Raw genomic sequence first — 72,089 nt, forward strand, 5'->3', positions numbered from 1 at the left:
CTGGTTTGGCTCAGCGGATAGAGCGTCAGCGTGTGGACTGAAGAGTCCCAGGTTCGATTCCGGTCAAGGGCATGTACCTTGGTTGTGGGCACATCCCCAGTGGGGAGTGTGCAGGAGGCAGCTGATCGATGTTTCTCTCTCATCGATGTTTCTAACTCTCTATCCCTCTCCCTTCCTCTCTGTAAAAATTCAATAAAATCTATTTAAAAAAAAATAATAATAATAATTTATTTCATAAAATTGCTTCAAATGAATAGCATTAGCTAATGTATACAAAGTACTTACCACAGGTATAAATGTGAGCTTTAAAATAATAATAACAATAATTATAATAGTTTATAAGACATTATTATTAAAACTTGCATGGCTTTGTATTCAAGAAGTTCTCTTGCTGAGAGTTGACAAAGATTTTCTAAGAGAAAGTGACCAGAGCCTGAATCTTGGTTTATCACCTTTGGTCACATGTTATCCCACAACTCTGAGCTTCATGAACTTCTTTCTCCCAGTATTTCCATCTACTGAATAATTCATTTCTGCACACCGAGATTCAAGTTAATATTTAAATTCTCCTCTCATGTAGGAATTATATTTATTATTTACTATGTTTCATTGGTTTACAAAATTCCAAGGGGGAGGCAGGTCTGTCAAGCACAGAGATAAGTGTATATGTTGAACAGGTAAAGAGAAGATCCAGTGGAGAAATCATAGCTGACAGCTCACCTCTGTTCTCGTCACCTCTGGTGAACCAGGACGCATTCAAGTCACAGGTTCTGCTCAAGGAGAAATGCCTCATAAACAGGTAGTAGGGGAGGAAAGCATTTAACCAAAGCCAGGTAGTCTCCACCGAAAAACAAAAGTAGGAAATTCTAACCAGCTTTTAAAACTGTGGACGAGATCATTACTTAGACTGGGGTACACACGTTGATTATTCCCAGTACAGAAGTGGTAAGCACAGCGCTCTCCCTCTCCGGAGCACGCTGTACCCTTCCCTTCTCCCCTCCTTCCCTCGGGAGCCTTACCTTTTCCCCTCTGCTGAGCTCCAAGGGCCCTTCTGCCCCTGTAACTGGTTTCCTGAGCCTACGCAGCCCAGCTGGCTCACTTCTGCTACCTCTGTAACTCTCTGAACTTTCTCCTATAATTTAAATTTTAAAAAGTGATAAGCGCAAAAATACTCTAAATGGGTGAACTATAAAACTTTTAGAAGAAAACAGGGGACAAGCTTTATGACATTAACCTCGATAATGATTTCACAGAGAAGACACCAAAAGCACAGGCAACAAAAACAAAGAAGGGGACTACATCAAACTAAAAAGCTTCTGCACAGCAAAGGAAACAGTTACCACGGTGGAAAGCAACCTATGAATGGAAGATAATATTTGCAAACCATATATCTGATAAGGGGTTAATTTCCAAAATATATAAGGAAGTTCTTCTGCAACTCAATAGTAAACAAATAACCCAATTTTAAAATAAGCAAAGGACTTGAACAAACATTTCCCCAAAGAAGACATACAAATGGCTAATAGGTATATGAAAAGATACTCAATATCATTAATCATTATAGAAATGCAAGTCAAAACCCCAATGAGATATTACCTCACATCTGTTAGGATGGCCATTATAAAAAAAAAAAAAAAGAAAGAAAGAAAAAGATAAGTGTTGGCAAGTGTGTAGAGAACTGGAACCTTTGTGCACGGTTAGTAGGAATGTAAAATAGTGCAGCCCCTATGGAAAGCAGTGTGGAATTTCCTCAAAAAATTAAAAATAAAACTACCATATGATCTAGCAATCCCACTTCAGGATACATATCCAAAAGAATTGAAATCCAGATTCTGAAGAGATATCTGCACTCCCATATTTATTGCAGCACTGTTTACAATAGCCAAGACACAGAAGCTACCCAAATGTCTGTCCATGGATGAATCGATAAAAGAAAACTACGTATATTCTCAAAAAAAGAACACTTTAACAGCTGATAACTCACTTAATTTTCACTCCTTTTCAGGTTTAACTGATTTGAAATAATGGGTGAAACCAGACTAAGCTTTGAACAAAGACAATTTATTCTAAGGTACCACTAGACTTTTTCTTTAAGAGAATACATAAAATATAAAGTTTACGGTGCAAAACTGGCAACAATCGATGAATTGAAGGAGCACAAATACTGAATAAAATGATTCTTGATGTTTGTGAATCCATTGCTTTCTATTATCAGCAGTGCCTGGACCAGAACAGTCATCAGTTTAAAAACAAGCATTGACAAAAAATTATTCATTTCTGTAGATTCTTTGAAAATGAATTGTGTGTTAATAAACACTGAGTTTATAATCTTTCAAAGTGCGTATACATTTTTTGGGACACCCTATATATAAATATTTAGTGGACTATTATTTAATCTTTTTTAAAAAATATATGTTTTATTGATTTTTTTTTACAGAGAGTAAGGGAGAGGGATAGAGAGTTAGAAACATCGATGACAGAGAAACATCAATCAGCTGCCTCCTGCACACCTCCTACTGGGGATGCGCCCACAATCAAGGTACATGCCCTTGAGTGGAATCAAACCTAGGACTCTTCAGTCTGTAGGCCGACACTATCCATTGAGTCAAACCGGTTAGGGCTAATCTTAAAAAGGAAGGAAATCTTGCCATTTGCAAAACATGGATTAACCTGGAGGACATTATGCTAAGTGAAAAAAAATCAGACTCAGAAAGACAAATACTGCCTGATCTGACCTTTTTGTGATTCCAAATAGTCAACCTCATAGAAGCAGAGAGTAGAGTGGTGGTTGCCAGGGGCTGAAGAGACAGGGGAAATGTGGTGATTTTGGGTCAAAGGGTACAAAATTTCAGTTATGCAAAATGAATACGTTCTTGAGATGTCATGTACAGCATGGGGACTATAGTTAACAGTACTGTATTGTACACTTGAAATGTGCTAAGACAGTGGTTCTCAACCTTCTGGCCCTTTAAAACAGTTCCTTATGTTGTGACCCAACCATAAAATTATTTTCGTTGCTACTTCATAACTGTAATGTTGCTACTGTTATGAATCGTAATGTAAATATCTGATATGCAGGATGGTCTTAGGCAACCCCTGTGAAAGGGTCGTTCGACCGCCAAAGGGGTCTCGACCCACAGGTTGAGAACCGCTGTGCTAAGAGGCTAGATCTAAAATTAAGTCTTCTCACCACACATACACAAAAGAAAATGGTAACTATGTGAAGATGATGAATATAATCATTAGCTTGATTGTGGTGAGCATTTCAAAATGTATATGCATCAAAGTAGCAATTTGTACTTTAAACATATACAGTGCTTACATGTTAATTTTATCTCAATAGAGCTGTTTAGAAAAAGAATGATAAGCACATTGCCTTCTAAAAGTTGTGTTCAGAGATAGATACCAGCACATGAACTCAACCCCAACAAACACAACCACTAAACAAAACTGGTGGGATACTTCTTTTTCCACTTTTAGAGAAGAGAAGAAAGATGGAATAAGAACTGGCCCACAGCATCCTTGACTGGAAACTCCTAGAAATTCTTTGCATTTAGTAGTAATAAGGAGTTGATTTATCTACACTAGTCATTTCTACCCTGGCTGCACAGTAGCATCACCAAGGGAACTTTCAAAATATACTGATGTCTGGGCCTACACCAGACCACATAAATCAGAATTTCTTGGTGATGAGTTTTGGGCATAAAATATTGCTGTTATTTTATTTTATTTTTTTAAATATATTTTGATTGATTTCAGAGAGCAAGGAAAGGGAGAGAGCGCAATATACATATCAATGATGAGAGAGAATCACTAATTGGCTGCATCAAGCCCACAACCCAGGCATGTGCCCTGACCAGGAATCGAACCATGATCTACTGGTTCATAGGTTGATGCTCAACCACTGAGCCACACTGGCTGGGCACTTGCTGTTATTTCAATGTCTTGAGGACCTTTAGTAATATTCCCTCTCTTGTTCCTGACATTGGTAATTTGTATTTTCTCTCTTTTTCCTTTAATCAATTTGTCTAGAGTTTCCAAAATCTATCAATCTTCTCAAAAAGCCAGGCTTTTGGCTTCACAAATTTTCTCTATTGCTTTTTTTTTTGTTTTCTATTTTGTTGATTTCTGCTCTGATATTTTTGTTTCCTTTCTTCTGCTGACTTTTGGATTTAATTAGCTTTTTTCTGGTTTCTTGAGGTAGAAGCTTAGGTCATTAATTGTAAATGTTTATACCTTTCTATTATAAATGCTACAAATATCTTTGTAAGCACTTAAAAAAAAAAGCCTTAGCTGCATCCCACAACATTTGATTTGTCACATTTTCATTCAATTCAAAATATATTCTTAATTCCCTGTGACTCCTTTGGTCCATGGGTTTTAGAAATATGTTTAGTTTCTAATTATTTGAGGATCTTTGAGATATCTTTCAGTTATTGGTTTCTAATTTAATTCTGCTGTAGTCAAAGAACATACTTTGTATAATTTGAAACCTTAAAATTTAATGAGACTTGTTTTATGGCCAAATGGTTTATTTTGGCAAAACTCCTGCATACATGTGAAGATAATGCATATTACACAGTTGTTGGGTGGAGTGTCCTGAGAATGCCAGTTAGGTGAAGTTGGATGATGGTGTGATCAAGTCTTCTGTATCCTTACTAATTTTTTAACTACTTGTTTTTTCAATTATTGAGAGAGAAGTGCTGAAACCTTTAACTATAATTATGGATTTGTCTATTTGTCCTTTCAGTTTGACTAGTATTGCAGCATAAGGTTTGTTTTTTATTTTAACTTCGCAGATGATTCTAATATGCAACCACAGTTAAGCAATGTTGCTCTAAACCAGTGGTTCTCAACCTTCCTAATGCCACAACCCTTTAATACAGTTCCTCATGTTGTGATGACCCCCAATTCCATTGTTACAAATTGAACATAATTAAAGCACAGTGATTATCACAAAACAATATGTAATCATATATGTGTTTTCCGATGGTCTTAGGCGACCCCTGTGAAAGGGTCGTTGGACCCCCAAAGGGGTCGCGACCCACAGGTTGAGAACCGCTGCTCTAAACCAATAATTCTCAAACTTTAACATGCATCAGAATTTCTTAGAGAGCTTATTAAAACCCAGATTACTAGGCCCTGTTCCCAGAGTTTCTAATTTAGTAAGTCTGGAGGAATTTGCATTTCTCAGAGTTCCCAGGTGATATTGATACTGCTTGGTCCAGAAACCACACTCTAGGACAGTGATGGCGAACCTTTTGAGCTCGGCGTGTCAGCATTTTGAAAAACCCTAACTTAACTCTGGTGCCGTGTCACATATAGAAATTTTTTGATATTTTCAACCATAGTAAAACAAAGACATATTTTTGATATTTATTTTATATACTTAAATGCCATTTAACAAAGAAAAATCAGCCAAAAAAATGAGTTCGCGTGTCACCTCTGACACGCATGTCATAGGTTCGCCATCACTGCTCTAGGATCACAGACTAGAAAGACAACTACCATGTGATTTCACTTAATGTGGAATCTAAAAAACAAAATAAATGAACAAACAAAACAGAAACGAACACATAGGCTCAGAGAACAAATTGGTGGTTGCCAGATGGGAAGGGGGTGGGAGGGAATGGATGAAAAAGGGGAAGCGATTAAAATGTACAAATTGCCAGTTATAAAACAGCCATGAGGATGTAAAGTACAGCATAAGGAATATAGTCAATAATATTGTAATAACTATGTATGGTGTCACATGGGTACTAGACTTACCAGAGTTATCAGTTCATAAATTATATAAATGTCTAATCACTGTTATATACCTGAAAGTAATTACAGGTAATTGGAAAATAAAAAATAATAATTTATAAAGTATCACTGAGTAAGCCAAAGTTTCTTAACCTTGGTTGCATATTAGAATTACCTGAGGGGCTTTTAAAACTATAATACACAAGCTACAAACAGACCAATTAAATTTAGGATCTGTATGGGTAAAGGAGGATCCAGGCATCCTTATCCTTTAAAGCTCTTCTATGTGATTCTCATAAACAGTCAAGATTAAAAATTGCTACTCTATACTAAAGTAATTCTCTGGAGTGTCCAAGAAGGTCTTTGGGGCTCATGACCAACATTTCATCAGTGTCCCCTGAGTAAAAAACACCGTGCCGTGCCGTATGAATGATCTAGTGTGCTGGGGCAGGGGATTGGGTTTTAGCTCCTCCTTCTACTGCCAACCTAGCAGTTTCTTCTTTTGTAAAATGGAGCCAATATTTGCTGACCTCTTCCTACCATATACGTTGACTTAAATTATCCAGGTACTCTTTATCCTACTAATATTTGCAGGGAAATTCATGCATAACAGAGGTATACTCCAAATAAACTTTAACAGCCAGTCCATTAGTAGTCATTAATCAAGAATTTTTTAATCTTCCATTAACCCTCTTATTTTCCTTCACTTCATCCTTGGACTTTGACCAAAGAGAAACCATTCTGGCAGAAGAATTATGGCAAACAGTGCTTATACTTTGGACTACAGCAATAACACAGCCTTCTATTTTTCTTCTCCTCCTTTTCCTCTTTCTCTCCTCCTCCTCCTTTAAAATTAAAAAAATTTTTTTCAGAGTAATTTTACCCAAACTATAGATTATGTACTTTTTATGATAATCATGTGAGACAGGCAGAACAGGTATTGCTAGCCACCTTTTCAGCTGAGAAAACTAAAGCAGGTAAGAAAATGCACAAGGAACTGGTGTATAACACAGGAAGGAAAAATGTGCATAAGAGCAGCAAGTACAGATCTCAGACAGCCTCGGAGCCAACTTGGAGCTTCACTAGGATAAGGGCCACCATGGTTAGAAGTGAGTATTTAGAAATGAAGTCATCCAGCCATTTTACAAAAGGGGAACATGAAGTGAAAAGAGACTAGGGTTTGACAGGAGAACTGAGTTCTGGCCAGGTCCCACAAGCATTTCAAACTCACATCCAAAAGTATTTCCCCTCCCTCACACATTCCACTACCACCCCCATCTCCTGTGGTGATCATCTCAATAAAAGGCCTAGGGCAGGATCCAGGGACTCATCCCTCCTCTCCTCCATCTCCAAGTCCTCTCAGTTACAAAATTCTGCTACAAATCTTTCAGATCCATCTCTTCCTCCCCATTTCTTCTGCCACTGTCTCAGGGCAGGCCCTCACAATGCCTGGCCGGGGTTAGGTTACTACAGTTGTATAACAGGTCTCCGGGCTTCCTTCGACTTTGCCTTTTCAGAACATCTGCCACTTCACCTGCCACCCCGAGAGCTTTGGAAAACCCGAAATGGTCTGTCATGCTCTACTTACTATTCATTTACTCTCCACCATCAAGTGGGTGAAGTCTAAAGTCCCAAGCAAACCATCCAATCTTTTTCAGATTTGGTCTCTACCTTCTTCTCTCACTTCATCGTTCACCACTCATAACTTCAGCCAAGCTCAAGTTTTGCAGTTCTTCCACTGTCACCTTTGGCTTTGACACTTTCTGAAAGTCTCCCCCTTCCCCTGCCCATTGACTGGCTAAAATTAACCCACCCATCTAGGCTTGGCTTAAGTTGGAATTTTTCCTGACACCCCTTTTCCAGGTTCCTTTGATACTCCCAAAGCATCTCATGCAAATAAAAAACAGAAGTCATGATCTGTGTCCCTCACTAAACTGAGCTGTGCGATAGCAGGGAGAGCATCCTATTCAGTGTTTGGTATTGAATATTCATCCAACAAATATTTGAGGACCTACTTTATGCCCAATGTGTAGGTGTAAGAGATATAGCAGTGAAGAATGCAAAGACACTTTTTTTTTTTTACAAAGACACTTCTTGCTATCCATTGGGAGGTGACATAATAAATGAACAAATACATAAGCAAGAGAATATGAGTGAAACTACTATGTAGAGAATTAAATCAGACATGAAAGTGAGTGGGTGGCTGCCTTAGCTTAGTATGTCAGGAAGTTCCCTCTAGGGAAGTGACACCAGTTGGCAAGTGCACCAGGTATTCTGAGAGAACCAAGGGCATCCCGGTGGCAAACGTGGGCGAGGAGTGAATATGGGATCAAGGAAGGCAGGGACTGTATTATGTAAACTTTGTCTAGGGCTTCGATTTCGCCCCAAGTGTGATGCGGAGTGACATGAGCTGACTTACACTTTTATTAAAGAGACCTCTTTTTAAAGGGGCAGCTATTTAGATGATGGGCTGTCGGGAATGGAAACAGAGCCCAGTTTGGAGGAGAGAGGTAGTGTCCTGCAGAGGGTGGGCGCAGCGGTTCTGGAGAAAGTGCACGGACTTGGAACCTGTGGCTGGTGGAGGCCCGGACCTGCTGGTGGAGCCACAGGTTTGGCTCAGGGCACCTGGACAGTGACGGGGGCACAGAGCAGCGCCGGGCGAAAGTCCCTTGGTTCCCGGACGCCGGGGAGAGTTCAGGTCGGGCGTCTGGCAGGAGACACGCCCAGCCCCGCCGGCGGCAGGGAGAGCGCGGCCGGCGGCGCGCGCGGACTCGGGCTCCACGTGCTCCGCGCGGGGGTTTCCGCGTCCTCCGGGCGTGGCCGGAAAAGGAAGTCGGCGCTGCAGCGGCCGCCCCAGCAACAGCGGCGGCCCGGGCCAAGCCCCGCCACCCGCCCGGTCCGGCTCGGCTTCGGAGGCAGCGCCGCGGGACCCCGAGCCTGCCCCGCCGAGCAGCGCCCGCCGCGCCGCCGGGCGCCCAGCACGCCGATGGGGCCGCCGCGTCCGCCGCTCTGCGCCGCGGCCGCCCTGCTCTGGGGGGTCCTGCTCCGGCTGGTAAGGGGGGTGGGCGGCGGGCGGGCCTCCCGGGGCGGGCTGGGCCGGCTCCTTCCCCCTCCCCTCCCCTCCCCCCGACCCGGCCCGACCTCTCCGCGGCCTGCTCCGCTTCTCCCCCGTGGTTCCCTCCCCTTCCCGGTACTCCCCGTCCTTCCAGCCACCGCTTCACCTTCCCCCTCCACCCTCCCACCCCCCACTCCCTTCCTAGGAAGCCCTGGAAGTGCCAACCCCAAGAAAGCCCCTGGTGCCACCTTGACCTTGGTGCCTCTCTATAGGTTTCTGGGCGTTTTTAATCGACCTCTGAGATTTACCGTCTAGTCTTTCTTACCGCTGCTGCTTAGCCTCCTTCCTCCTCGGGAAGAAGGGAAAAAAGATGTACACGGTCCCAGGAGGGTCAGCCGTGGTTCCAGGACTGCGCTTGAGTTTCATTGCTCTGATCGGTGTTTTGTTTTGTTTTGTTTTGTTTTTCCTTCCGCTGTAGTTCCTTCCTCGCCCTAGGGTTCCTTTGATTCCATTCTGGGAGGTTTTGGTAATAATTTAAAATAACTTTAAAAAGAACATACGAAAGTGGTTTCTAGTTCTCTGCCCACTTGAAAGGGACAAATGTGTGCTCACAAGTTTGTTTTCATAATTAACAGGAAAGTGGTCATGTTTTAAAATTCACTATCAAACAACGAGCTTCTGTGGGTGGTCAGGAGCCTGTGTTCCGTGGTTCAGTTTTTGTTCCTTGTCGGTTTCACTTAGGGAGTTTCAGGTTGGAAACTTTTAGGAGCTTTATTTACACAGAATTTGTAGGATGTATGCCTGTCTAGTTCTTACCATTAGAATGTGCAGCTTCTTTGAAAGAGTGTATTTTGCATATTCTCCACTTTAAAGGATTACTATTAGTGAATATATTCAATATGAAAGTGTCTTTAACATTTATTAAGAAACCAAAAGCAAAACCTAAAGTGGATACGTGCCTTTGGTGTATTCATAATTTGCTAGGCAACATTAGGAACATGAAGAGGTAATGAATCTAAACATTGTTTGTGGGGGGAGTACAATATAAGCAAAACAACAAAGTAAGTGTTAGACTGAACCTTTCAGGGGTTTTGCAATCTGATATGTCCAAAAGGTAACAATTGAAGTAGTATATAAATGCACATAAAACCGTAACCTAGATGTAAAACTGTCTGAGTGGTTTTGCACTCATTGTCATTTGAACTTCTTAAGCTAATTGTAGGAATGTATCTTATATATCACATTCTCACTAATCCTTTCTCAACACAAATTAATAACTAACCTAATAATACATCAATTGCTCATAAACTCACATTGAAATTCTTTTTTTTAACATTTTATTTTATAGTATAATGTTCAGTAAATAAGCAAGATGAAATTCTTATAAAAGCTCTGAGCCCTGGCCGGTGTGTTCAGTGGTTAGAGCATCTGCCCACCCATTGAAGGGTCTTGGGTTCATTCCCTGTCAAGGGCAGGTACCTGGGTTGCAGGTTGGATCCTGGCCCCTGTCTGGGTGTGTGGGGGAGGCAACCAATCCATGTGTCTCTTTCACATTGATGTTTTTCTCTCTCTCCCTCTCTCCCTCTCTCTCTCTCTCTTTCTCTTTCTTGTTCCTCCCTCCTCCATTCTCCCCCTCTCCCTCCCTCCCTTCCAGTCTCTCTAAAATCAGTGGGAAAAATAACCTTGGGTGAGGAGGATTCACCAAAAGAAACAAAATAAAAAGCTCTGAACCCTCTCAATAGAAAAATGTAAGCAGACTTTTTCATATAATTTTAAGGGCTTACCAAATTTAAAGGTTGTCCTTGCTCTACATTGTAGCTAGCCTATCACTTCCACATTCTAGTTTTTTAAAAAAATATATTTTTATTGATTTTTTACAGAGAGGAAGGGAGAGGGATAGAGAGTTAGAAACATCGGTGAGAGAGAAACATCGATCAGCTGCCTCCTGCACACTCCCTACTGGGGATGTGCCCGCAACCAAGGTATATGCCCTTTACCGGAATCGAACCTGGGACCCTTGAGTCCACAGGCCGACGCTCTATCCACTGAGCCAAACCGGTTAGGGCCCACATTCTCGTTTTTCTTCTTTTTTATTGCGTGTGTATATTTTGTTACATCTTACTGTATTAATCTTGGGTTCTGCACTCCTCAGTCCCAGGGTTATGTGGACTGTGGGAGGAACAAAGTTTCCTTTATCTCCAAGGTTCTTTGGTTTAATAATCAAATAGACATGAGGCAGATTAGCAAGAGAAAATAACCAACTTTAATGCATACATATGTATGGGAACTCCACGTGCACAGTAAATTCAGAGACGGAAAAGGAAAATGTGTGACCTGTGTGACTCGGAGGTTAGAGCGTGCACTGAAGGGTCCAGGGTTCAATTCCCAGTCAGGGCACATATCCAGGTTGCGGGTTCAATCCTCAGTTGGGGTGCGAATGGGAGGCAACTAATTGGTGTTTCTCAATCACATCAATATTTCTCTCTCTCCCTCTCCCTTCTTCTGTCTCTAGAATCAATGAAAAGCATATCTTCCAGTGAGGATTAAAAAAAAAAAAAGAGGCATTCTGAGTTAGGGATGAGGTACTGTCACTTGGAGGCTTCAAAGAAGCATAGCAGGAGTTCCTGTTATCTGTGATGATCTCCCATTATGGGCAAGACCCCTAATTGAAGTTTTTCCAGGTAGGCAAGAGAGGGGTAGAAGTTTCTCCTGGCCTACAGGTAAAATTGCCCTTAGCTCAAAACAATCCACATAACACAGAGGCACATCTTTGGTGGGGGGGGACCACACGACGACTAACTCTGAACCCATAGAACCCAGTAACATTCTTTCACTGCACAAATATTTAGTATCTGTTATATGCCAGGCACTGTGCTGGTGACTGAATAAACTGACAAGAACTTTTTCAATTGTAAAGATCTTTTTCAATGCCAACCAGTATTACTGGTTTTCTATTTCCTGTTGCTTTCTCAGTGGTTTGTTTTCCTCTTGTCTCTTCCTTTAATTTCCTGAAATGATCTAAATTCTCATTCCTTTTTTGAGGAACTCAAATAAATCTAGTACCCTTTTCCTCAGCCAGAGCCCTCTCTCTCTCCCTTCTGCTTACTTACTGGATACCTAGTTCCTTCCCTACAACACTCTCTAGTACTAGTTGTTTGTTTTGTTTCTTACCATTTTCTCTCTGAAGCCCTTGCTTATTCCTCTTCCCCCAAAATACAGCCCCAGGTGGCCTCTCTGAGTTCATTTGAATTAATGACGCCGGCTTAATCATTTCATTTCTCCTTTCTGGGCTCTTGACGCTGGCACTGCTGGGCATCTTTCCCCTTAGTCATGTAAGAACATCCTCATCTAGAGGCAGCACTCCAGAAACTGCTGCTGCATTCTTGTAGAAGAGGCAGAGAATTTAAGGGCTTACCGAATTTAAAGGTTGTCCTTGCTGTAAATTGCAGTTAGCCTATTACCCCCACATTCTCGTTTTTATTCTTTTTTATTGTGCGTGTATATTTTGTTATATCTTACTGTATTAATCTTGGGTTCTGAACTCCTCAGTCCCAGGGTTGTGTGGACTGTGGGAGGAACAAAGTTTCCTTTATCTCCAAGGTTCTTTGGTCTAATAATCAAATAGGCATGAGGCAGATTAGCAAGAGAAAATAACCAACTTTAATGCATACATATGTATGGGAATCCCACATGCACAGCAAATTCAGAGACGGAAAAGGAAAATCCTATATAATAAAAGCCTAATATGCTAAGTGTCAGACCATTCGTTTGACTGTTCGACCAGTTGCTATGACATGCACTGACCACCAGGGGGCAGACGCTCTGACTGGTAGGTTAGCTAGCTATTGGGGTCCTGCCGATCCGGACTGGGCTAAATGGGCCGGACATGCCCTAGAGCCCTCCTGCAGTTCTTCCCTGGCCCGAGGTCCTTCCCTGGCCCGATCTCACGATCGTGCACCAGTGGGGTCCCTCAGCCTAGCCTGTGGGGATCTGGCGGAAACCGGCACTCTGACATCCCTCAAGGGGTCCTAGAGTGCGAGAGGGCGCAGGCCAGGCCGAGGGACCCAAAGCATTCTGCTTTGACTTGTAGAATTTAGCATTGGAAAGACCCTTCACATCACGGAGCCTCCTCATCTTGTCGTGTTCAAAACAATGACCTCATTGTGTATATTGAAATCAAGCTACTGCACATCCAGCTATTTTAATGAATTCGAAACCCATTAACCTTAAGTCTAGAATTAAAAAGAGTGCCTTGTAGATAGTTGATTCTTTCTTGGCCTTGCCTTTTTCCATTTCACACTCATCTTTCTCCAGTGCAACCAGCTCCCAGCCCCAACGTTTTGACCTTTCTTTCATAGTGTTATTTGGACACGGTCACAAAAGTTCTGTTTCAGAGAGAATGAATGAAGTTTTAGCCTGGATCAGTTTTCTAAAATTGCTTCAAAGTTCTCTGAAGAATCCTGAATCTTCTTCATAATGTTTTTTACAAAAGTTCTGTTCATTTGTTTATATCTTCAAAGATTTTAAAGTGTTATATAGCCACATCTTGAACTTATTGAAATGAAGTGATAATCAGGACCCCCAGCAGAAAAATCTCTTGCCGAAATTTGCATTCCTTTGGTATATTACACCAATTCAAAGAATCTTCTTTAATTCTTCTCCTCTGCCTTCTTTCAACCTCCTGGGGAACTAGGTGTGTTCTGCTACCCAGGCTATCTGAGCTGCGGTGCTATGGTCTGAATTGTGGCCCCCTCCCCAATCCATGTTAAAGCCCTAACCCCCAATGTGATGGTATTTGGAGATAATAGATTTCTATGAGGTCAGAGGGTAAGTCCCTTGTGACCTTATAAAAAAAAAGACACCAGAGAGCTTGCTGTCTGTTCCTCCCCCCTGCCTCTCCTCCCTTCAATTCCCCTCTCCCCCACCACCATGTGAAGACACAGTGAGCAGATGGCAGTCTGTACAGGCCAGAAGGAAAGCTCTCCATGGAAGCCAACCATGCTGGCACCTTTATCTTGGACTTCTAGTCTCTAGAACTGTGAGAAAATAAATTTCTGTGTAAGCAACCCACTCAATGATATTTTGTTGTGGCAACCCAAGCTGACTAAGACAGATTTTGGTACCAGGACTGGGGTGCTATTGTAACAAATGCCTAAACATGTGGAAGCGGCTTTCTATCTGGGTAATGGGAGGAGGATAGAAGAGACTTGGGGTGCATGCTTGAAATGTAGACCTTAAGGGCGATTCTGGTGAGATGTGTGACAGAAATGAGGAACAAACATGTCATTGGAAACTGTAGGAAAGGAAATCCTTGTTAAAATGGCAAAGAACTTGGCTGAACTGTGTTCTAGTGTTGTGTGGAAGGAAGAATTGTAAACAATGAGATTAGATACCAGCTGAGGAGATTTCTAAGCAAAGTGTTCATGGAGCAGCTTGGTTCCTCTTGACTGCAAAAGGAGAGAGAGGAATTGAAGAAGGAATTGTTAAGAAAAAGGAACCAGTGTAAAACTTTAGACAATAAAAAAATAAAAAATAATAGAAGGTAAATGATTCAGGGAAAAGAAAAAGGAACCAGAACTTGAAGATTTGAAAATTCACAGCGTATCCACATTGCAAAATATAAGAAAGCTTCTGAGAAGAACAGGGTGTAGCTGAACAACCACTTGGTTATATGAGCAGAAACACTGCCGCTTTGAACTGAAGGAGCTAGAGATGGTGCAAAATGAAGAAAGGTTGTTGGACTTACTGGATTTGACAGGATGGGATGATGGAGCTATGTGGCTGTAAACTTGCATTATTCTTCAGGAAGAGGGAGAAATGATCCCAAAGGCGATTCAGGGGTCATCAGGGCAACTGCCTCAGTTTCAACAAGCCTTAGGCATCTACTGGGACCCTTGGGGGCGGGACTCCACAAAGCCAAAGCAGTGGGGCCATCCCCAGAGTCATGGGGGTGATGCTGCCACCCCATTGGGTCTGAAAGACGGGGATGTTGAGCCAAAAAGGATTATTTTTGAGCCTTAAGATCTAAAGGAATTTGTATGGCTGGGTTTTAGACTTCCTTGTGTCCCATCACCCAGTTCTTTATTCCAGTTTCTCCCTTTTGTAATGGGAATGTCTATCCAAATGCCTGTCCACCCTTGTATTTTGAAAGCACATAGCTTATCTGGTTTCACAGGTTCACATCCAGAGAGGGATTTTGCCTCAAGATGAATTATAGCTTGAGTCTTACCATATCTGGTGTAGATATTTAGATTGAGACTTCAGAATGAGTTAGGACTTTAGGGGCTGTTAGGGTAGAATGAATGTATTTTACATGTGAGAAGGATATGAATTTGGGGGGCTAGAGGCAGATGCTATGGACTGCTTTGTGTGCTCCCAAATTCTTGAGTTGAAGTCCTAACCCCCAATGTAGTGGTACAGTGGGGCCTTGACTTACGAGTGTCCCGACTAACGAGTTTTTCGAGATACGAGCCGTCTCTTGGCCGATTTTTTGCTTTGAGTTGCGAGCTAAAATTCAGGTTACGAGCCAGCTTCAGATACCCCACCGCTAGTTGGCGCAGCGAACGTCACAGTGAACGCCACAACATCAGCCCAGCATCACGTGTCTCACTCGTTCACTTCTTGATTTGACATACGAGTAATTTGAGTTACGAGCTCCGTCATGGAACGAATTAATTAAACTTGTAAGTCAAGGCCCCACTGTATTTGGAGATTGGGCCATTCGAATGAGATCATCTGGGCGGGGCCCTTATGATAATTGTTGCCTTGCTCTCCCCCCCACCCCCACCACCATGTGAGGACATAGTGAGAAGGCAGCCATCTACAAGCTAGAAAGAGCCCTTATTGAAATCAACCATGTTAGTACCTTGCTCTTGAATTTTTAGGTTCTGGACTATGAGAAAATAAATTTGTGTTGATAAAGCCACCCAATTTATAGTATTTTGTTATGGTACCCTGAGCTTAGACCTGCTGGTTTTGTCACATTCCTCCTTTAACTTTGAGATTTTCTGCAGTTTTGTGTTGTTGTTTTTTTTACCTTCTCTCTTCTGAGTTATCTCTGTGAATTCTGCATCTCATTCATTGTCTGCTTTCTAAGTCACTGAGAGCTGTGTATCTTCTTCCCAAAATGCAACTCTTCCATATACATCTCCTTTTAAACTCAAACCTTAAAGATTCAGGAAGGTTATGATGTCCTAGATTACATAGAAAGTTAAGAAAAAGAAGACTAGAACCAAGGGATTTTAGGCATTTTTTGATATTTTTTTCACTAAATTCTGTAATAATTATTTTTTTGTGAATGCAAAATAAATCACAAGTCTGGATAAATTTGTGAAGTTATTCATAAGAAAAGGTTTAAAGATAGGAGAAGTCATGTTTATTATATATTTGATCATTTTTTTGTTGTTGTTAAAAATCACCTGAAATTGGTTCTGTTTAAAAAAAAAAACCTAGACCATAAAGTCTCCAGGCTTAGGACTTTATTCCAAGATACTATTAAGAAAAAAAAATTTTTTTATTGTGTTAGGCCAGAATTTGCCAAACTTAACCATGCCTTATGGTGTTAAATCAACTCTGATTTGTGCATTTATATTGCCTGCTTAGCCTTTTAAGCATTTGAGTTTGTGAATTCTGGTGTAATTCATAAATTCTCTAACATCTGAGATACATCATTAAGTAGTAAGGTTACTTAGGAAAAACCAGGAAGAAGTCTGGATCTACATAGCAAGTAGAAGATAAGCCCCATGAAGGAGAAATCCTATCTGACTCATTCTCTACTGTCTCCCCTACTACCTCGTAGACTGCAGAGTGTTGAATGAATGCATGGTCTCCTCTCCCAAACCTAGTACCTCTTAGCCTGTATCTTACATGTCCCCAGATTCTCCAAGTGCAAGGAATGATTCTGGCTCCACTTTTTCCCTAACCCACAGACTCCTTGGATTCCCTGTAAATCCCTATTTGATGCCCTAGCACGGATACAGGGTTGGGAGTAGTATGTTAGGTAAACTTTTAGCTAGAGAATTGTTATTTTCGAAAGGAATATAGAAAATAGATCCAGTGCTGGAAGATACCTTTTGAAGGGAAAGATGGGTAGAAGACAAAAAATCAAACCTGTTAACCAAGGTCAAAGAAGAATCTTCGAACTGTGCTGTTAGCTTGGATAGTAGAACAGGCCTGTTCCCAGTAAGTTAATATTGGGCTGGTGAGTCAGCATCAAGAGACTGTTGGAACAGAGGCCAGGAATTCAAATGCCTGTGGTTGGAACTACCAAGTGACAGGAGTGTAAAGCATGAACACAGCCCCAAGAGGCAGGGATTTGAAGGTTAGGGCAAAATTGACTCAGTGTAAGTATGCTTATTAAAAAAGTCCTTAGACATGTGCCTCTTTAAGTTCTGATTGGTGCGGGAAAATGAGGAGATAGTAGACCTGCAAGCATGTGAATATGGTATCCACCACTATAGTTCTTTTTTAGATTTTGGTAATCGTTTGACACTTGTCATACCAAAAGCTATGTGGAGAAAGATGGTCAAAGGAATAGGCAGCTATAACATTAAGCTAGACTTAAATATCAATACTCTTTGATTTGAAAAGAAGATGATGGAATATGATTGAAGTCAAGTGATCTGAGTAAGTAAATTAGGAATTGTTCACGAACAACAGGCATCCCATGAAGTTTTATATGAGGTGAATTTGAGTCAAAAAAGGAAGGACTACTTTATACTATGGGCTAGTTTACTTACTTCCCTTGCAAGTGAGGGTCAAGTGAAATGCAGAAAGTAAAGGCACTGGTGTGAGGTTGATGATTTGATGGCCTTAGAGAACACTTGATTCCATGACCAGTGATTGTAGGAACTGGTGTGAAGAGGGAGGATTTGGGGCAAGCAGTAAGGAGCAGATAAGGGGGGGAGGGACTTTATACCTTTCTGTTCTGCTTGAATGCTTTTTTTTTTCTTTTTTAAGTTTCTCTTTCCAGTCTTTTTACACCCTCACTTTTGCTTTTGTTTTCCTCTCACTCTGTTTTGTTGGTTTGTTTGTATTTTAAATAGTCTGGTGTGTCTCTCTCCACATCCTTCTTCAAGCTCACATCTATATATATAAAAGCCTAAGTCAGGGGTCCTCAAACTACGGCCTGCGGGCCACATGCAAATACAAATATTGTATTTGTTCCCTTTTTGTTTTTTTACTTCAAAATAAGATATGTGCAGTGTGCACAGGAATTTGTTCATAGTTTTTTTTTTTAAACTATAGTCCGGCCCAACGGTCTGAGGGACAGTGAACTGGCCCCCTGTTTAAAAAGTTTGAGGACTCCTGGCCTAAGTGACCGTTTGACCGGTAGCTATGACACACACTCACCACCAGGGGGCAGATGCTCAATGCACAGGCATGGGAACATGGAACAGACTGATGAATCTCAGAGGGAAGGGGGGAGGGTGGAAAGAAATTAACCAAAGATCTTTTTTTTTTTTTAAGACCGTGGTTTTTTTATTTTTAATTTTTTCAATATATTTTATTGATTTCAAAGAGGAAGGGAGAGGGAAAGAGAGATAGAAACATCAATGATGAGAAAAAACCATTGATCAGCTGTCTCCTACACACCCCCTATTGGGGATCGAGCCCAAAACCCGGGCATGTGCCCTTGACTGGAATCAAACCTGGGACCTTTCAATCCACAGGCCAACACTCTATCCATTGAGCCAAACCAGCTAGAGCTAACCAAAGATCTTATATGCATACTAGAGGCCTGCGGGGATTGGGCCGAAACCAGCTCTCCAACATCCCCCTAGGGGTCCCAGATTGCGAGAGGGCTCGGGCCAGGCTGAGGGACCCCATGGGTGCATGAATGCGTGCACCGGGTCTTTAGTAAATATCTATAAGGAGCTTGGGGGGAGGGGTGGGTCATTACTTTCATAAACATAAGATTACACTACAAGTATCTCCCTGAAATTTGCTGTTTCCACTATGGACATCTGTTTCTACAGAAAGATCTAGTTGTTTCTTTTTAATAGCTGTGTACTATGATGGGCTCCTTATCGGTGGAAGTTGCTGATTTTTTTTTTTTATAACAAATACTGCAGTGAATATCCTTGTACATCTATCTTTGTGCATTTGCATAACACACCTGTAGGATATGAATCAGAGGATTCTATGTATTAAAATTTTTGCTTGATACTACCAGTTGTCTATTATAAAGGCTATACCATTTCAACAGCCATCCTATATAATAAAGAGCTAATATGCAAATGGTTGTCACACCCTCACGCCAGGGCTAGGGGACCTGAGGCTAGGCCAGGGGACCTGAGGCTGCGCCCCCCGCCCGGCAGGGCTTGACGGGGGACCTGAGGCTGCACCCCCCACCTAGCAGGGCTTGACGGGGGACCTGAGGCTGTGCCCCCCACCTGGTGGGGCTTTACAGGGGACTTGCGCCTCCCACCCTGCGGGGTTTGACGGGGGTAGGGCTGGCCAGGTCTGGGTCTCGTGCGATTTCGAGGCGTGTGTGGATGGACTGGGACTTGACTCTGCGTCCCACAGCACACCCCAGATTCTGGCAGGAGGGAGATTTTCATATACATTTTCCTAATTTTATTTCATCTCTGACACTTTTATTATAAAGGGCAAATAGCAATATTAAAATACTTCCTCTAATTAATTCCCTTTTAATGTGCATGAATTTCATGCACCGGACCACTAGTGTGCACAATAACTGAAGTCCTGATCTAAATATTGTTCCTCTCCTAAAGGAGCTTAGTAGAATGGCTGGTTCCAGATCTGTGGCAGGTGAAGGATAAAGCCAGCCTAGGACATCTTGTGCCAAAAAACATGGAAGTACTCCAAGACTAATGAAGTCCTGTCAAAAGGATATAAAGAACCAGCTGGAAGAGATTCTACTGGCCAAATTAGGGACAATTTGATCTGCAAAATGCATAATTGTAATTACATTACATTGGATTTTTAAAAAATTAATGAGTCTTGCCCAGTCAGCATGGCTCAGTGGTTCAGTGTCGACCTATGAACCAGGAAGTCATAGTTCCATTCCCCTTCAGGGCACATGCCTGGATTGTGGGCTTGGTCCCCAGTGGGGGGTGTGCAGGAGGTAGCCAATCAATGATTCTCTCTCATCATTGATGTTTCTCTCTCTCCCTCTTCCTTCCTCTCTGAAATCAATAAAAAAATATTTTTTTAATAAGAAATTGAGTATGATACTAAACAAAAGGTAGTAGAGGGAGAGAGTAAAACATTTTTAAAGAGTAAATGTAGAGCCCTGACCGGTTTGGTTCAGTGGATAGAGCGTCGCCCTGCGGACTGAAGGGTCCCAGGTTCGATTCCAGTCAAGGGCATGTACCTTGGTTGCGGGCACATCCCCAGTAGGTGGTGTGCAGGAGGCAGCTGATTGATGTTTCTCTCTCATCGATGTTTCTAACTCTCTATCCTCTCCCTTCCTCTCTGTGAAAAATCAATAAAATAAATTTAAAAAAAAAAGAGTAAATGTAGAAGGAATGACAGTATTAAAAAAAAATTACTGCCTGGCCAGTGTGGCTCAGTAGTTGAGTGTCCGCCCAAGAGGTCACCTGTTTGATTCCTGGTCAGGCACATTCCCGGTCAGGGCACATGCCTGGGCTTCAGGCTTGATCCCCAGCAAGGAGCATGCAGGAGGCAGCCATTCGGTGTTGATGTTTCTCTATCATCAGTGTTTCTGTCTCTCTCCCTCTCCCTTCCTGTCTCTAAAAATCAATAAAAACATATTTTAAAAATTTACTGTTTTGTAATACCCAACATAATATGTAAAATAAATTTCAGGCATGGATGCTCATGGAAGCTAAAACACTAAGTGAAAGATTGTTGATCTGTTCATATGGTGCGACAGATTACTTACCAATCACAAAGGGAAAATATATAACTTTACACTAGAAAAATCCTGCAGTTGCTAGTAATCAAGTAATTAAACTTGGCAGCACTAGTAGAGGGACATCCTGACATCATGTGCCATTTTTTAAAAGAATATGTTTTTATTGATTTCAGAGAGGAAGGTAGAGGGAGAAAGAGAGAATCATTGATCGGCTGCCTCCTGCACATCCCACACTGAGGATCCAGCCCGCAACAGGGGCATGTGCCCTGGCCGGAAATTGAACCGTGATCTCCTGGTTCATAGGTCAACGCTCAGTCACTGAGCCACGCCAGCTGGGCTCATGTGCCATTTTATTGGCTGCCATAAGTACCCAGTTCACCTATAGAGTATTCTTTTTAAAAAATATGTAATCTAAGCCTAATCCACCCTCATAAGTATCCGCAGGATTACCTTCTGTAGTTAGAATTGGGGATGAGTCTACCGTATGACCTTAGTTAGGCTATGTTAATAACTTCTCTGAGTCTCAAAGCCCTCTTTGTAAAACAGCGGTACTGAATCAGACAAATGCATGAAAATAACCTAAATATACTTTGTTTCATTTGTACAGTTTGTTTATAACAAAAATAATTTGGTGTATAGTAAGAATCTAACATATCGATTCATCTCTGCTGTCAGAATCCATTCATGGCCACCATATATATAGCCAAATAAAAACTACATTTATTTTTTCACAAATAATATCTTTAATTATTCTATGTAATTTGATGGCATTTTAAAAGAATTCGCTATACTGGCTTAGATCCTTAAGCTAACGAAGTCCCTATGCCAGAAAGCTTTCTAATCCCAAATGTTCAAGGGAAATTTTAGGTAGGAGCATGGGTTAGAGCATTTTGTACTCATTAAAAATTTAGATTGTCTTACATGAAATTGCCAATTTTATAGAACAAAATGTTCAATTATCAGCAATTTGATGTGGCTCAACCTAATGCATGCTTTAGTAGAGGCTTAGTCCATCATCTTCATTTGCCAAGCAATCTTCTTTCTCCCTTATGTTTTAGAGAAAGATTTGTTCAAAGGAGGAGGAAAGTGGGATTTGAATTGATCCAAGTTTGAAGGGAATCGTGATGCAGAGTGGTATTCTAATTATCTTGGGATGTTTCATCATTTCATACTCTCCACTCTCACCCTCATGTATAATACTTATTCTTTTCAGTCACTTCTTACGTCTTGTCTCCTTTTTTCTTTTTCTTTTTCCCAGACAGTGGGAAATGAGGCAAAAGGAAATAACATTTTTCTAGCTCTTTTCCCTCCCTTTAAACTCTGGATTGCTCTTTTTGAATAGGCAGTTACGGAATCTTGAAAACTTGAGAGTTCTTTGGTTCTTTTCCGAAAATAGCACTTAGAAATAATATTCTTTTTAAAAAATCTTAGTTATTCATACTATGGAAGGTACAAGTGGGTTAACGGATTTCACATGGATTTTCTGTTACAGAACGTAAATAATGAAGTAACAACTCCCAAAGGGGTCTGGAAGGAAAGTTTCGGGCAGTGAAGGGAGTTCCGAAATTATCACAGCACAGCAAGAATCCTCTCTGGGATATGGCTCTTACAACAAGGGCCATAACAATATCCCCATAAGAAAGTGACTTTCTCAAAGAATGTGTTCTAGGCAAATGTGTATAGTTTCAGTGTTTTCTCAAACAAGAAAAAGTAAAATCACTAGAAGACCTTCCCTCTTAAGGAAATGTGGTCCAACCTAGATATAAATAGCTTTATTAGAATCCTTAGTTGTTGGCAAAGCCAAATCATCACTAGTGTGAAAATTATTGTTCATGTCCCAGACAGCTGCTCAGGAAGCAATCCTGCACGCGTCTGGAATTGGCACACCTTCACCATCTAAGGACTACTGCATGTTCTATAACCCTCGTTGGACAGCTCTGCCAAGAACCCTAGAAAATGCAGTAAGTACATCACAATTACTATTTCTTTGTAAACAAAAATATTGAAAGGTGAAAATGAGTGATTATTATTTTCAGTGTATGAACTAGTTGTAATATGTGATTAATAAATAGTAATTGTTTTATTGCTTTAGCTTAAATATTTTTCTCTCTGTAGGAGAAACAAGTTAGGGAATTTTAAAATATTTCAAAGCCTGATCAGCATGATTTAAAGGAACATTATATTAAATCAATAGATACTTTGTCACTAAATGCATTTAGGGTGAAATACGATATTTACCATGCTAACATTCTTCTTTTCAGACTTCCATTAGTTTGAAGAATCTAACTTCCACACCACTGTGCAACATTTCTGATATTCCTTCTGATGGGATAAAGAACAAAGCAGTTGTGGTTCAGTGGGGAACCTGCCATTTTCTTGAAAAAGCCAGAATTGCACAAACCGGAGGTGCTGAAGCATTGTTGGTTGCCAATAACAGTGTCTTAGTAAGTTATAAAACTCCTAGAGGCCCGGTGCACGGAATTTGTGCTGGGTGGGGGTGGGGGGTGGGGGGTGGGGGGGGGTTTGTCTCAGCCCAGCCTATACCCTCTTGCAATCCAGGACCGCTGGCCTGCCTGATCGCCCCTAACCACTCTGCCTGCCTGCCTGATTGCCCCTAACCACTCTGCCTGCCTGCCTGATCGCCCCTAACCACTCACCTGCCTGCCTGATCACCCCTAACCACTTGCCTGCCTGCCTGATCACCCCTAACTGCTCGCCTGCCTGCTTCATTGCCCCTAACCGCCTCGGCCTCAGCCTTGGCCCCCACCACCATGGCTTCAACCAGAATGACGTCCTGAAGGTTGTTTGGCTGTCCAATCTAATTAGCATATTACGCCTTTATTATTATCGATAATAATTTCTTTTGAGCTCATGATATCAAATTTCACAGGTTGAACTATCTTCTGTGTGTGTGGTTTTGAATAATCTAATAGGATTATTTTTAAATAAACATTCTGGTGATGATAGGCATTTAATTGGAATATTTTGTAGTTTCTTTTCTATTCCTAAAGTAGACAAGACTTTGTTAGGAACAAGTATGTATAGTGTGTGTGTGAGAGTTACATATATATGATATACCTGTATATAACAGTTTGAGAACTCTTGCTATAATATTAAGAACACTTGAAACTTTGTTTTATAACTTTTTTTTTTCTTTTTTTTTTGGCTTTTTATTTCTTTTTTATTTTTACAAACCCTTGTGTCGAGGGCTGACTTTCAATAGATCGCAGCGAGGGAGCTGCTCTGCTACGTACGAAACCCCGACCCAGAAGCAGGTCGTCTACGAATGGTTTAGCGCCAGGTTCCCCACGAACGTGCGTTGCGTGAAGGGCGTGGGGGCGGCCCCCTTTCCGGCCGCACCCCTTGTTTTATAACTTGATAAAGATGTGATATTCTATTGGAATAATTTGGATTTTATTCTGTAAATATGTTAGTAGTTCATACGTTTTCATAATATGTGTGTGTTTTTTTCTTTTAGTTTGCTCCCTCAGGGAACACATCTGAATTTCATGATATGAAAATACTGATTGCATTTATAAACAACAGAGACTTCAAAGATATGAAGCAGGTAAATTAGTAATTACATACTAGACAATGTTCATACCTAGTACACTCTTTACTTTTAACCACTGATATTTAACTTAAATGATTATACATGCTACACTTGCCAACAAGAAGCTGTGAAGGCCTACCAAGTCTTTACTTGGGAAGTATTCACCTCCCATTTAGCACAAGGTGTTTCTGAGCCCTGACTTCAGAAAGGATATTGATTTGTTTTGACTTCTTTAAAACCTCTGATTGTATGGAATACTGCAGTTTTAAGATTTAATAAACCAAAATATAGCCTCCTAATTTTGACAAGAGAATATGTCATATTGTCAAAACTAGTTCTAGTATTCTTGACTGCCTGGCGCAGTGTCCATTCCAGAGCGAAATTGGAGTGCTACAGCCATACTCTAGTGGGAAGAAACTAACACTGGTGTTTTAACTCTCATTTTTTGCCTTTCAGACTCTTGGAGATAACATTACTGTGAAAATGTATTCTCCGTCACGGTCTAACTTTGACTATACTATGGTGGTTATTTTTGTAATTTCTGTGTTCACTGTGGCATTAGGAGGATACTGGAGTGGACTACTTGAATTGTAAGTTTAATTAAACTTCAGTGTTTTTTGTGATAAATGGCTAAAAATTATTACTTGAAATTATTTTAATCATATAACAACATTTAAATTCCACCTCAGAAAATAGTGTGGTTAAGATCAGATTGCAGTTTGTTCTCATACGGGTCATTCGCCTTATCTCTGAGAAGCGGGTCATAGGTTCCTCTAATTCTTCAGCTGGCAGGGAAACACTGACATTCTGTCAAAGACTCTTCATTTAAGATGTTCAATGAGGTCTCCCAGGAAGGTGAAGGTACTTAGTTCCCTAACATGCCTGTTTATTTAGGTTGGAAGACAATAAGTAAGAGAAGGTGAGGGGTTTCCCAGCTCCTTTTGAGTTAAGTCAATACAGTGTGACCTCATCATTCTGTTCAGTGCTTTAGGGAGAATATTAAACATGTCCATATTTTAATTTAAATGTAGAAATTTCAAATGTACATAAATTTGGATTTCCGTATTTAATAACAACCTAAACCCAATCTTCTTACAGTTATGTACCTTTGGCTCTAGATTAAAGTAGGCAACACAGTAGAGAAAGATCATTTCATACTTATAACTCTGAATTTTAAAAAAGTGCTCAGAACATATTAATTCATCCATGAAGGACAATATATTCACCTTGTGAATTGATCTCTAGATCAGCGGTCGCCAACCTTTCGGACCTCATGGACCACCAGTGGTCCGCAGACCACCGGTTGGCGACCGCTGCTCCAAAGGTTTCCTTAAACCAGTGGTTGCCAACTTTTCAGACCTCATGGACCACCAGTGGTTCGTGGACCACCGGTTGTCGACCGCTGCTCTAGATTTCATTAAAAAGGGCTTATTTGCAATTAAATGAAGCTAATAAGCTTACTTACAATTTTTAAAATACTGAAATTTGATTTATTTACATCAAGAGAGAAATCTTGCCCAAACCGGTTTGGCTCAGTGGATAGAGCGTCAGCCTGCGAACTCAAGGGTCCCAGGTTCGATTTCGGTCAAGGGCATGTACCTTGGTTGCAGGCACATCCCCAGTGGGGAGTGTGCAGGAGGCAGCTGATCGATGTTTCTCTCTCATCGGTGTTTCTAACTCTCTATCCCTCTCCCTTCCTCTCTGTAAAAAATCAATAAAATATAAAAAAAAAAAAAAAAAGAGAGAAATCTTAGGGTTTAACAAGTATAGGTTTCCTGAGTATTGAACTTTAAATATTTTACATATTTGGAAAACATGTTTCAAAATATATGAGTCACGTGTTTTCCTGTAAACATTGTTTTTTCTTCATTAATATTAATCTTTAGAAAACAAGGTATGTAACTAGGTCTCCGGTTATTTTCTAGATTATTTGTTGAAACTTTATAAATAATTTCCCAAAAGCTTCTAATTCATTAAGAATCTTTTTCTATTTAATATAAATTCACCCTGTACTTCCATTACTATGTACATTGTTTCTTTAAAGTAGTGCTTCTCAAACTGTAATGTGCATACAAACTGTCTTGAGATCTCATTAAAATAGAAGTTCAGATTTAGGAGGCTCGGGGTGGGGAATGAGATTCTGCATTGCTAACAAGCTCCCAAGTGATTTTGCTGGCCATTGACCACCCTTTGAATTAGCAAGGCAGGCTTCACATATATATCAGGGCAGTCTCTTCAAGAAAACTGGAGATGGGAGAGGAGTACATATAAGCTTTTTTATTTATAAAACATCACGATAGGCAGAAACAGATTTTGTTGCCTTCAATAGCCAGGTTGGGAGAGGAGATGTCCTTTACCTCTAAGATTATGGATTTTAATATTGAGGTAGCTGAGTCTAAGAGTAAGATAAAGAAAGAAGTAAGTGTATGTATGATTGGGGTAGGGAGGGTGACAACATATAAAAAAAGGGAATATGAATCAGTGATAAAAAGTAAAAATTTCCATGAAAAGTAAAATTATTAAGAACATAAGGATTATCATTTGGCAAGTAAAGAGTAAATGAAAGAGAAGGGAAAGAGAATAAGGCTTAGGACAGGGAAATTTTGCCAGGACAGGACCTCATAACCCAGAATTACCTTGAAAAGTGCAAGGTAGCCGAAACCGGTTTGGCTCAGTGGATAGAGCGTCGGCAGACTTTTCAGTAGAAATGTGAAGTCTTACTATAATGAGATCACTGGTCCTCAAGTTTTCTAAACTCAAGATGGCATGGAGAAGAGCTTTGCATGTGGCTCTTGAGAACAATTTTTTAAAAAGATGAATTCTAGTATTTTCTTTTTTTTTTTTTTAGATGAATTGTAGTGTTTTAATCTGATATCAGTCTAGTACAGTGGTTCTCAACCTTCTTAATGCCGCGACCCTTTAATACAGTTCCTCATGTTGTGGTGACCCCCAACCATAAAATTATTTTCGTTGCTACTTCATAACTGTAATTTTGCTACTGTTATGAATCGTAATGTAAATATCTGATATGCATGATATATTTTCATTGTTACAAATTGAACATAATTAAAGCATAGTGATTAATCACAAAAACAATATGTAATTATATATATGTGTTTTCCAATGATCTTAGGCGACCCCTGTGAAAGGGTTGTTCGACCCCCAAAGGGGTCGCGACCCACAGGTTGGCAACCCACAGGTTGAGAACTGCTAGTCTAGTATACGTTTTCCCTTCAAGAAATTGCCTCGTGCTTTCTATTACACTGAATACGGACATGTAAATCTTCATTGTTATGGCTTACGTGTGTACTCTGATTAAAAAATGTCTTTAAGTATATCTAATATAATAATAGAGGAATATGCAAATTAGCCTGGACACTGTAACGTCAGGACCAATCTACAAGCGGAGGAGAGCTACAGGACGGTGGGGCAGCGAGCTATTTGCGAGAGAGCTACCAGCCACAGTGGGTGGGGTGGCCAGCTGAGGCACGTGGCAGCGAGCTACTCGCGCACGGATTCGTGCGCAGGGCTGCTAATTTGTTTATATAGCTTTGCACAGTAGCAGTATCATAGCCAAAGAGATTTATCCGAGGCGCGATTATTGCTAATTGAAAAAAAATAATAATAATAAATAAATAAATATATTTGTTTATAATGATAGATACCATAGGTGGCACATTTTCCCACTTGGGTATCACTTTTAATGAAACTTACATTAATAACCGTGTAGCTATACAGTTTCAGGGAGGTGCTGTTGTGTCTGTCCTCAGACTCTCCCTTCTCTTATCCCCGGTAGCCTGCCTAAAGTCACAGATGCTTAATGTGGTGGCCATCTCAGTTAACAAGGTTCTCATAAGATAGTGGCATTTGGTAAAGAAGCAGTTTGGCAAATGTGTAATTTGATAGAAGTAAACTCTTTTTTAACTAACGTTTGTACTGAGCCAAGGCGATAAGGGGTCCGGGAGTGCACACTGGTAGACCGGAGTTGATGGGATTGGGGCTGGAAAAGCATGTAGTGGCTTCCACACAGCTGGGAGGAGACAATAGGTGACAGAACAGAGACTGCTCAGCAAGGGGCCCTTGAGGCTCTTTCCTCTTCAACTTCCGTCCCTTCCTTTTATTAACTGTGACCTAGAAAGCAAGGATTGTTGGAAGAATTAAAAACAATGTTTTGCTGTCTTAAATCAAGGTTGGACAAAGCTATGTCTTGAACTCCTATGAGTCCTTCATAATATACTGATGAGCATACAGTAAATACTGAGTTGATAGACAACTTTTAGTGTTTCCATTTAAAAGAAGCTAATTTTAGTACTTGACTGTGTAAATTGATAATATTTAGTGTTTAAGAAGAATTGGTTATCATCTGAAATTTATTCCATTAATATAGTTTCCAAATCAGATAATATAAACATCCACAAAATTTAATTTGTTTATATATGTCATCTATTTCATCAATTTTGCATCAGAAAAAAATGCTGTTTCAAAAGTCAAAACACTGGTTAAAAATATTATCTCTGGAGGGTAGAATAATAGAGAGTTTTTACTTTCTGGATTAAACATTTCTTTTTGGTGTTTGGGTGGAGTTTTTTTAAGTGTATTGCTTTATAATCAATAACAAATTTAAGTTGGTGTTAAAGATGGATTTTACAAATGATTTTACTTGGAAGAGATTTGCTGAAGTTCCTGTGTATGTTTACTCAGGGAAAGCATGAAAGCAATGGCAGACACTGAAGACAGAGAAATGAGGAGAAAGAAGGACGAATATTTCACTTTCAGTCCTCTAACAGTTGTAATATTTGTGGCCATCTGCTGTGTTATGATGGTCTTACTTTATTTCTTCTACAAATGGTTGGGTAAGAAATCATGTTTTGTATTTGCTATTTTCAGCAAACAATCTTTTCACTTACTTTATCTTTTCCTTCTACCCGGAAAACTTAAGTGAATAAATAAAAAGTGATATTACCTTTTTAAATTGTTAGAAATGTTAGGTCTCCATTACTGTGGGGTAAAAAAAATATTCAGATTAAAAATATACTGTCTTAAGATAAGAACACTTCTTCATGAATGACTTGAAAGAATTGTTATGGTCCCTACATTTCCCTCCCTGTAGATAAAGCATGAAATCCTAATATCTAAAGAGCAGGTTAGCACGGCCAGTGTTGCTCGTTGGTTGAGCATCAACCTATGAACTAGGAGGTCACAATTCAATTCCTGGTCAGGGCTTATACCTGGGTTGTGGTCTCTATCCCCAGTAGGGATGCGGGATGCAGGCAGCAGCAGATCAATGATAAATATCATTGATGTTTATCTCTCCTTCCTTCCTCCCTCCCTGAAATCAATAAAAATAGTTTTTAAAAATAAAGAGCAGGCTAAGGACTTCTTGGTGGCTCTATTTAGTTACATGAAATAGAAGCTATTCAAATTACTGATTTATTGCCTTTGCTTACCCCCAAAGTGTAGTTTATTCTTCTGTCAGTTTATAAATCAAGATGTTATATTACTTAAATTTTGTTTTACATGTGTAAACAGTTAGGTTCATACTACATCTAAAGACACACAGGTATTTGCCTGTGATCTAGAGAGTAAGTGATACTTATTCCTTTAAGTAGGTAGTGGTAGGAACATAATGGCTTGTCCGTCCCCTGGACAATCTTCTTAATTGTCTGATAGAATGGAAATTTGCCATTCCTGGCCAACATACAGTACAAAGAGGAGGTGGAGAGACCAGGGAAATGGGGGGTTGGGGGTGATAGATGAGAACTTGTAAAAACCACCAAAGGCTACAATGCTTATTTGGAGAACATTAGAATACTTTCTGGACTAGAAAATTGAAACCTTAAGGTTAGTTTCAGCTTATTCAATTTCTCTTGCCCTGTGGCAGCAATTTTGAAAATATAATCTATTGACATATTTCCAATTAGAAAATAATCATTCTTCGAATATCACTCATATTTTGATCTGTTGTTGGGAGAGTAGGTTCTAGGGCAATGATGGCGAACCTTTTGAGCTCGGCGTGTCAGCATTTTGAAAAACCCTAACTTAACTCTGGTGCCGTGTCACATATAGAAATTTTTTGATATTTGCAACCATAGTAAAACAAAGATGTATATTTTTGATATTTATTTTATATATTTAAATGCCATTTAACAAAGAAAAGTCAACCAAAAAAATGAGTTTGCGTGTCACCTCTGACACGCGTGTCATAGGTTTGCCATCATTTTATTTTATTTTATTATTGTTTTGTTCTCTATTTATCTTTTTTTTAAATTAAATCTTTATTGTTCAGATTATTACATTGGTTCCTCTTTTTTCCCACCATAACTCCCCTCCACCCAGTTCCCCCCCCACCCTCCGCCCTCACTCCCCACCCACTGTCCTCATCCATAGGTGCACGATTATTGTCCAATCTCTTCCCGCACCCCCCACACCCCTTCCCCCCCCCCCCAAGAATAGTCAGTCCATTCCCTTTCTATGTCCCTGATTCTATTACAATCACCAGTTCATACGGTTCATCAGATTATTTATTCACTTGATTTTTAGATTCACTTGTTGATATATGTGTATTTGTTGTTCATAATTTGTATCTTTACCTTTTTCTTCTTCTTCCTCTTCTTAAAGGATACCTTTCAGCATTTCATATAATACTGGTTTGGTGGTGATGAACTCCTTTAGCTTTTTCTTATCTGTGAAGCTCTTTATCTGACCTTCACTTCTGAATGATAGCTTTGCTGGATAAAGTAGTCTTGGTTGTAGGTTCTTGGTATTCATCACTTTGAATATTTCTTGCCACTCCCTTCTGGCCTGCAAAGTTTCTGTTGAGAAATCAGCTGACATTCGTATGGGTACTCCCTTGTAGGTAACTGATTTTCTTTCTCTTGCTGCTTTTAGGATTCTCTCTTTGTCTTTTGCTCTTGGCATTTTAATTATGATGTGTCTTGGTGTGGTCCTCTTTGGATTCCTTTTGTTTGGGGTTCTCTGCGCTTTCTGGACTTGTAAGTCTATTTCTTTCACCAGGTAGGGGAAGTTTTCTGTCATTATTTCTCCAAATAGGTTTTCAATATCTTGCTCTCTCTCTTCTTCTGGCACCCCTATAATTCGGATGTTGGTACGCTTGAAGCTGTCCCAGAGGCTCCTTACACTATCATCGTATTTTTGGAATCTTTTTTCATTTTGCTTTTCCGGTTGGGTGTTTTTTGCTTCTTCGTATTTCAAATCTTTGACTTGATTCTTGCGATCCTCTGGTCTGCTGTTGGGAGTCTGTATAATATTCTTTATTTCAGTCAGTGTTTGCTTAATTTCTAGTTGGTTCTTTATCACAACATCGAGGGTCTCATTAGATTTCTTGTAGATCTCATTAAGTTTATCTGCAGTTTCTAGAAAATTATTGAAAGACCTTAAAAGTGTGGTTTTGAACTCTATATCCTGTAGTTTGCTTTCCTCCATTTCTGTCATTTGTGTCCTGTTTCTTTGTCTCGGCAGTGTCGATAGAGTGCCTTTCTGTGCTAAGTGTCCCAATTACCTGAGGTAGACACTCTTGGTGCACCCCCTTGTGAGCTTTGTGCACAGTCTTGTTGTAATTAAGCCTTGATTGTTGTAGTTATCACTGTGAGGAATTGACCTCCAGGCCAATTGGCTGTGAGAATCAGCTGTGTCTGCAGTGGGAGAACTTCTGTGCTGGAGACACCCCTCTGGAGCAAGACTTGCTTCAGTGGGGCTTTGGTGCTCACTGAGTCTGCCCCCTGAGTGTGTCTTTTATGGTTCCACGGAGCTGCAAACTGGATGGTCCCACTCTGACCTCTGGGCTTCCTGGCTCCTGGATCTCTAGGGAGGTGCTAATCTAGCCTTTGCCTTAGGCTATCCAGCAAAAGCCTCCCTGCAGGGCTTGGGCGGGGCAGGTCCCACAGGATCAACAGGGCGGTGCTAGCAGTTATGGCTGCTCTCAGGCTTGCCCTCAGAGGCTTTGCTTCTCAGTGTCCTGGTAATCGCTGCGAGCCCCTGGGAGAGAAAGCTGCCCTAGGGTTCTCACCGATGCCAGACAGTCCCGCTTCTCCTGTATGAGTCTGGGTCCCTAGAGACTCGCCCGGAACTGGAGCTCAGAGCCTGAGACTCCCTCCTGATTGAAAACGACAACCGCGCCCTCAGCTGCCAGCCTGCTCCACATGCACCTCCGCACCTTTGTATTTTACTGCCGCACTGCACCTCCTCTGAGACTCGGTATGCTTTTCTCTTTCCTTCTAGTTGTAGAATTTCCATTCAGCCAGCCTTCCTGTGGTTCTGGATGATGTCCTTTCTGTCTTTTAGTTGTATTTTTGAAGTGGTTGTTCGAGGCAGCAAACTCCGGTGTTTACCTATGCCTCCATCTTGGTTCTCGGTTCGCCATCATTGACCTAGAGGCTTAATCCACGAAATTCAAGCAAAGGGCTTGGCCCTCACAGCCCCGGCTTCGTCCAGAAGGTCGCCCAGAAGGTTATCTGGACAGTTGTTCTGCTGTTTCAGTCTAATTAGCATATTAGCTGTTTATTATATAGGATAATTAAAATAGCAACAAATAAGAGTTATATAAAGCTAATTATGTGCCAGATCCTCACAGTAACCCTGACATGGGTATAATTATATTTCACATTTTAAAGATGAGACTCAGGGACTAAAAAGTAAATTTGTCTACATCACCAATTAGAAAGTGGCTATCCCTTACTTACCATCTCTAGATTACTTTCTTTCTCACCTGCAGAACAATTATAGTTTTCTGCAATTTAGTGGAATTTGAAAAATTCAGGTAAAATTTGTGTTTCCATTGTGAAATTTTGATGAAGTTCAGAAAACAAATTATTTTTATTTTATTTTAGAGTACAATAAGCCCCCCCTATTTTAACAACAAGGAGACCAAATGTTTTTAATTTTAAAGAATTCTCAAATAAGTATAGCTACTATAGAAAAACACTTGTCGCCCTAGCTGGTTTGGCTCAGTGGATGGAGTGTTGGATTGCAGACTGAGGGGTCCCAAGTTCAATACCGGACAAGGGCACATGCCCGGGTTGCAGGCTCGATCCCCAGTTGGAGGCGTGCAGGAGGCAGCTGATCCATGATTCTCTCTCATCATTGATGTTTCTATCTCTCTCTCCCTCTCCCTTCCTCTCTGAAATCAGTGGAAATATATTTTTTAAAATACTTAAAAACAAAAAAGAAAAGAAAAACACTTGTCAATTTTAACTGCCTTAGTATTGTTTCATAACAAAGAGGTTTGCTTAAATGGATTTGGTTTTACCACAGGCCAAGTTATAGATAAATTCAACTTTAGAAAAATATAGATAGCATGGCTAATGTCTAAGGTGTCAGTTCTCATTCCTAAGCTGCATTTTGTGTTTATGGAATGCAGACTGGTACAGCCACTGTGGAAGACAGTATGGAGTTTCCTCAAAAAGTTAAAAATGGAACTCCCATTTGACCCAGTAATCCCACTTCTAGGACTATATCTCCAGAAACCAGAAACACCAATCAGAAAGAATATATGCATCCCTATGTTCATAGCAGTACAATTTACAATAGCTAAGATTTGGAAACAACCTAAGTGCCCATCAGCAGATGAGTGGATTAAAAAACTGTGGTACATCTACATGATGGAATACTACGCCACTATAAAAAAGAAGCAACTATTTTACCATTTGCAACAGCATGGATAGAACTGGAGAGCATTATGCTAAGCGAAATAAGCAAGTTGGAGAAAGATAAATATCACATGATCTCACTCATGTGGGATATAATGATCAACATAATTTGATGAACAAGAATAGATCCAGAGACAAATGACAGGGAAGGTGGGGGGCGGGGGGGGTAGAGAGCAACCAAAGGACTTGTATGCATGCATATAAGCATAACCAATGGACACAGACACTGGGGTGGTGGGGGCTTGCCCAGGGTGGGAGTGGTTGGGGGGGGGGGGGGATCAATGGGGGGGGGGGGAGAGACATATGTAAAACTTGAGACAATAAAAAAAATTTTAATTTTAAAAAAGTGTTTATATTGGCTTATTCATTCTTCTATTTCTTACATTAAAATTAAATACTCATAAATGTGTACAACTCCCTTCATAGAAATCTTTAACAAACATGTCAGTTTGAATGATAGTAAATGGAGAGCCAGCTTCACAACCCTTTAAGCAATCATCCTTCCAATGTATAAAGGAATTGAAACAACATAAATTACTCTTAAAAACTCAAGATGTAAATATTTTCAGTTTAGTAACCAATTCAGATCATAATATGGCCAGTGCATTGAAAGTATCATGATCTGATGAGAAAGCTAAAGAATTGATATTGCTGTGTAAATATTTTCTTGTTACATTTTTTTCTGTTCTCATATAATTTAGTGTCTTGTTTTGTTTTCTTCTAGTTTATGTTATGATAGCAATTTTCTGCATAGCATCAGCAATGAGTCTATACAACTGTCTTGCTGCACTAATTCGTAAGATACCATATGGACAATGCACGTATGTATCTCTTATGAGGCATCCTGTAATGTTGGTTTTTGTAATATAAAACAATACAAGAAAAAGTAGTCTTATTTTAAATCTGTGCAGTTTAGTATACATGTGGCTATTCAAATTTAAATTAATTAAAATTAAGTAAAATTACAATTTAGTTCCTCAGTTTCATTAGCCACATTTCAAGTGCTAAATTGCCACATGGCCAGGCCGGTGTGGCTCAGTGGTTGAGTGTCAACCTATAAACCAAGAGGTCATGGTTTGATTCCTGGTTTGGGCACATGCCCAGATTGTGGGCTTAATCCCCAGTGGATAGCATCCAGGAGGCAACCAATCAATGATTCTCTCTCATTATTAATGTTTCTCTCTCCTTCTCCCTTCCTCTCTCTGAAATCAATAAAAGTATATTTTTAAAGAAATAAAATATATTTTTTAAAAAATAGCCCTAACTGGTTTGGCTCAGTGTATAGAGCGTCAGCCTGCGGACTCAAGGGTCCCAGTTTCAATTCCGGTCAAGGGCGTGTACCTTGGTTGCGGGCATATCCCCAGTAAGGGGTGTGCAGGAGGCAACTGATCGATGTTTCTCTCTCATCGATGTTTCTAACTCTCTATCCCTCTCCCTTCCTCTCTGTAAAAAAATCAATAAAATATATTTTAAAAAAAGAAATAAAATATAGTCCATATTGGAGTCCCAATATGGAATATTTCTATCATCACAGAAGGTTCTATTGAACTGATAAACATTTTATTATTTTATTACATTTTATTTAAAATCAAGACTTTTAAATTGTTATTGCAATAGTTTTCTTGTGACTGTGGTTAATATTTGTCATTTCTCACAGTAAATAAACATTTTATTTCATCTGCAAGGTAAACTAACCTATTCCCATGTGTTTCTTTTGTTGTCGTTTTAGGATTGTGTGTTCTGGCAAAAGCATTGAAGTGAGACTTATTTTTCTCTCTGGACTGTGCATAGCAATAGCTGCTGTTTGGGCCGTGTTTAGAAATGAAGATAGGTATAAGTACTTAGTTTATTTGCTTTTAGATTATGGATGGATTATTTTATGTCTTGTCCTGATAATTATTCATTATGATTATTATGGAAGTTTTTGCTTTTATCCCAGAACACCATAGTCTTGAAAAAAGTTACTTGTTAAATAAGCAGATTTTGTATTAGTTTGAGGTCATATAGAGAAGGTAATAATGAATCATAATTTAAACATCTAAGCTGAAATAGACTTAACTACATATATGCTTAATTATGATGTAGCCATAGTTTAGTATACAATGGAGTACAGTGCAGCTATAAAGAATGAAGATCTCTATGAATTGATATGCAGTCATTTCCAGAATATATTTTTAAGTGAAAAAGATGCAAAAGAATATAAGTATACTAGAGTAGGTTACCTCTTATTTAATAAAGAAGGAGATATAAGAAAAATATATAGGTATTCATCCATTTACAGGAAGGATAACCAGAAAAAATATATATTTAAGTTTCTTTAGTGTTTTATTAATGAAATTAGTAAAGTCCAAAGGATTTAATACCCTAAGATTTGGGAGCAAAGTTCATACATTTTAGGCAGCTTCAGGTATGAGAAATCATTTAGGAATTATGCATATCCATTTCTGATAGAGTATGTTGCATAGCTCTTGTTTCCTTTATGTTTTAGCTACCTATCCTTTGTTATACACCACCTTTCTAGAAAGAGACATGTATAAATTCAGAGATTAAAGATAAATATGCATTTATGTCTGATAGTATAGTAGTATTAATTATTCTATTAAGGCAGTAAATTACTAAATATGAAAAATAGAAGAGGTTTTTCATTGTATTTTTATAATTGCTGCTTGATTATTGAATAATCAAATCATAGCAATTGAACAATTTTACTTTAGTGATCTATTCTTTTGAAAAGTTCCACCTGAGAAATAGACTGACAGGGGAGGGAGGTGGGAGGATGGGAAAAGATTAACCAAAGACTTAATGAGTATTTGCACAGCCCATGGACACAGATAATAGTGTGGTGAAGGCTTGGGGTGGGGCGGGGGCTGGGTGGAGAGGGAAGTGGTGGGAAAATACTGTCAACAACAAAAAATAAACTTAAAAAAGAAAAGGAAAGTTCCATCTGAAAATAACTGGATAAAATAATAGAGTAATTTCTTTTGATTTTAGGTGGGCTTGGATTTTACAGGATATCTTGGGGATTGCTTTCTGCCTGAATTTAATTAAAACACTGAAGTTACCCAACTTCAAGGTAAGGTATTCTACTCTGACAGCTAAAATAATTGTTTCTTTTTATGTTTTTAAAATTATTATTGATTTTAGGGAGAGAGAAAGAGAGAGAAACATCGATGTGAGAGAAATATCAATCAGTTGCCTCCCATATGTGCCCCGACTGGGGATCAAACCTGCAACCTAGGTATGTGCCCTGACCAGGAATTGAACCTGCAGCCTTTTGGTGTGTGGGACGATGCTCCAACCAACTGAGCCCCCTAGCCAGGGCGATAATATTTTCTTTTTAAAACAACTTTACTGAGGTATAATTTACATATAATTATACCCATCTTAAGTGTGAAGTTTATTGAAATTTTACAAATGTATAACTTTGTAACCACCATCACAATCAAGTTAAACAACATTTCTCATCTCTTCAAAAGCTCTATCATGCCCTTTTGCAATCAATCCTAAACCCCAGTCCCAGGTAACTACTGATTTGCTAGCTAAAATATTTTAAATCATTTACATATATGCCTAATTTATAAAATTCTTACAGGACTAAATATCAGGGAAAAACATTTCTTTGATTCAGTGATTCTTTTTTTTATATATAAAAAGAATAGGATAAAGAACATAAAAGTTTTAATGGGGTTTATAGAGAAAACTACAAATAGTAATAACCATTAATGCTTTTAAAAATAGTGTTCAAATGTATGTTCATATGTTTATTTATAACTTGAAAAATCTCTTAATTTAGATATGGGAAGTTTGACCTTTAAATTTGTTTCTTTCAACAGTCGTGTGTGATACTTCTAGGCCTTCTCCTCCTCTATGATGTGTTCTTTGTTTTCATAACACCATTCATCACAAAGGTATGATATTTTGAAACCCATGAGAAACATGCTAAAAGACGAGAATCTTAAACCTGCTCTTAGATTATTGGTTTTGCAGATGTTTACCCAGAGTGAATTCTAACTCTTTTAAGAAAATTGTCATTGAAATTGGCCTTTTAATGGAGGATTTTTTTTCAAGCCTTTAAGCCATTCTGCTAAGTAAAAAATGTCTCCTGACTGATGTGAATATGAGAATATCTGTAAATTTGCTTCCCACTCTTTTTAAAGTATCTTTTCTTATTGGGAAAGAGTAAATGTTTGCTGTAGATAAAATAGACAACAATAATAATGAAAATGTAGCATTGCTTCTCCCATTTCTGTAGCTGTCATCTGAGAGTACCACACTGGAAATCTGAAGACCTAACGTGTACCCTCGTAACCCTGGATAAGTCAGATAGCTCTTTGTGCTTCAGTTTCCTAATCCATTGTGTGAAGGCGTATTACTAGCATTTCATCCTCCCTCTTCCATCAGTAAAATTCTTTTGGTTGCAACTAACAGAACCCAACCTACCCTTTCTGTACCAAAAAGGTCCCATCTAGCCAAGCTGTGTGTAGAGGCCAAGATGGGGCTGGCCTCTGCAGAAACTCGACGCAGGGCTACATCTGCTCCCTTTCTGCTTCTGTCCATGTGTTCATGGTCTCAGACTGGCTTTTTCCAGTATGTTAGAATCATAACAACTGGCATCTCCTAGGTCATCTATTTGCAACTCTGCCAGTAGCTCCTCAATAAAATGAAGGTGCTGTTCTCAGAACAAGGGAGAGGTGTTGGGTGAATGTGATAGTCTTTCATTATTTGCCCAATTTTTCCACTTTGTCCCTATTCCTATCTCATGAATATATTTTAAATTATTGTCTAATTCTCCCACTTCCCCTATTTTATTTCGTGTCTTGCTTTGTAACTTTCTATCATCTCTTTATCCTTTGTCACTTTCACATATTTAATATTTGATATTATAATCACTACTTTTTTCCCCATTAGTTCTTTATCCATTCTTTAGCCCCTACCATTTGTAAAATCACTGTGAAACTCTGCACTTCCAGTAGGTACTTGCTATAATGGCGTAAGTCAAGCCTGTGCCCCATTGGAAAGCTAAAATTGGCCCAAATCACAACTACTCCAACCATCTTACTAGCACCTTTCTGTGCCTTGATGATGAGCCATTTGACTAATTGACTTTATTTGCAATAGTACCCCACAAAAGCACAGAACTAGTATTACGGATTATAACAAAAATTGTTAACTTATTAAAGCATTTTTTTTAAAGTTCTATCTAAAGTTGTCCTAGCTTGTATCAGTGTATTTGGTTCAATAAGATGTTTCTGTAAGGCACTCCATCAGAGATCTCATAATGAAAGTAAACCATTCTCTCTATAAAGCCATTGTCATAGGTCAACAGATCGTCATAGCATATGACACATAAATTTTACAGTGGCTATAGCTATATAAATTCTTGTTTTAAAATAATTTTTCCATTCTGTTTTAACACTAGTATCACTTTTTAAGTGTCAAACGTGTCTGCCAGCAAACTATTTCCAATCTCTATACATAAAAAGTTTTTGAATTTTAAACGTATAGGGTAATAATAAAAATGTCTTTGAGCCCTCTTTCTTCCTTCTGTGCTTAGGGAATTCTTCATCTCCTTTTTTTCTATCTTAGTTTCCACCAACTAGGAATTCCTAGTAGTCTGATCAGGTGGAAAGATTGAAGTGCTCTTTGCTCTGTTCACTGTTACAGATTTACTTTAACACTGTCTTCTCAGTCTGGTTTGTTTTTATTGAAATTATAGACCTTTTAGTAGGAAACTCAAAATGAAAATCAGTTATGCAATTTCTTATTTTTGTTGTTCTCACTGAAAATTTCAAGGATTGAATATTGGACAATCTAAACATGTTCTCAACCCTGGTATTAGTAAACTTTTAATGAGTTAGCGGGGCCGGTGTCTATTAGTACTGACAATAAGAGCCTATCTTCATTTTGTTGTTAATCCTCTCCTGAGGATATTTTGCCATTGATTTTTAAAGAGAGTGGAAGGGAAGAGTGGGGGAGAGAAACATCGATGTGAGAGAGACACATCAATTGGTTGCTTCCCCACATGCAACCTGATGAGGGCTGGGGATCGAGCCTGCAACCGAAGTACGTGCCCTTGACCAAAATCGAACCTGGGACCCTTTAGTCTGCGGGCTGATGCTCTATCCACTGAGCCAAACCGGCTAGGGCATCATTTTTATTTCATACACCATGGTTTTTGTTATAGTATTTTGCAGATAGTAGTTACTCAAATACCTTGGACTGTTTGAGAGGATATCAATGATGTTCTTCAGTTAAATGTTTTAAATAACAGTTAGAAAACAAGCCAAACTCTTTTAACTGAAAATTGAATCACATGATGGGAGTTTGCTGTAAGGAACTGTATTAAATATTAGTTTATTTTTCTAAACTCTGTAACTTAACCCTTCAGTAACCCAAAGCTTAACATGAGGAAAAGATTTCTATAGCTGGGGACTTTATCCTTCCTACTTAGCTCAGGTATCAGCAAAGTACTCCTAAAAACATTCCGGTGACTTCTCCTTTGCACCCACCCACATGTAAAATATTGTAGTTAGTAAATCAATTTTTCTAAACTTCAGCATTTATTTACCTTCCCACTACCTATTCTGAAGCTCACTACCTCAGAATGTTTCCCCTCTCCACAGCAGACTTGGCTGGCAGGAAATAACTTTTTAATGAGCTCGTCACAGAGCCCACATAACAAGCCTGAGCCAGACACAAGGGAGAGAACTCAGCTAAGGTTAATGTTTTGATTGGGCCATAAAAGCAGGCAGGGCTGATATTGGACAGCAGTTAGGGTAGAGAAGCATCTCAAGTTCTTTAGGGCTGGGTCTCTCAAGTTTGGCTTCATTGTTTTGTTATTGTGGGGAGTAGCCAGAGATCAAATGTATATTTATTCAAATAAAGTTACCAATATTGAATACAAATCTAAATATTAAAAAATAAATATTTCTTGTGCCCCCATTAATTGTTATCGCTAAAAATGACTAAGGACACATAATATATGACATGATATAACTAAAAGCAGAAAAATTTATAGCCCATTAGAAATGCTAGATATGATTGTCAATACATATAAGCTGTATATGGTTTATCTGTCAGTTTCTGAAAATTGTTGAGTTCTGATAAAGTGGAACAGTGTTGCTAGGTGGATTTTGTTTCTGATTACTCCACCTTATCTACAGAGACTGTTTTAGGAAAAAAGGAGTATTTTATTTTATTTATTTAGTTTTAAAGTATTTTTATTGATTTCAGAGAGGAAGGGAGAGGGAGAGAAAGGTACAAACATCAATGATGAGAGAGAATCATTGCATGCCCCCTACTGGGGATCGAGCCTGCAACCTGGGCATGTGTCCTGACCGGGAATAGAACTGTGACCTACAGTTCATACGTTGTCACTAACCATTGAGCACAGCAGCAGGGCTTATGGTGCATTTAAAAAATCAATTTATGGTAGGCCATAATCCACAGGGCCAAATCATTCTTGAATACTGTCAGATTGTTCTCTTTAAATGATTGGACAATTTCTTTCATCTTCTCAATTTTAGAACGGCGAGAGTATCATGGTTGAACTTGCAGCTGGACCTTTTGGAAATAATGAAAAGGTAGCGATGGCATTTAAACAGAACTGGCTGCCACTGTATGTATGTGTGTCCAGTTAATAATTTGCCTTCCTGTGTAATTAATTGGTCATGTCGTGCATGTTAAGGTATTGTAAAACTTTATTTCTCACAGAATATAGCCCTTTTCTTAGTTATTCTAAATTATTAAATACCTATTGACTTGGGTTTCATCCTAGAATGATGGAAACTTGGTGGAAGCCACTGGTCAACCCTCAGCTCCCCATGAGAAAGTAAGGATTGTATTTCAGATATGTTCATTGGACTTTAAATTATAGCCTCTGAGACAAGACTCTTCTTTGGGGGAAAAAAATCCAGATTGCCAAAAAAAAAAAAAGATCTGTTTCAAGGCCTAAGTCATATTTTTGCTAAAAATGGAAAAGAGGTTAGATGTGGGGATACTAGAAGTAATAGTTAACCCTACACGTGTTTCGTTTTTTCCAGAACTACATATCTCTTTCTTTCAAGCTTCCTACACATTCAGAATATATATGTGTCTAGTTTATGTTTTCTAATTTCAAGTTCTTCTAAATGTCAGTTTTAAAATGTTAAAACAATCATTCTAATATTAATTCTTCCTTTTCTAAAAGGTATGGGTAAAAATTCCCAAGAGGGTTTATTGGTGACCCTTTTTCTTTTCTTTTTTTTTTTAAATAATTACAGTTACCAGTAGTCATCAAAGTACCAAAGCTGGCATATTTCTCAGTAATGAGTGTATGCCCCATGCCAGTTTCCATATTGGGTTTTGGAGACATTATTGTACCAGGTAAGCAATTGTTTGTAACAATTTCAGTAAAAAATACTGATCATTTCAATTTGTTAAATATATAGTACTTGTTAAAAGTTACCTACTCTGTATTAAGTATCTCTTGGCTATTGCTAGAGCTGGGATCAATGATAAAGAAAGAAAAAAGCATTTTGAGTGGTAGAGGACAAAGCCCAATTGGTAACAACCAAAGTATATCTTCCATGGCTCAAAAAGTCTCTTAGAGGAAGCAACTAGAATCAGTTTGACCTTCTTCCTTAAGGAAGTATAATATATTCAAAACCCTTTTTAAAAATTTAATTCAATAATACCAAATGTATTATAATTTCTGTTACTTCTGTTTTAAAGTAATAGTTACGTTTTAGGAAAAGTGATTTAGGAAAAGTGATTTATAAACATAGTAAACACTGCCCTATAGGGTAGTGTACTACAAAACATATAGCATATGGTGGAGTTGACGAGCTTTTAACATGTCTTCTCTGACCGTTATTGCAGCTCTGCATTATTTTTCTCATTGGGCTACCCGTAGAATAAACTTTTCACCCTAGCCCACTAAAAATATAGTTTAGAAGTAATTAATATTTCTCAATTAGCTGACACTTTGTCCTTCCTCACGTTTCTTACCGTTTCCCTGGGTCCTAAGTGCCTGTTGATGGGTAAAAAGTACTAGCTCTTATGAAAAATACACACACACACACACACACCCAAAAAACATTTTATTTACATAGTAAAGTCAAGTAGAGAGAAAATATAACAGTGTTGTGTTATGAGTTGTGGTGGTGGTTTTAAGAAAATAACGTTGAGTGTTTTTTCTTTTAAGGCCTGTTGATTGCATACTGTAGAAGATTTGATGAGCAGACTGGTTCTTCTTCTATATACTATGTCTCCTCCACAATTGGTAACTTTTTTGTGTGTTTTTTTATTATTATGTTGAATTGTGTTATATGTAGGAAAAGGTAGAGGTCTAAAAATAAGGAGCTCTAAATTCTAATTCGTCATTACTAACTAATAAGACAAATATTTTTTCCCATCAAAAAGGAATAATTATACTTTACTACCTACTTCACAAGGTTTTTGAGGCTTAACAAGGAAATTATATGTGAAAGAAAAACATTACATTTTATATGTAAAATACTTATTAGAGCAACTGGCACACAAGTAGTCAAATTATATAATACTAGATTTTTTAAAAAATACTGTACAGATAACTATGTATTTATATAAATGAATTTATGGCACAATAACATCTCACCTAGGACAGCAAGTAGTTGTTACTTATCTCTCTGTTTCTATTGTATTTTTTTAAAAATATATTTTATTGATTTTTTTACAGAGAAGAAGGGAGAGGGATAGAGAGTTAGAAACATCAATGAGAGAGAAACATTGATCAGCTGCCTCCTGCACACCCCCTACTGGGGTTGTGCCCGCAACCAAGGTACATGCCCTTAACCGGAATCGAACCTGGGACCTTTCAGTCCATAGGCCGACGCTCTATCCACTGAGCCAAACGAGTTAGGGCTCTGTTTCTGTTGTTAAGAACAGACAGGAGCAGGAAGGGAGCCAAAAATACTACTTCTGAACATATCAAATAGGTATATCAAAGTCCATACACCAGAGTTCTTTTAGGTAAATGGCCTGCACCAGAGCCATTTACTAGTAGGTACTGTTCTAGCAAGGTTTTCCATTCCACAATCGAATTAAATTTAGAAAATTAAAAGTGTAGGTTAGCAGTAGAGAAGGGTGGTGCTAGAAATAGGTACCCTGATAACTAGAAACAACAAGTGAATGAAGAGATAAAAAATGAAAAAAGAAGAGCATTCTGAGGCCATTAAGTGTGTACTCTCTAAGGCAGTGGTTCTCAACCTTTTGGCCCTTTAAATACAGTTCCTCATGTTGTGACCCAACCATAAAATTATTTTCGTTGCTACTTCATAACTGTAATGTTGCTACTGTGATGAATCGTAATGTAAATATCTGATATGCAGGATGGTCTTAGGCAACCCCTGTGAAAGGGTTGTTCGACCGCCAAAGGGGTCGCGACCCACAGGTTGAGAACCGCTGCTCTAAGGGCATTAACATTAAGCGTCTAGCACCAGTTACTGTGATACAATAAAAGAACACTCAGTGAAAAGGTGAATAATAGGGACTGTGTCACTTCTGCTGTGTCACTTTGGCCAGCTTACTTCACTTCCCTGGTCCTCCATTGCCTCATCTGTAAAATGAGGAGGTAGACTCAGTTGTCTGTAAAGGCCCTTCCAGCTCCAATATTCTCAGATCCCATGTTCAAAATGAGACCCCGAGTCATTAAGAAAAGATGAAATGATATTTGATATGCTCTTGTTGCACAAGACCAGGAGATACATAATCAATGTGAGGAAGATTTTTTTCAAAGCAATCATTAGTACCTACAGGTCCAAATTTTAGTTATCTAAGATGTGAGACAACTCAAAATCCTTAATGGTAACAGATACATGAGACTTTCTTGACTTATTATATTTACCTATGGTTGATGTTTAGTATTTATACTAACCAGTTTCCAAGTTTTTCAAAAGCCCTATCTCTCCTAATTACTGTCTAGGAAAATAATGAAATTATGAAAAGAAGTCATAGGGTAAAATCGTCCTCAAATACTTGAAAACCAGTACTTCAACTAGGGATTTAAAAAATCCACCTTTGGCCCGGCTGGTGTGGCTCAGTGGTTGAGCGTCGACCTATGAACCAGGAGGTCATGGTTCGATTCCCGGTCAGGGCACATGCCCAGGTTGCAGGCTCGATCCCCAGTAGGGGGTGTGCAGGAGGCAGCCGATCCATGATTCTCTCTCATCATTGATGTTTCTATCTCTCTCTCCCTCTTCCTTCCTCTCTGAAATCAATAAAAATATTTTTAAAAAGAAAAGCCCTAGCTGATTTGGCTCAATGGACAGAGGGTCAGCCTGCAGACTGAAGGGTCCCAGATTCGATTCCAGTCAAAGGCACATGCCCAGGTTGTGGGCTCGATCCTCAGTAGGGGGTGTGTAGGAGGCAGCCAATCAATGATTCTCTCTCATCATTGATGTTTCTATCTCTCTTCTCCCTTCCTCTCTCTGAAATAAAATAAAAATACATTTTTTTAATCTTTTAAAATCCACCTTTGGAAGCATTCAGAAATGACTAATATTTGTTACTCTTTTTGCAGCCTATGCTGTTGGCATGATAATTACCTTTGTTGTTCTGGTGCTGATGAAAAAGGGGCAACCTGCTCTCCTCTATTTAGTACCGTGCACACTTATTACTGCCTCAATTGTTGCTTGGAGACGTAAAGAAATGAAAAAATTCTGGAAAGGTAGCAGCTATCAGGTATGTGTTATATTTTAGATGCCAAGTTATCTTATGAAATAATTCAGTGACTAACTTTGGCTGGAACTGCCTATATGTATCTAAGCTTTTATGTGCCAAGTATTTATCTTGGATCTCTCAAGCTGTCCTTTAAGTTTTTTCCACTACTGCCCCTTCCTGTCCACCTGCTGCATCATCAGTTTTCATCACCACTGCAATCTGATGCCAAAATCCTGGTGACTCAGGAAGGAGTGGGAGGGCATCAGGAAAAAGCAAAACATATTTCGACATGTTTTCAGAATGCACACAAAAGTAGACTTCATGGAATATAAAACTATGTTTAACTACTGAATTTTGAGGCTGACATTAGCTATTTATAGTGAGAGTCCTAAGGTTTTTCAGATAAAAAGTATACCCTTGCTCTGGCCAGTGTGGCTGAGTTGGTTGGAGCATCATCCCATATACCAAAAGGTTGCAGGTTCAATCCCAGGTTGGTCATGTACAGAAGGCAACTGATCAGTGTTTCTCTCACACCAATGTTTCTCTCTCCATTTCCTTCCCTTCCCCTTCCTCTCTCTCTCTAAAATCATTTAAAAAAAAACCACCATATCCTCAGGTGAGGATTAAAAAAAAAAAAAAAGTATACCCTCTTCAGCATCTAAATGGGCCTAAGTAAATTAAATAGAGCACTCATTTTAGATTGACCTTTTTGTAAAATTTCAGGACACAAAAAAATCTTAATACCAGACTACTGTGTTTGAGTTGTGCCTTCATTGAAGTTAAACTCCTTTCTTCTTTTTCTGAATGTTCTTGGTATTCGACTAAAGTCTGTTTGCATTGAAATGAAAGAGGGTTGGGAAACCCTAGCCATTCAGGTCAGGGTCATGGCATTGATCCCTTCACAAGGCAGTTAGCACTGCTTTGCCCTATTACAACAAACTGCCCTCCTCCATCCACCCCCCATGCATGTGTGTCAGTGGTCACATGAACAAAACAGAGGTACTTTGGGTGGATGACGCAATTCTATTAGTAGATAAACAGTTCAAAGTTCATATTCATCTTGTAGTTGGTCTGTAGTATCATCTTTATTTAACAAGAGGTGATTAACACATTAAGTTAGACCAGTTGGAAAAGCACTGGTCTGGAATTCTTTTTGGATAGATCTTGTAATTTCTCTGAGATTTAGATAAAAATGACAACACCTGCCTTACTTCACAATGCCATTGTCTCAACATGTATTTATACATGTAGAATTAGTTTATAGTCACAAGGTCTGTGACTAAACTAGTAAGATAGGTTGCAACTTTTCCATTAAAAGGACACATAGAATTTTTATTTTTACAGATTTAAAAAAATAAAATATGTCCTACAACACATATTCTACTACTATACTAGCCTTTGAAAGCCACAACCCAAAAAGTGCTCTTCATCATCATTTTTTTAAAATACCTTTTTATTGATTTCAGAGAGGAAGGGAGAGGGAGAGAGAGAAAAAAATATGAATGATGAGTAAGAATCATTGATTGGTTGCCTCCTGCACATCCCCTACTGGGGATCGAGCCCGCAACCCAGGCATGTGCCTTGACTAGGAATCGAACTGTGACCTCATGGGTCATAGGTTAACATTCAACCACTGAGTCACACCAGCCAGGCTCTTCATCATTATTTTTTAAAAATAATTTTATAGCCCTAACCGGTTTGGCTCAGTGGATAGAGCGTTGGCCTGCAGACTGAAAGGTCCCAGGTTCAATTCTGGTCAAGGGCATGTACCTTGGTTGCTGGCACATCCCCAGTAGGGGGTGTGCAAGAGGCAGCTGATCGATGTTTCTCTCTCATCGTAACTCTCTATCCCTCTCCCTTCCTCTCTGTAAAAAATCAATAAAATATATTTTTAAAAAATAATTTTATATTTTTTCATTTAGCAAATGTTTATTGAGCAGTTCTGTGACCCAGGTACTATTTTAGCTGGTGATAAAATATGAACAAGTTAGATACAGGTCTAACTCTTAGAAGTGAGAATGCTGTGGGGGATACAGATGGAATCACTAATGATACGGTGTGATAAATGTACTAGTTATGGTAGGTGCCATGAAAGCTAGCAGGGGACACCCAGTGCTTATAGGTTCATGACTGAGTCAAAGGTGATTTGGGAAGGCTTTAAAGAATGTTAAATTTGCCCGGACAGTGTTGCTCAGTGGTTGGGTGTTGACCTATGAACCAGGAGATCATGGTTCGATTCCCAATCAGGGCACATGCCCAGGATGTGGGCTGGATCCTTAGTAGGGGGCATGCAGGAGGCAGCTGATCAATGATTCTCTCATCATTGATATTTCTGTCACTCTCTCTTCTTCCTGAAATCAATAAAAATATATTTTTTAAAAATTTTTAATTTTTAACTTTATGTTGAGACTTAAAATGAGCCAGGTGTTCCATGTTGAGGGACCCATGTCTTCAAAGGCTAGAGGGAAGCGAGCATGGCACATTCTAGGAACCAGATGTGGTTTAGGATGACTATAATGTTGAGTAATCATAGGGGAGCTGGAGGAAATGAAAACTGGGGAAGGAAACAAGGGTAAGAACCTGTAGGATCTTATAAGCCATGTTAAAGAGTTTGAATACTATGCTAAGAACATTGGGGACCATTTAAGGGTTTTAAGAAATTTAGAGTGTTGCTCAGTAGTTGGAGTGTCAGCCTGCGCACCGTAGGGGCTCGGGTTCAATTTCTGGTGCCAGCTATTACAATGAGAAGCAATAGTAGCCAGAGTTAGGAAGGCAGTGCAATAGAGAGAGGTGAACAAAGTCCATAGAAATTAAGAGGCATGATTAATGGGATGTGGTAATAGATTCAATGGAGGGGGAGGAGAAGGAAGTGGAGTCCAAGGTTTCTGGCTTGGTTAATTGAGTGGGTGGATGGTGATACCATTCACTGAGATAAAGAACAGCAGCAAATTTGAGGAAAAAGATGACAAATTCAGTGTTGGACAAGTTAAATGTTGAATATGAATTCAATTTTGAACATTTCAAAATATCTATAGGACCACCAGGAAGAAATACTAGGCAGTTGAATAAATGTCCCCTGATGTGCAGAAGGTTTCTAACTCTTAGGGCACCTACTAGTATCTGATTAACTGATTATGACATAGGACAACATGGGGAATTTTGTTTGGGGTTAGCATTAAAACTTAGGTTAGACTTTAAATTAGGGATTGTTAGTGAGAGCACATGTGATATCTTACAGAAGTAAATGTATTTCTTGTTATTTGCATTTTATTCTTATTTCTAAAATTGTCCCTTCCATTTAATACAGATGGGGCAAAAATATGTGATAGTTGTTAATATATGAAACAGCTTATTCTTGTATTATTAATTATTGTATTGTGTTATTTTCTATATGAACAACTGTAAACCCACTTTTGCCCCACCCTGTACAGATTTTGAAGTAGTATAAAAATAGTGCTTATTACAGAAAAGTTTGAAAAGACAAGAAAATTAAGTCCACCAGTAATCCCACCACCTAGAGATAGCCACTCCTAAAATGTAGGTGAGTTTTTTTATGCCTTACTAGATGAATGGATAGGTGAATGGGTGATCCCATCCTATATAATAAAAGAGAAACATGTAAATTGACCTCCCTTCGCTACGCTCACCAGCCAGTCAGGAGTGAATATGCAAATTAACCAGACAAAGATGGTGGGTTAATTTGCATACACAGGGGCCAGACAGAGAGCAGAAGCGGGAGAGTTGGCAGCTTGGGGAAACGTGGCTCCCTTGGTCACCGGGCGGAGAACAGAGCAGGAGAGCCGGAGGCTTGGGGGGCCGTAGCTCCCTCGATCGCTCCCAGCGCGGGGGTGGGGGGGGCACCAGGAATTCTGGGAATAGTAGTTCTGATGGCAGTCCCAGGACCGGAAGCGGAAGCCGAGAGCTCAGGGAGCACCAGGAATGCTGGGAATCATAGTTCTGGTGGCAGACGGATCTCCTAGACCAGCGGTTCTCAAGCTGTGGGTCACAACCCCTTTGGTGGTCGAACGACCCTTTCACAGGGGTTGCCTAAGACCATCCTGCATATCAGATATTTACATTACGATTCATAACAGTAGAACATTACAGTTATGAAGTAGCAATGAAAATAATTTTATGGTTGGGTCACAACATGAGGAACTGTATTTAAAGGGCCAGAAGGTTGAGAACTACTGTGACCTAGACACTAGAGCAAATTGAGTCTGAAGCAAGTTACTGTTGCGGGTGGGTGATGGAGGGAAAGCAAAGGTGAGAGACATAAGTAAAATCAGAGTGTCTAGGAAAAATTAAAGGGAAGATATCCTAAAACTTCCAGGAAATCTCCACCAATGAAGCAAAGAAAAATAAATCCCTCTATTATTCTGTGAGCAACAAACCAAACTGGGTTGGGGGTCTCAGACAATTCGCTCATATGATTGCAAAGACAGACAGAAACTCCCGGATTGGAGAGGGCTCCCCTGAGGGCTCCCAGATTGGAGAGGGTGCAAGTCAGGCTGAGGGACACCCCCCCCACTCCCCCACCCCCGTGCACGAATCTTCTAAATAGTTCTCTATCTTATTTCCCCACTGCATGTTAGTTACTTCATTTTAAATTCCTTGCAAAAATCACTTTAATGGCTATGTAGTATTATCTCATATGCATGTGCCATACATTATTTTACCATTTCCTTTGACCCAGTAATTTCTCTTCAGCAGATTGTCAAAACAAAAATTTGAGTAAAATTGATGTGAAAGATGTTCATTAGAGTACTCCTGGTCATCTTTGTTCTATTATAATAAAGTCTAGGTTAATATTATTGGCAGTTAATGAACTAATATTTTTATATAGACTCTAGCCCTACTTTTACTTTTGATTATTTTTCTTTTTGTGTTTTAATTACAAAGTAATGCATGTGTGCATTTTTAAATTCCACGTTATTTACTTATTTATTTTTAAATGTTTTTTTTATTGATTTTAGAGAGAGGAAGGGGTCGGGAGAGAGAGAGAAACATCGGTATGAAAGACAAACATCAAACATTGGTGGGTTTCCTCCTGTATGCACACACCCTGACCAGGACTGAACCTGCAACCTGGGCATGTGCCCTGACCAGAAATCAAACCGGCGACATTTTGGTACACAGGACGACGCTCAACCAGCAGCCACACCAGCCAGGGTGATGTTTGCATTTTTTAAAAGCAATACAATGGTGCCTGAAGTAAACATAGAAGACCCTTTTCTATCTCTTTTACCCCCACACCCACCCTCAAGGGGCAGCTACTTTGAACGAATTCTGTGGAGCTTCCAGATCTTTTTATGCCAACACATAGTATAAAGAGTTGAATGTTTAGAGATGTTATATACATAGATGTAATAACATTGTGTCCCTTTGGAAATATTCTACAGCTTACTTTCTCTCAGGTTTATTGTAGTACCTCTCCTTTATCCATGATGTTTATTTTTTGTATTAATAAATCTTTATTGTTCAGATTATTACAGTTGTTCCTCTTTTTTCCCTCCATAGCTCCCTTCCACCCGGGTCCCATCCCACCCCATGCCCTTACCCCCCCACTGTCCTCATCCATAGGTGTATGATTTCTGTTCAGTCTCTTCCCTCACCCCCCACACCCCCTTCCCCCTGAGAATTGTCAGTCCACTCCCTTTCTATGCCCCTGATTCTCTTATATTCACCAGTTTATTCTGTTCATCAGATTTTTTATTCACTTGATTTTTAGATTCACTTGTTGATAGATATGTATTTGTTGTCACTTTGTTGTTCATATTTTTTAATCTTTACCTTTTTCTTCTTCTTCCCCTTCTTAAAGAATACCCTTCAGCATTTCATATAATACTGGTTTGGTGGTGATGAACTCCTTTAGCTTTTCCTTATCTGTGAAGCTTTTTATCTGACCTTCAATTCTGAATGATAGCTTTGCTGGGTAGAGTAATCTTGGTTGTAGGCTCTTGCTATTGATCACTTTAAATATTTCTTGCCACTTCCTTCTGGCCTGCATGGTTTCTGTTGAGAAATCAGCTGACATTTGTATGGGTACTCCCTTGTAGGTAACTAACTGCTTTTCTCTTGCTGCTTTTAAGATTCTCTTTGTCTTTTGCCCTTGGCATTTTAATTATGATGTGTCTTGGTGTGGTCCTCTTTGGATTCCTCTTGTTTGGGGTTCTTTTCACTTCCTGGACTTGTAAGTCTATTTCTTTCACCAGGTAGGGGAAGTTTTCTGTCATTATTTCTTCAAATAGGTTTTCAATATCTTGCTCTCTCTTCTTCTGGCACCCCTATAATTCGGATGTTGGTACGCTTGAAGTTGTCCCAGAGGCTCATTACACTGTCTTCATATTTTTGGATTCTTTTTTCTTTTTGCTTTTCCGGTTGTGTGTTTTTTTGCTTCTTCGTATTTCAAATCTTTGACTTAGGGTTCTCCAGTCTGCTGTTGGATCTTTGTATATTATTCATTTCAGTCAGTATATGCTTAATTTCTAATTGGTCCTTTTTCATATCCTTGAAGGTCTCACTTAATTTCTCGGAGGTTTTTAGAAGATTCTTGAGTAACCTTATAACCGTGGTTTTGAACTCTATATCCAGTAGTTTGCTTTCCTCCATTTTTTTCATTTGTGACATGTTTCTTTGTCTCCGCATTTTGGTTGCTTCCCCGTGTTGATAGAGTGGCTTTGTGTGCTAGGTGTCCTATAATCACCTGAGGTTGACATTCTTGGTGCACCCCTTTATGGGTTGTGTGCACAGTCTTGTTGCAGTTAAGTCTTGATTACTGTTGGTATCACTGGGAGGAATTGACCGCCAGGCCAATTGGCTGTGAGGACCAGTTGTGTCTACAATGGGAGAACTGTTGTGCTGGATACACCCTTATGGGGCAGGTCTTCCTTCAGTGGGGCTTTGGTGCTCACTGAGTCTGCCCCTTGAGTGTGTTGCTTTTGGATGTGAAGAGTTGTACTCTGGTATGGTCTCATTCTGACCACTGGGTACACTGGCTCTTGCATCTCCAAGGAGGTGCAAAGTCAGCCACTGCCTGAGGACACCCAGCAGGAGCTACAGAGAGATCTGCAGATTCCTACTCTTTGTTTGGGGTTTGGAAGTGCCCAGATGAGGCCCAGCTGTGAAGTAGTGCAGGCTGCTGTCTAGGCCAGTGATGGTGAACCTTTTGAGCTCGGCGTGTCAGCATTTTGAAAAACCCTAACTCAACTCTGGTGCCGTGTCACATATAGAAATTTTTTGACATGCGTGTCATAGGTTCGCCATCACTGGTCTAGGCCTTCTTTTGGAAGCTTTGGTACTCTTTGACAAAGAAAAATCAACCAAAAAATGAGTTCGTGTGTCACCTCTGACACGCGTGTCATAGGTTCGCCATCACTGGTCTAGGGTTGTAAATTGGGTGGGGCGGGTCTCAGGGAATCATCAGGGCGGAGCAAACCACAATTGCTGCTAGTCTGCTATGCCTCGGAGTGGTCCCGGGGTCTCTGTGTCCTGCGGCCCCGTGCAAGAACAATGATCGCTGCAAACAACTCTGCGAGAATGCTGCCCTCGCATTCCGGCCCGATGCCAGACAGTCCAGTTTCTCCCCGTATGAGTCTGGGTCCCCAGAGTCTCGCCCGGAACTGGAGTTCAGAGCAATTGGGAGCTTGTATCTCTCTCCCGATTGAAAAAAACAACAGCGTACCCAGTTGCCAGCCCGTTTCCTCACGCACCTCCGCACTTCTGCACCTCTGCACCTCCTTCCAGTTTCAATGCGCTTTTCTCTTTCCTTCTAGTTGTAGAATTTCCACTTAGCCAGCCTTCCCGTGGTTCTGGATGATATCCATTTTGTCTTTTAGTTGTAGTTTTGATGTGGTTGTGTGAGGCAGCAGGTACAAGCATGTACCTATGCCGCCATCTTGGTTCCTCTCCTCCATGATGTTTATTGAAGGGAAAGGGGATGATAGTAGGTAAGGAAGGAATTCAACCAATGGATGCATTTATATTCCCTTTGAACAGATGTTCTGCCCTGGACCTTCTGAGTTTCACTCTTAAAGATTATGATCTTGAAAAACATTATTATTCTGCTTCACAGCAGCTACATATAAAGGGAAAGAAAGATCATTGCAGCCGAACACAAGGCCGTAGTAAACTGCCCAGAAGGGCAGACTCCAGGGCTTTGACCATATGACATAGTAGCTAAATCAGACAGTTAATTGTAGGAAAATCCATTTAAAAGTGTCTGAAAAGATAAAACAACTTTGGTTATACACTTTTCACTTTTATAGTGTGGTGTCATGATTTTATTAGGTAAAGATATTCAGAATATAAAATAACGTGATAATAAAGTGTGGAGTCTGCTGCCAGACTGACTACATTGTAACTCTGATTTTGTTAATTATTAGCCATATGACTTTAGGCAAGTTACTTAGCTTCTTAGTGTCTCAGTTTCCTCCAATGTAAAATGGGATAATAATCATCCTATTTAAGAGGATTGTTTAATTTATGCAAAATGCTTAGAGTAGTGCCTGGCACAACATAAGCATGACAAATGTATTTGCTATTATTACTTATAAAAATTGGGGTTTTTTTGTTTTGGTTTGGTTTTTTTAAAAATATATTTTATTGATTTTTTACAGAGAGGAAGGGAGAGGGATAGAGAGTTAGAAACATCGATGAGAGAGAAACATCGATCAGCTGCCTCCTGCACACCTCCTACTGGGGATGTGCACACAATCAAGGTACATGCCCTTGCCCGGAATCGAACCTGGGACCTTTCAGTCCGCAGGCCGACGCTCTATCCACTGAGCCAAACTGGTTAGGGCATAATTGGTTTTTTTTGTTGTTGTTTTGGTTCATTTGTTGGTTTGGCTGTAATTTTTTTAGTTCAGTTACTAGATTTACATTTTCCTGGTTTGGGTATTAAAACTTTGGGTCTTTGTTAAATCTGGTTCCTTTAACTTATTTGTAAAAGGATTTAATAGCCATCACAATCTTAGAGGGAATAAACCTTTCAAATGCTGTCGTTTTCCTACTGTGCAGTAGATTTTTAAATATGAAGAATGATATTTGCTGAAATTTTAATCAAGCTGGTTGCAGAATATTATAAATTGCTGCCAAGAGAAAATCTATTTTTCTAGAAAACTAGCATTTTTTTTTGAAACTTACAAAAATTAATGACTTCACAAAATTATTCCCTGGTTAAGTTTTTTGAAAAAAAATCTCATTGTTTTTTCTAACCTTTAAAGTCAAAATTAATTTAGCTTGAATGTTGTCATTTGTGGTCCCAGGGTCTAGGGATATAGGTTACATATAGACAGTATATTATAGGCTTTGGCATCAGTTTTGGCAAATTACTCAATCTCTTAAAACTGTCTCTTCATCTGTAAAATGAGGTTGGGTCTACAGGCAGGTAAGAGAATGTGTGATCCATGATGGTGAGTTAGCCCAAGACTTGGTGAGGCAGCTGGTTGTTGAAATCAGATAAAATTAGACAGACCCTAGGAAAGTAGGCAGGGAACCTCAATAAGCCTGATGAAACAGGGAGGAGACTAGGTGTGGACCTAGTGTAAGACAGGCCTGAGGGCCAGCGCTGAAGACCATCCGCAGGCCTTTACTGGCTCATCTCTTAGGCTAACAGTATAATGCTCCTTTCCCTCCTCTCCTAACTTTCATTGTCGTTACAGCATTGCCAGTCTGTTTCCAGAATATCCCTATATAACTCCCAACTCAAAATCTCCTTTCTCCAAGCATATATCTAAGGGTTCTCCAATTGAAATTAAGTCACTTTTCCTCATATTTTTTTAATTGTACTTTAAATACTTACTAACATCAGGCCTTGCAGTGCAGATATTTATGTATGCCTCCCTCATTAAGGTATTAGCTCCTAGGTGTTAAGAGCCTCTGGTGCTGACAACAGTATTTTATACACTGTACATTCTCAGTTAATGTTATTGAAATTCTTCATGCAAAACAGCTATAATGTTCAGTCTTTAATCCAATGACCTTTACTCATTTCTGTGTGTGTACAAGATTCCTGATTGTGTTTTAGCAGACCTCATAAAATTACCAAAATTGTTATGAGATATTATAATAGTGAAACACTTTTAAAACATTAAACTAGACTTACATGTCTACAATCTTTATATATAATCATTTTTTGCAAGTGTCAGAAGTTTATTTTTATTTTTATTAAATTTATTGGGGTGACACTGGTTAATAAAATTATACAGGTTTCAGGTACACAATTCTATACCTCATCATCTGTACACTGTATTGTGTGTTCATCAGCCTAAATCAAGTCTCATTCATCAGCATTGATGTCCCCTATCCCCTCTTCCAGCACCCTCCCCAAGTGCCAAAAGTTTATGTTGTTTTCAAAGGGCAAAGTATACCTCATTTGTTGAAACATAAGAGACTTCATAGAAATACTTTAGTATTTTACTTGTAGTCTCTCAGCCCTTTCCATGAGTTTCTCTGATCAAAAGAAGTAACATTTCTGCCCTGGATGGCGTGGCTCGATTGATTTGGTGCATCATCCTGTGCACCAAAGGGTCGCCAGTTCTATTCCCGGTCAGGGCACATGTCCAGGTTGTAGACTTGATGCTAGGTCAGGATATATGCAGGAGGCAGCCAACTGAGGAAATGTTTCTCACATCGATGCTTCTCTCTCTCTCTCTCTTTCTCTTTCTCTGTCTTTCTCTCACCCTCCCTCCTTGTCCCTTCCTCTCTCTCTAAAATCAATAAAAAATAGTAACATTTCTATAGGATATCTCTAAAATAATACTAATTTGGAAATCTTAATTGTATTCTCTATAGCTCAAAGCTATTTATCACTATCTTCTATGAAATTTTTTTCTAGAATGCTTCAAGAGTACAGTATTTGGTTTCATACATTTAGTTATACTCAGTCTAAGATCTAATTAGTGTAAATAAAGGTTCATTTCTCTGGAGAGAAATCAGCAGTGGCATACTTACTTTGGCACATAAAACAATTGAGAGAAACCATCATTTTAGGGTATTTTTGTTTATTTCTATTCTTAAATCATTGCAGTTAGATTTTTTTCGTTTTTGTGTTAATCCTCACCTGAGGATATGTTTTCTATTGATTTTTAGAGAGTGTGGGAAGGAGAGAGGGAGGGGGAGAGAAACATCAATATGAAAGAGACACTTCGATTGGTTGCCTCCCACATGAGCCATGACTGCCAGGGATCGAAACTGTAACCCAGGTACATGCCCTTGACTATGAATCGACCCTGAGACCCTTCGGTGCATAGGCCGACACTCTAACTGCTGACCACACGGGCCAGGGCTGGAGTTAGATTTCTGCAACCACCTCCAATGGGCAATTTTACTCTAGATGGGAAGTAAGTTTTCAGTTTGTTGATAATCAGCAAACAATGGGATTGTCTCTGTTAAATATCACTAGTGCTTCTAATTATTTTTAGAAGCCACAAGCTGTGACTGACAAGTGAGAGTAGAGCTACTTAGAACAACTTCGCTTTAGTGTCAACAACTCTCCAGTTACCCCACTTTAATGATTGTTTTATTAGACTGTTTCTGGAGCCTGGATCATCTATAAATAAGCAGAGCTAGCCCGGCCAGCATGGCTCAGTGTTTGAGCATCGACTTATGAATCAGGATTCCAATTGGCACATGCCTGAGTTGTGGGCTCGATCCCTAGTGAGGGTGGGCATACAGGAGGCAGCTGATCGATGATTCTCTCTCATCATTGATGTTTCTTTATATCTCTCTCTCCCTCCTCTCTGAAATCAATAAAAATATATTTTTAAATAAATAAGCAGAGCTATCAGTAAATGATGTTTCTATATTGTTTTTGTTTTATATATACATATATAGATTTTTTAAAAGTTTATCTTTATTGTTGAAAGTATTACAGGTGTCCCCCTTTTTTTCCCCATTGACCCTCTCCACCTGGCACCCACCCCTCCCAGGCCTTCACTACGCTATTGTCTGTGTCCATGCGTTTAAGTTTTCCAGTTAATCTCTCCCCACTCTCCTACCCGCACCCTCTGACTTCCCTCTGAGATTCATCAGTCTGTTCCATGCTTCTGTGTCTCTGGATCTGTTTTGTCCACCAGTTTATTTTTTTCATTAGATTCCACATATGAGTGAGGTCATGTGATACTTACCTTTCTCTGATTGGTTTATTTAGCTTAGCATAGTATTTTCTTATTGAGAAGTCAGTAAAGAAAAGTAAATACAGAATAGAGATATTTACTTCTGAATAAGTTGATCTGTGAAAGTGTTTTTTCAAAAGTAATATATTTCTATATTTAGGGATTAAAGTGCCAATTAGGGGGGAAAGAAGCATGTTATAACTTAGGGTATGTAGGCTATTATTTCATTAGGTTACAGTTGCCAGAGTCAGCAGGTCTTGGGGTTTCTGCCCATCCATTCTATTGAGGCTGCTTCCGTTCTCTTTCCCCCTACAGCTCCAACGTCTTATACCCAGAGCTTCTACATTTTTAGAAGGAAGAGGGGCTAAATATATCTTACATGCTTCTCCTTCCCCTCCTTCATTTAAATTATGACTAAAATCAACTCTTCAACAACTTCACCTTATGTTTCATGAAGTGAAATGCTTTTAATAAATATGCTACCTGTTTTGATTTGGCTTTTTTTCCCCCCTCGAAGGGCTGCAAACATGTAACTACCTTCATCTGGGGGTTGTGTTTGGCAAATAGAAGGACCTCAAAACTGATAGTTTGGGGACTTGAGATGGCTCAGAGATTATCGGCAGGTGTGGGCTGTATAAGCTGTCTCCATTACTTGAGATAGTTGTCAGCTAAATGCCTTAGTTCTGGCTTATTCTTGCCTGGCAAGTCCTGAGACCCCATTTGGGAATTATTCCTCTCTTTACCTCCTCTTCCAAAAAAACACTAAAGCTTTTGGGATCAGTTTACAAAAACAGGAACACTATCTTGCTGGTATTTTCTATTTCTTGATAAAAGAGAAGGCAAAAAAGTATATCCCAATACTGAAATTTTAATCATTTACCTAAAAATCTTTGACAATATTCACAAAGACATTATTTTTTTCCATTTTAAAGTAATTTTATCTGAAGAACTGAGTAAAAACACAAAAAACATTTAAACACTTTCTTCCTTCATTCCCAAATATAGAAAGATTTTCATGGGAATATAGGCAGAGCTGAAGTGATCATTTGAGAAAAGTTTAACTGATAATTCCTCTAAAATTAGTCTATAGCAAATGTATTCTTTTTTTTTTTTAATATATTTTATTGATTTTTTATAGAGAGGAAGGGAGAGAGATAGTCAGAAACATCGACGAGAGAGAAACATCGATCAGCTGCCTCCTGCACATCTCCCACCGGGGATGTGCCCGCAACCAAGGTACATGCCCTTGACCGGAATCGAACCTGGGACCTTTCAGTCCGCAGGCCGACGCTCTCTATCCACTAAGCCAAACCGGTTTCGGCAGCAAATGTATTCTTGATTTTATTTTATGGTATCATTTGACCTTTAAGTACCTTCAAGTTATTTGCTTTTAGTAGAAATTTTTATCATACAGTGTTTCTAAAATTTCACATATCATTTTAAAAAATACTGTATTTGTTTTTTATTTGTTTTTAGAGACAGAGAGAGAGAGAGAGGAAGGGAGAGGGGGAGAGAGAGAGATAAACATTGTTGTGAGAGTGGAACTTTGATCATCGATCGTCTCCTGCACAACCCCACTGGGGATCAAGCCCACAACCTGGGCATGTGCCCAGACCGAGTATCATACTGGCAACCTTTTGGTGCATGGGACAATGTCCAGCCAACTGAGCCACACTGGCCAGGGCTCACCTATCATTTTTAAATTATCTTAAGGTCAATTCAAGGTGTCATCCAGGTTACATTGTGCCCAAACCAGCAGGTCGTCTCACAGTGAGTTGTGGGGCCACTTGTAGTTTTGCCACTTCTAGGAGTGGGCACTACCTGCAGTTGTGTCCTGGAAAAGCATCAGGAATATCTCCCTTTTGTGGTGGAGCTCCTACTGCCATGTAGGGCAGTATCCACAGAGGGAAATGGAAATAGTAGAAGATCCAGAGAAAGCATTTATCACATTGGCCCTGAGTCCAATGATTAGGCTTGTGGAAGGAGGCTTCATTGTCACTTTGACCATATCTTAGGAGCGTGGATGTTGAACCAGTACATTGCTCCAAGAGGAATACTCAGTTCCATAGAGCATTCTGAGTCATTTTTAAAAATTGGGAATCCGCCCTGTCGGTGACTCAGTTGGTTGGAGTGTCATCCTGTACACCAGAAGGTGTCAGTTTCGATACCCAGTCAGGACACATACCCAGGTTTCGGGTTCAGTGGCAACCGAACAATATTTCTCTCTCTCTAGCTCTATCTCTAGCTCTCCTTCTTCTCCTAAAAGAAATCAATTAAAAATAAAGAGAAAAAACTTTCTTTAAAAAAAAATTGGGAATCCTTTTTGCCAAATTGGACAATATTGAGTGCAAGTTGAAAATTTGTATTTTCTCACATCTTTATGCCTAGATGATGGACCAGCCGGACTATGCACCAAATGAAGAAAACCCTGTGGCTGCTGGTGAACAGATTATCCAACAGTAATATTATGTGGACCTGCCATAATGTTTCAATTGATTTTCTGCAAAAGAGTTTTGCTTTTTGAACTGACAATCTGAAAGAATCTTCAATGATATGCTTGCAAATATACATTTTTAAGAGCTGGTACTGTCGATTATGTCATAAGTAATTAAAATACATTTGCTTTTAACTATGTTAAAGTTGTGCCTTCACATTAAATAAAAGGATATGGTCTGTATAACTTTCAAAATGTATTATATACAGTATATTTTTCTAAAAAAAAGTCTTGATCCATCCCTGTATTTTTCTTACTGAAATCTATTTCTTTTCAACTCTAATGATAGGTAAAAGTATTTCTGCCCAAGTGAGTTCCTGAACAGATTTTACTGAAAAGAATTATGAAAATTTTATGCTCCATAGAAATTTGGTAAAGATCATGCAAGAAGGAAGTTCCATAATGAAATTCCAGAAACTGCAGAAGTTAAATAAATATAATCTGAGAATATTTTTATAGCATAAGTTTTAAAAAAAATACCATTCCTTTTTTAAACTTGAGAACCTGAATTGCTTCAAATTGCTATGTTTAGTATTATAATATTTTTCCCAGTATAGGGAAACATAATATATAGAACTAGTCATTAAAAGGATACAAAAACTGGCATCCACAGTTTTCAGTGGTCTGCTATTTCCTTGAAGGTATAGCTTAAATTTGTACAGTAACACTCAGTTTCACTATGGTATTTCTGATCTCTGAAGTTTGGTTCTGTTGATGTTCAGGCTTAGTATTTTGTATAAAATTACATATTAATACCTATGGCTCACCATTTGAGTGTCATATCCCTAACAATCCCCCCCCCCCCCCCCCCGCCACTATCTTAATTCCTACTCCTTTCTCCAAAGGAAACCACAGCTAACCTTTTATATTTTGGTGGAGGATGGTATACTAATATACCAGATGTGCTTCAGAACAAAGAATTAGAGACAAAAGAGAGGAGACTGGGTTTTAGGGTCAATTTAATTACATTACAGAAGTGTAAGTAAATTGTCTTAGTGCAAGACATTGATGTCTCAGTTTTCTCATCTGCAAAATAAGTAGGTTAAACCAGCAATTTTCAACCTTTTTCATCTCATGGCACACATAAACTAATTACTAAAATTCTGCAGCACACCAAAAAATATATATTTGCCAATCTGACAAAAAAAATAGGTATAATTTTGATTCATTCACACTGGACAGCTATTGTGTCGGCTGTTATCATTTATTTATTTGACAATCTAAGGGAAAAGAGGTCAGTGCCCCTGACTAAATAGTCAATATTACATGTTTTAAAAATTCTTGCTGCACACCAGTGTGTAGCACACTGCTTGAAAATTGTTGGGTTAGACCAATTAACCACTCTAGTACCTTACAACTTGAAAAAAAAACTCTCATTCTTTGCTTTGCTTGTGACCTTGAACATTCTCCTGGAAGTCAGAGGTCATATTATCTTTCCTTTTTTTTCTCTCTCATTCTCTAAGAAATTTCCAAATGACAAGTAATTCCAAAGGCAGTGGAATTTTGCATTCTCTACAAGTAATACACAAGATATGTGAGCCACTCTATGCTCTTTCATTCTAAGGCCAGTTCAGCTGGTTAAAATATAAATCTAATGCCTTTTAAAATGGATGAGAGCTTTGGTATTTGAACTAAATTTAGCATTTGAGGGAATTAGATGCTTCTGTTTGTTAACTTTTGCTGAGTAAATAGCAGATAAGAGAAGCTCCCTTGACAGCCCTCTGTCCATTTAATACACTTAGGGATCCTTCGGTAAATGACAAGTAAGTATCTGACCAGTAAGGGTTATTCTTCATTCTGTCTCCATAATATATCAAGTTTGAATTTTTTCCAAAGAATCTAATTTATTTGGCAGATGCTGATAGAACAGGTGAAGCCATTTTAAAGGTCCAACTATATTTTCGTTTTTAATATCAATAAAATGTTTGCCAAAATACATCTTTTTTAGTAAAATTATCTGCATTCTCATCCCAGCTTTTTGATATTCAAAAGCCTCAACCACATTTTATGAAAAATGTTAAAGAAAATTTAAATCTATAAATACGAAATTTTAGTTCTTTGATACACATTCTACTGTATCCAACCATTAACTATCAAGGAGGTAAAATTTTGTTCTAGTTTGCTATTAAAATCTTACTGATTAAATAGAAATAAGAAAGAAACAGGGAAATTCCTTAAGTTTCTCCATCCTCAGTGTCAGCTTCACATTATACTTAAATAATTCTTCTACCAACCCTGCTGAAAATATTTAGAGAAATTACAATAAAGTACAAAAATATTTTATTTTAGGGATCAAAGTAAACAAAGCGTAGGGGAGATGAGAATTTGTCTTTAAAAGGCTCTATTATTTCTTCCTCTCTTGCCTTCCCATCACCGGTTACTTTGAGGAGAAGATAAGTTGGTTTTTTTCCTAAATATGTCTTAAAAACAATACTATATCCTATATTATTACTTATTGAAAAAATTGTTACTTCTTAGATATTCTCTGTGAACATTTTTGCAGCTTATCAAACATTAATCACTAAATATCTCAAATTGTAATGAGTTTTTACTTCAGTTTATTTCAGCAAAGATAATTCGGTTTGTGAGGAAAACCTTGCTATTTCTAATACATTATATTCCAGCTTGTATTTTCTCTTTAGATTAGCAATACCTTATTAGTAAAATCCACAGTTTATTTCTTTTTAGAAAGAAGAAAATATTAACCCATCTGCAGTTGGCATTCATAGATTTTAGTTCAATGTCCATAGAGATTGTGTTAAAATGATACATTTATATTAAATACAAATGAGCTTTCTAGTTTTCTTTTGCTCTTTCAATTTTTTCCTTAGGTATAAGCAGACATTTTTACATTTGACTAAAAAAGTATTTAAACTAATTTATTTAAGCTTGATCTCTAAAATTTTAGCCTGATCTCAACCAATGAGATTTCAAAAACATAGGAATTGCATTTCAGACTGGTGCAATGTACTAGTTTGAAAGGCTTTATATTTTTCTATTAACAAGGAAAAGAGTTGAATTTACTCAAGATGATATCAAATAACAAATTCTACAGTTTAAAATTTTTATTTTCAGTGATATTTTTCCCTCAGAAGTTAATTCTAAACAGGTTGGGGTAAGAAATGTAAATAAAGTCAAAGTACTGAATATAAATGACTTTATGCTTCCTGAAAGAAAGATATTCTGTAAATTCAAAAGATCTGAATCAAATTACTCAACTTTTTGGAATTTGAAAGAAATTGTGTAATACTCATGATTTGGATTACTGAGTTTTTAGAGTAAACAAAATGAGATTGATAGAGTAATATACAGGCCATATTATAGTGAAGGCCATATATGTGAACTGCCTTGTTTAATGTTTCTGTACTTCAGAACAGCCTTTGTGTCTATGAAGATGATCATGGAGGAAAATGATTTCTTAAAACTAAAATTTTAGAAGAGTCCTGTAATCATGGCAATTAAGTGGAAACTGAAAGAAAACTGTAGAATACTTAATGTCATCGTATGTTTCTTTAATTGGGCATAGAGTGTTGTAAACAACATTCTTTTGGAATATGGATTTTAAAAAATATCCAAAGTTTATCTGGTTAGATTGCAGGACTTCCCAGCAGAACAAGTCAATGTAAATTTTGTAGTTGTTGCCTATTTTATACCTTCTGTTGTATTTTGTTTAAATGAGAACCTTTTTAAAAATATATGATTGAATTTTTACTTCTTAGATTATTGGTTTTAGTGTGGAATTCTTTTTTTAAACACTTTGATATGTAAGTTAGTGTAAATTAATACTTTATAACACTATTAGGCTTTATTTTTTTATGGAACATGATTTAAAATTTTTTGAAGTGTTAATTTAGCAGTACTTTAAAACTCTTCATTATGTGCCAATACTGACAAGAAAACTTTTTTTAATGTATTGAATTCACTATGACATGCAATAAATTCTATTTTAAAATAAAATTTGAATTTGTTTATTTTAAATGGTGAAAAATAATTGAAAAATGAACTAGATCACGTTCACATAGTATACAAATGGTAATAATCATGTATAAAATTGTGTGGTTATTTAAGTCTGACAAATTATTCATAAAACCTTGATTCCATAAGTGTCATACTGGAAATTTATATTGATACCTAATAGCCATTAATAAATATTTATTGACCCTAGTTGGTTTGGCTCAGTGGATAGAGCATTGGCCTGCAGACTGAAGGTCCCGGGTTCGATTCTGGTCAAGGGTACATGCCTAGGTTGTGGGCTCGATCCCCAGTAGGGGGCGTGCGGGAGGCAGCCGATCAGTGATTCTCATCATTGATGTTTCTATCTCCCTCTCCTTCCTCTCTGAAATCAATAAAAATAATTTTAAAAAATAATAAAAATAAATAAATATTTATTGAATTAGTTAAAGACTTTTTTTTAACCGAGAAATGATCGTACTTGTGATAAATATTCATGGCATTTTTAGCTTTGCTAAAATTGTTCCCACAAATTACTAAGATCCTACTGCCATCCTGCTTTTTGACTCGGATATGGTTAGCCCAGATATGTTTCTGTAGAGTGTTTGTGTTTGGCTTGATCACATATTGAGGAAGTCCTGCTCTCCCCCCCACCCCCATGCCCTGCTGCAGAGAAGCCTTGTTTCATCCCTCAGGCCCATGTATCTGGAAAAAAGCATAAGAAACTGGGAAGAGTGGCTGTGTCTAAGAAGAGAGGCGGCACAATGGCCAGGGCACAGGGATAAGAGGGAAACGTATTTTTTTTTTACTGTATACTCGAACTTTTTACAGTTTCTACAATATGCTTCTATTAAGATTCAAAATTTAAATTATAAAAATCTATTGAATTACTAGTATTTTCCTTGTTATAGGTATCCATACTAACAGATGGTTAAATATTAAATTTTTTGTATCATTTTTCTTCCAACCTCCTGGAGTCACGTGGTTGGGGAAAGTGTGGAGAGTCTCGGGATTCTATATGCACTCACTCAAACATCATTTTCACTGCGTTACACATGCGTGCCCTCAATCGTAACTGGTGTCCTCCAGGCCACTATTTTACTCTCTTCAGAGAACAAACCTCCAGTTTCCTGGCAGTCAGGGAGGGACATTTGCCCAGCTACATAAAGTGCAGGAGGAGATCTGTGGCTCTTCATGAATGATAGAATTAGAAAATAACCGTTTTATAATCCCAAATGGAATAATTGGTTTAGGCAATGATCATCAGTATATGAAACCATTAGATGAAAGGAGGGCTTAAATTGTCAGCGCCTGAGATCATGGACAAATCTTAGCGTTACTAAAACTGAGACAGCCAGACATTGTAGGCCTTTCACCGTGATGCAGTATGAAGCACAAAGCACCATGAAGTGTTTTTGCAAAGCAACAACAACAAAAAAACCCCGAATCTAATCAAATCTAGAACACAAACTTCTCGCTATGAGAAATATGGAAGATGAAAGAACAAGTTAAATGACACTCAAAGAAGAAAACTTAAAAATACAGAATATGCGACATTCTGAAACTGAATTGGTTCTTGTAATAAATCAATAGCATGGGGGGAAGTGAGGAAGGAGGGCTGCCCTCCAAATTAAACTTCTATGACATGACATCCAGATCCCTGGTGTGGACATTGTTTGGATCCCAGTTCAACAAGCTAACTGAACAAGACATTTGTGAGCCAACTGTTGAAAATTTTGGTTATGAACCATATATAATACCAAGTAATTATTGTTCGGTGTTTTTTTAGATGTGATAATGGCATCATGCCCATTTTTTTTAACAGATGTACACTCATGCACAGTTTACCAATGAGATACATTCTGATAAGTTTGTTGTTAAGCCATTTTGTAGAAATGTGAATATCATAGAGTGCACTTACACAAACCTAGATGGTACAGCATACTACACACCTAGGCTATCTGGTATAGCCTATTGCTCTGGACTACAAGTCTGTACAGCATGTCACTGTACAAAACAACATAAGGTTAAATCAAACACATGAGAAAATGATGCAATCAAGAGACACAGTAAACATGAGAAGTATGAGACTAATGCCAGCCTAACACGGCATGCTGTTTTACAGTAAACTTTTTTTAGAAGTAGAAAGAGTAGTCTTAAAAAGTGATAAAAAGTAGTATAGTATAGTATAATAAATATATAAACTAGCAGCATCGTAGTTTATTATCATCAGGTATTATGTGCTGTACATATGTGCTGTACATAATTGTGCTATATTTTATAGGACAGTAGGTGTAGGTTTGTTTACACCAGCATGACCACAAACACGTGAGTAATGAATGCCTTGCCCTACCACTCTTCTGATGGCTACAATGTAATAAACTGATGGGAAATTTTCAGCTATATATATATACTGAAATACAGAAGAGCAAAATAACAGGGTGTCTATAATTTACTTTAAAATCAATTTCAGCTAAGAAAAGGAAAGAACAGGTGAAGTAAATGCAGTAAAATATTGATAATCATTAAATACAGGTGACAGGTATTTGTTTCTACTCTTGTATATGTATGAAATTTATCATGAAATATCTTTGAAAACTGTTGTTTCATCGTATTTCACAAGGGCACAAAATTAAGTGTGTTCAACTCATCACCTTTCATCTGCATCTCTCCTTATGTTTTTACTCTTTTCTTCAGCTATGCATTTGTAATCATTTAGTATTAAGCACCTATATTGTATTTAAATGTTATTCAAAGCACAGAGCCAATTAATAGCTGGTTGCTTGGTTATGTTTACATGTTTAGTTTTACTTAAAGTGGTATGTATACTGTAATTGGCTCTTATGATCTTGAAGTTTATTAGGTTAAGATTAGCTACCTGAATGTTATTCCTTTGAGATCCTCATGAAACAAGATGAAAATCTCTTAAGAATAGTGAGGCAAGTATACACATACTCATACATATAAACACATACATATAGTAACTTCATTTTAATACCATGTAACTTATACTTTAGGACCTTCATTATATAACTTATAATGTTAAAATCTTAGTAAATTGCTATTAAGTTAGGAAATATATGTTAGTCATGTTACTATATAGTAGAAATAATAATTTCCAGTATCAGGAAATCATTTTTTGAGATTCCTAGTTCTCAATTATTTACCTATTTAAAGAACATCTTGCCCTGGCTGGTTTGGCTCAGTGGATAGAGGATCGGCCTGTGGACTGAAGGGTCCCGGGTTAGATTCTGATCAAGGGCATGTACCTTGGTTGCGGGCACATCGCCAGTAAGGGGTGTACAGGAGGCAACTGATCAATGTTTCCCTCTCACCGATGTTTCTAACTCTCTATCCCTCTCCCTTCCTCTATAAAAAATCAATAAAATATATATATATATTTTTAAAAAGAACATCTTTTTTTTTAGCAATCCATATTAATTATCAAAGCAAATACATGTTTCAAACTAAATAATCAAGTTTAAACAGACTTACTTTTTTACATATCTTACTCCTTGCATTGATGTGTCAGTGCAAGTGAATAGCAATTCACAACTAGAACCACCAATTAAAAATTTAAAAATTATAAAAATTAAAATCTATATCAGTTTCATGATCCCTAAATCCAAGATCACTTAATGTGTACAATCTGATCATTCATTCCTCAATTTTATGTGATTAAATCTCTGCCTTAATGGAAATGTAGGGACTGATTTTTTACACAAGCTGCATCATTTTCCCCTCCTTCACCCCCCACCCCCACTTTCTCAGAAAGTAGTTGAGTCAAATGATTTAGGAATAGCTACACCATCAAAATTAATTTTAGGAAATGATCATTGTTTATCATAGTCTGGTGCATTTAGTCCTAGACCCTTCTAAATTCTCTGTCCAGCCAAAGTAATCCATTCATTATACACGCACGTATGCCTCAGAGAAGTTCATGTAGTCCCAGCAATAACATTCTTCATCAACACAAGGGCTTTGCTACATTCAAAGGGGACTTTCTCTCTATGGTTGCTACTAATTTGTTCTAGCTTTTGCCTAAATCTAGTCACTTGGGGGCAGAGTTTGAAAAGTTGAAAAAGATTTTTTTTTCCTTTGAAAGTAAACTAAGGCCAAAGATATAGGTTAAAAAAATGTTTATTACTTGTATATGGTGTAACTAATTAGCATATTCACACATAATAAAAGAAGGCTGATTTTCATCTCAATTATCAAGAACTATTTTTTGAATACCTATGATATGCCAGGGAGTGTATTAAGCTACTGGGGTTAAAGATTAACATTCGAAACATTCCATGTATTTTGGGTTTGCCATTTCATAAGCTTTCTTCTTGCAAACCAGGTTAATTCGTTTGAAAGAAAGCCTAAGAAAGAAAATCCATTAATCCTCTATCCAAAGTACAGCAAAGTTTGTTGGAACTGGTTTAATCACTACCTGCTTATATAAACAAAGAATTTGCTGAACATTTATAAGTGTCTAATTTTATGTAGCAGAGAAAATTATATTTAAAAATTTTATATATTGGCTCTATTTTATTATTTTGGTGCTTTAGTTTATTTTAATGTCCCCAGCATTCTATTTTTTAATATTTAGTTATTATTTATTTATTTATTTTTAAATATTTTTATTGATTTCAGAGAGGAAGGGAGAGGGAGAGAGAGAGAAACATCAATGATGAGAATCATGGACTGGCTGCCTCCTGCACGCCCCCCACTGGGTATCGAGCCTGCAACCCGGGCATGTGCCCTTGACTGGAATCGAACCCGGGACCCTTCAGTCCGCAGGCCAATGCTCTATCCACTGAGCCAAACCACCTAGGGCTTAATATTTATTTTTGAAAGTATTACAAATGTCCCCATTTTTCACCCCCATTGCCCCCCTCCACCCAGTTCCCACCCTGCCCCAGGTCTTCACCATACTACTGTCTATGTCTATAGGTAAGATCTTTGATTAATCTCTTCCCCGTCCCCACTACCCGCTTCCCTCTGAGATTTGTCAATCTTTTCCATGTCTTCATGCCTCTCATTCTATTTTATTCACCAGTTTATTTTGTTCATTAGATTTCTTGTTTGTTTATTTTGATTCTTAGATTCAATATTGATAGATATGTAATGTTGCCTTTATATTGTTCATATGTTTTATCTCTCCTCCTCCTCCTCCTCCTCCTCCTCCTCCTCCTCCTCCTCCTCCTCCTCCTCTTCCTCCTCCTCCTCCTCCTCTTAAAGAATACTCTTCAACATTTCATGTAATACTGGTTTGGTGGTGATGAACTCCTTTCACTTTTTCTTGTTTGTGAAACTTTTATCTGACCCTGAATTCTAAATGAGAGCTTTGCTGAACAGAGTAATCTTGGTTGTAGGTTCTTGCTATTGATCACTTTAAATATTTCTTGCCACTCCCTTCTGGCCTGCATGGTTTCTGTTGAGAAATCAGCTGACATTCATATGGGTACTTCCTTGTAGGTAAATAACTGCTTTTCTCTTGCTGCTTTTAAGATTCTCTATTTGTCTTTTGCCCTTGGCATTTTAATTATGATGTGTCTTGGTGTGGGCCTCTTTGGGTTCCTCTTGTTTGGAACTCTGCCCTTCCTGGACTTATAAGTTTATTTCTTTCACCAGGTAGGGGAAGTTTTCTGTCACTATTTCTTCAAATAGGTTTTCACTACCTTGCTCCCTCTCTTCTCCTTCTGGTACGCCCATAATGCGAATGTTGGTATGCTTGAAGTTGTCCCAGAAGCTCCTTACACTACCTTCATATTTTTGGATTTTTTTTTCTTTTTGTGTTTCTGCTTGGGTGTTTTTTGCTTCCTCATATTCCAAATTGTTGATTTGATTCTTGGAATCCTCTACTCTACTATTGTTAGAATTATTAGAGGATAATAATTTATCCCTATAAATTATTCTTTATTTTATTTAATCTACGCTTAATTTCTGACTGGTCCTTTTTCATGTCTTTGACATTCTCACTAAAATCCTTAAAACTCATGAAGATCCTTGAGTAACCTTATAACCATGGTTTTGAACTCTATATCCAGTAGTTTTCTTGCTTCCATTTCTTTCATTTGTGACATATTTCTTTGTCTCCACATTTTGGCTGCTTCCCTGTGTTTGTTTCTATGTATTAGTTAGAGCTGCTATATCTCCTGGAATTGGCAGAGTGGCCTTGTGTAGCAGGTGTCCTGTAGGTCCCAGTGGCTCAGTCTCCCTAGTCACCTGTGTAGGCTGTGTGCACTGTCTTTGTTTTTTTTTATTTTTGTTTTGTTAATCCTCACTCAAGGATATTTTTCCATTGATTAATAGGAAGAATGGAAGAGAGATGGGAAGACAGAGAGAAACATTGATGTGAGCGCATTGACTGATTGCCTCCTGCATGAGCCCTGGGCCAGGGAGGAATCTGCAACCAAGGTACGTGCTTTTGACCAGAATTGAACCCAGGACCCTTTGGTCTGCAGGACGATGCTCTATCCACTGAGCCAAACTGACTAGGGCTGCACTGTCTTGTTGTAGTTGAGCCTGTCTTTCTGTTGGCATCACTGGGAGGAATTGATCTCCAGGCCAATTGGCTATAAGGACCAGCTGCAACTATGGTGGAAGAGCTGCTGTGCAGGAGAACTCCTATGGAGCAGGACTTGCTTCAGTGTGATTTTGGTGCTCACCAAGTCTGCTCCTTGAGTGTGTTGCTTGTGGATGTGTAGAGTTGTAATCTGGCATTCATCTGGATACAGAATTCAAAACCATGTTTATAAGGTCTGAAGCTGTCCTACAGGTGCTCTGGGATCTCCCAGGAGGTACAAAGTCAGCCACTGCTTGTTCCCTGCCTGGGGCCACCCAGCACAAGTTACAGAGTGATCTGCAGACAGCTGCCACTTATGTTGGGCTTGGAGGTGCCCAGGAGAAGCCAAACTGTGAACCAAAGCAGGCTGCTGTTAGTGCTGGGCCTGGGGCCGCTTATCAAGAGATATAGGGCACACTGAGTCCAGCTCCTACTTGTTTGAGAGATTTTAGGGAAGTCTGAAACCTGAGCCAGGACAGGCCATTCATATGGAAAGGCTGCTGCCAACAGCCTGTGTGGGGTTGCAAATTGGGTGGGGCAGGGTCTCAGGGAATCACCAGGGCAGGGTGAGCCAGGTTGATGGAGACTCAGATATAGCACCTGCCAGTCAGTTCTGCGGTTGGACGGTTTCAGCATAGGAACAATGATCTCTGGGAGCATTTTTGTCTGGGAGATAGCTACCCCCAAGTTCTTGCCCTGATGCTAGACAATTTAGTTCTTCCTTGTATGTCCCTGGATCCTTTCAAGCTGCTGCCCAGTGCTGGAGCTCAAAGGGAGTGAGCCTGAGTAAGTCTGTGTGCTGGCTCTTTAAGAAGAGCTGTCTAGGTCTTCAGCAACCTCTGTGTCACTCAGCAACAATCTCCACTAGTTTTTTATTCTAAAGTTATGGGGACTTCTCTTCCCAGTACTGGAACCCTGGGCTGAGGGGTCTGGTGTGGGTCTGGACCTCTTGCTTCTCACAGGTGGCCTCCGCAGCCAAGATATCCCTCCCGATTAAAAAATTGCTGCAGGAGGGTAGTCGGGCCAGCCTATTCTGCGCCTCCACTCCTACTACCAGTCTCAGTGTGCTTTCTTCTTTGATTCTCTAGTTGTAGTACTTCCATTCAGCCAGATTTCAGGCAGTTCTGACTAATGGTTGTTCTGTATTTTAGTTGTAATTTTGATGTGGTTATGGGAGGATGCAAGTACCACATTTACCTATATCACCATCTTCACACTTCTACTTTCTTATAGAACATCTCATAGTTTTTCCTACATACCACATGCAGCAGGGAATCAGACACTTAAAAGCATAGGCCAATGTAGTTGATCAGCTTTGGAACAAAATGTTTCAGGAAACAGGCACAAATAGTAGCACAAGGCCTGAACCATGCAAGGGAGTGACCTAGAGCACACTGTGTGATCAACAGTGGATGTTCAGCAAATATGAA

The 72,089-nt window shown here is 38.8% G+C and overlaps 1 protein-coding gene and 1 pseudogene across 2 annotated transcripts; both read left to right on the forward strand.

Moving 5' to 3' along the window:
* Positions 1 to 8,486: 8,486 nt before the first annotated feature.
* On the forward strand, positions 8,487 to 60,347 carry SPPL2A (signal peptide peptidase like 2A). 2 transcript variants are annotated; one of them, XM_023751648.1, is made up of 16 exons: positions 10,530 to 10,548; positions 22,484 to 22,603; positions 22,904 to 23,086; positions 24,121 to 24,210; positions 24,652 to 24,785; positions 28,897 to 29,048; positions 34,585 to 34,681; positions 35,590 to 35,691; positions 36,852 to 36,933; positions 37,694 to 37,768; positions 41,387 to 41,443; positions 41,638 to 41,691; positions 42,122 to 42,224; positions 43,045 to 43,122; positions 45,400 to 45,560; positions 60,047 to 60,347. In XM_023751648.1, exons 2-16 carry the CDS (start codon positions 22,553 to 22,555, stop codon positions 60,119 to 60,121), a joined length of 1,494 nt encoding a protein of 497 aa, XP_023607416.1. In that variant the 5' UTR covers positions 10,530 to 10,548; positions 22,484 to 22,552; the 3' UTR covers positions 60,122 to 60,347. The 2 variants fall into 2 exon arrangements, with proteins under 2 accessions (XP_006086030.1, XP_023607416.1); XM_006085968.3 differs by lacking the exons at positions 10,530 to 10,548; positions 41,638 to 41,691 and adding an exon at positions 8,487 to 8,797.
* On the forward strand, positions 27,743 to 27,870 carry LOC111825386 (annotated as a pseudogene).
* Positions 60,348 to 72,089: the final 11,742 nt, after the last annotated feature.

This window comes from Myotis lucifugus, unplaced genomic scaffold (assembly GCF_000147115.1).
Source record: "Myotis lucifugus unplaced genomic scaffold, Myoluc2.0 scaffold_23, whole genome shotgun sequence".
NCBI lineage: Eukaryota > Metazoa > Chordata > Mammalia > Chiroptera > Vespertilionidae > Myotis > Myotis lucifugus.

What these genes read in the sequence shown, in the direction of transcription:
- SPPL2A (XM_006085968.3), top strand. Translation starts at nt 8,732, where the DNA reads ATGGGGCCGCCGCGTCCGCCGCTCTGCGCCGCGGCCGCCCTGCTCTGG. An exon ending in GGGGGGTCCTGCTCCGGCTG is followed by an intron (nt 8,798 to 22,483) that starts GTAAGGGGGGTG and finishes TTCATGTCCCAG; the next exon opens with ACAGCTGCTCAGGAAGCAAT. An exon ending in TTTCTTCTACAAATGGTTGG is followed by an intron (nt 29,049 to 34,584) that starts GTAAGAAATCAT and finishes GTTTTCTTCTAG; the next exon opens with TTTATGTTATGATAGCAATT.